Genomic DNA, 72,089 nt, shown 5'->3' on the forward strand with positions numbered 1-72,089 from the left:
GGTTGCAGCTTGACTGGCGCGGGACACGGGAGGTTGGGGAAGGTGCTGACGTGAGGGCCCAGGCGGTCAGTGGCTGAGGCGCGGGGAGGGCGCGGCAACAGTTGGGCGTGCGATTCCGCTCGAGCTGGGCCGGCGCCTTGCTGGCGTGCGGTGCTGGGCTGGCGCCTTGCGGGCGTGCGGTGCTGGGCTGACGGGGCTAGGCTGGCGCGGAGGAAAAGAAGGGCCAGCGGCCAAGTGGGCCAGCGGGGAAGGAAATGGCCAGTAGGCCGAAACTGAAGAAGGGGGGGGGGAGAGAAAATGAATTTCCTTTTTTTCCAAATCAAATTTCCAATTTCATTTCCAAATGATTTTTGAATCCTTTTGAGTTTAAATCAAAACCACTCAACATATTAAATAAAATGCTGCAGCATGAGTGCATCAACATGTATCTATCCTTATGATTGATTTTAATTTCACAAAAAATATTATTTTCCTATATTTTAATGCACACATATTTGCATAAATATATCAAATTTACTATTTTAAAAGAATGCAAATTTTAGGGTGTTACAATTCTATCCCCCTTAAGATGAATCTCATCCTCGAGATTCGGATGATTGCTTACTCAAACAGTTGTGGATAAGACTTTCACAAATACTCTTCTCTTTCCCAAATAGCCTCATCCTCTGTATACCGATTCCATTGTACCTTGCACATTTTTATAACTCGGCTCCTTGTAACTCTGTCTGCCGTCTGTAATATCTTTATCGGATACTCTTCATATGTGAGATCTTCTTTAATAGCAAGTTCTTCTAAAGGAATATGCTCTTCTGGTACTCGCAAACACTTCTTTAATTGAGAAACATGAAACACATCGTGCACACATGACAAACTCTCAGGCAGTTCCAATTGATAGGCTACTTCTCCACGTCTCTCTAGGATCTTGAAAGGTCCAATATACCTCGATGCCAACTTTCCCTTCATATTGAATCTTTTCACACTTCTCATTGGTGACACCTTCAAGTATACATAATCTCCAACTTCGAAAGTCAGCTCTCTTCTGCGAGTATCAACGTAACTCTTCTGTCGGGACTGAGCCACTCTCAAGTTGTCTCTAATCATTCTCACTTGTTTTTCTGTGTCTCTAAGGACATCGGGTCCAAACACTTGAGTTTCACCAGTCTAATTCCAGAACAAGGGCGTTCTACATTTACGCCCATACAGCACCTCAAAAGGTGACATCTTGAGACTCTTTTGGTAACTGTTGTTGTATGAGAACTCAGCATATGGCAGACTCTTATCCTAGCTTGTACCATATTGCAGTGCATAAGCTCTCAACATATCTTCCAAAATCTGGTTGATCCTTTCAGTCTGTCCATCAGTTTGTGGGTGGTAAGCAGAGCTGAAATTCAACTTTGTATTCAAAGATCTATGTACTTTCTACCAGAATTGCGACATAAACTGAGTGCCTCTATCAGACACAATTTTCTTGGGAACACCATGTAAGCACACTATCCTTTCCATGTACAACTCTGCTAGCCTTGCACCTATATAGGTAGTCTTGACTAGTAGAAAGTGAGCAACCTTGGTGAGTCGATCCACTATTACCCATATTGAATCATAACCTCTTTGAGTACGGGGCAAACCTACGATAAAATCCATACCAACTTCTTCCCATTTCCATTCAGGAATCTTCATTGGTGATAGCAACCCTATAGGTCTTGGATGCTCAGCTTTCACTCTTTGATAAGTGTCACATAAAGCCACATACTCTATCACATCTCTCTTCAAACCATACCACCAATACTTCTCTTTGAGATCCAAATACATCTTGGTACTTCCAGGATGTATAGAAAAAGCAGACTCATGTGCCTCTTGCAGAATTTCATCACGGATAGCCTTCACTTCAGGTACACATATCCTTTTCCCGAACCAAAGAGTACCATTCTCATCCATCCTAAATCCTGGTGCCTTTCCAAGCACTACATTCTCCGCTATCTCCTTAAGTTTTTCATCATCCAATTGACCCTTGCGTATCTCTTGCTCTAGGGTAGGCTCTATCACCAATTCCATTGCATTAATGACAAAACTCAAGTTGAGATACTCCATTTCAGCACACAACTCTGCTGGCATCAATGTCATCCGAAGTCCATTGGCATAACTCTTCCTGCTAAGTGCATTAGCTACGACATTTGCTTTTCTTGGATGATAATGCACTTCCAAATCATAGTCTTTGATCAATTCTAACCAACGACGTTATCTCAGATTCAGATCTGATTGGGTAAAGATATACTTCAAACTCTTATGATCTGTATAGATATCACTCTTATGCCCAATTAGATAACGTCTCCAGATTTTCAAAGCATGAACCACAGCTGCCAATTCCAAGTCATGAGTAGGGTAGTTCAACTCATGTTTCCTCAATTGTCTAGATGCATATGCCACCACTCTTCCTTCTTGCATAAGAACACATCCAAGGCCCAAACGAGATGCATCACAATATATAGAGAAGTTTTTGCTTAAATCTAGCAAAATTAACACTAGAGCTATAGTCAATCTCCTCTTTAGCTCATCAAAGTTTGCCTGGCATTTATCAAACCATACAAATTTAGCATTCTTTTCCAATAGAGCTATCATAGGCTTAGCAAGCTTAGAAAAACCTTCAATGAACCTCCTGTAGTATCCAACCAATCCCAAAAAGCTACGAATCTCACTTACATTGGTTGGTGGTTTCCAATTCAATACATCTTGCACTTTGTCTGGATCCACTGCTATTCCACCATTGGAGACAACATGACCCAAAAAAGAGGCCTCCTTCAACCAAAACTCACACTTGCTCTGCTTAGCGTACAACTTATGTTCTCTAAGCTTTTGTAAGACCAACCTTATATGTCTAGCATGTTCTTCTTCAGTCTTGGAGAATATCAGCATGTCATCAATGAATACCACCACAAATTTATCAAGAAACTCCATAAACACCTTAGTCATCAGATACATAAAGTATGCAGGTGCATTGGTCAATACAAAAGACATAATGGTATACTCATACAAGCCATACCGTGTAGTGAATGCTGTCTTGGGTATGTCTGAGTTTCAAATCTTAAGCTGATGGTAACCTGAGCGGAGATCAATCTTGGAGAACACATAGGCTCCTCTCAACTGATCAAACAAATCATCAATCCTTGGCAAAGGGTATTTATTCTTGATAGTAACCTCATTAAGTGAACGGTAATCCACACACATCCATTCGCTACCATCCTTCTTACCCACAAAGATCATAGGTGCCCCCCATGGGGAAGAACTAGGGCGTATGAAACCTTTTTCTTGCAACTCTTTTAGTTGTTTCTTAAGCTCTTCTAATTCATTAACCCCCATTCTATATGGACGTTTAGCTATTGGTGCAGTTCTAGGTAATAATTCAATAATGAATTCAATGTCACGGTCAGGTGGCATACCTAGCAAGTCATCAGGGAAGACATCTAGGAACTCCTCCACAACACGATCTTGTTTATTGGCATCACCATCCAACTGGTTCACAGTGGTTGTTGGCTGAGCTTGCACTACCACTTCTACATAGATTCTATCTCCATTGGGTGATGTCACAACAATAGATTTCTCCTAACACTGAATCACTGCCCGGTGTTGTTTCATCCAATCCATTCCTAGAATAAGATCAATTCCCGCTGTTCTCAACATAATAGGTTTCACTTTGAAGTCTAACCCCTTAAGGAAATGCTAGTTGAGGGACTCCAATAAGAAGCTGTCATGCTACCTCCCAGTGAATTTACTAGTATGGGGTTTTTCATGGCACATAAAGGTATGCTATGCATTCTAACAAAAGCTTGGGAAATAAAAGAATGCGAAGCACCGAAATCAAAAAGTACTATAGCAGAGATAGAGTTGACACTGAACGTACCCAACATGACCTCGGGTGTCTCCTGAGCTGCATTAGATGACACATAGTTCACTTTAGCAGTGTGAGGTGGTCGGGCGTTGAACTTTGGATTGCCATTCTAGTTTTGTGGAGCTTGCTGGTTCTGCTTCTTTGGACACTAATGAGCATAGTGACCTACTTCTCCACAGCGGTAGCATGTGTTGGGGTTATTGGGTGCACCACTCTTCACAGGAGCATTGTTGGGCATTCCCTAGCGTGTTGCCGAATTGCCGGTCTATTGCGGGGGACACTGATTACCAAACTGTTGCTGGTACTGAGGGCGTTGCTGGAACTGATTACGCTAAGGATACTGACCATGGTTTCCCTGGTTAGATGGTCCTTGATTCCTCTGCTAAAAACCCTACTGGGGATAAGCACACGGGCGGGTGTTGCTTCCAGAAGCTTGCCCTTGAAGCCTCCTCTTCTTAGCTTCCATCTCTTTGTGCTTATCGTCAATCACAATAGCGCGGTTCACCAATGACTGAAAGTTAGGGTATGTGTTGGATATAAGCTGGAGCTGTAGTCCATCATAAAGTCCCTTGAGGATGCATTGTTGCTTCTCCTTATCATCAGCTACATCATTTGGAGCATAGAATGATAGTTGAGCAAACTTGTCATGATACTCTGCCACAGACATGGATCCTTGCTTAAGGGACCTGAATTCCTCCTGCTTCAATTCCACTAGTCCATCGAGGATATGATATGACCGGAAATTATCCTTGAATTCCTGCCAGGTGACAACAGGAGCATCGTTGGGGTGTCCATACTGGAAAGAATCCCACCAATCCTGAGCTGTTCCTTGGAGTTGACTAGAAGCATACAACACCTTCTCAAGATCATTGCATTGTGCTATGTTAAGTTGTTTTTCCATAGCACGCAACCAATCTTCTGCCTCCAAGGGGTCTGAGGCATGGGTGAACACTAGAGGGCGACCCTTCATGAATTCTCCACGCTTGTCTCTGACCTAAACAGGCGGTGGTCCTCTTGCAGGTTCATTATCCAAGTGTTGCATCATGGCTTGCATCAACTGCACTTGCATTCCCATCAATTGCTCCATAGTCACTGGTGGCGGTGGATTCTTTAGAGCATCACGTCCACGACCACGGCCTCTGCCTCTTCCTCCTCTTGCGGCCATCTGCTTTCCAACAAATGCGCAAAAATTTAGAGATTTCCAAATTATAGAGAGCTTATACAAGATAAGGAACAATGCTGAGAATTTTCTGGACAAGATTCAAATACAGCAGTTCAGTAAATCTGTCATAACTCGAGTTTCAGAGACCCAATAGAGGCGTACCAAGAACAGTTAGCAAGCTTAGTAGATCAGCTACAACTTTTGTTTAGAACACGTTTACAGATTCTGACATACACATGGTCAAAAATAGAGCTAAACCGAATCTGTTCTAGGTTCCAGTCTGCACAGAAACATCAACTTGTGACAGCTAGATCTCACAAACTTGAACAGATATTGATATGATTCTAGAGACATTTGAAAGATACAGAAGTCTAGATATCTCCACAAAAATTTCAGAATTTTTCGTAGCCTAGATTTCGAGATACAAGATAAAGAACCCAGGCTGCTCCAGAAAACAGCACAGCAGAGATAAGATAAAGCAACCCATTTGCATTAAGATCTCATCTAAACTTAAGGTTCAAATCTATGTAATTTGTGGACATGCCCATAAACTTCCAGCAATCAAACAAACTCCAAATCATCTAAGTTCATAATTAAAAACATCTAATCACTAAAGTTCACAAGACAAGACAAGACTAAACATGACTCACGAACTAACAACGTCGTAGCTTTAAACAAGGCACCTAACATCTATGGGGCGGTGTCAATCATGGTGAATGACCTGGGCTTCTTCTTGTAGATAGGTGGCAGCCCAAGTTGAGCACGTAGTACGTCAACTTGCTTCTGGAGGCGCCTCTCGGCCCTCTGTGATGCTCGCAACTCTCCCTTGACCTCTTCATCTACCCCCTGCATGGCATGGACATGTTGCATAGTTGCTTCCAGAGTTGGATCACTTTCTGGTGGTGCTAGGACCTGCCAATTACCCTCATGATCACTGCGAGGAAGGAACCTAAAATGATCGTCCTTCGTGGCCTCAAAACGACGGCCATGGTAGTAGATGTAAGCATCCTACGCTGCATCTTCCATGCCATCCAATGCATGAGCCTGTCTGACAGTGGCAAGATGGACAGTCTCCACCTCATGTGCATTCTTTATGTCATTCCAGACGGTGACAACCAGCTCTACCTTCCAAAAAGTTGCCTCCAAAGGGTGTTGGTACTCCGCATAGTAGTAGTTGATGGCAGCGTGCAGATCAGTGAAGTAGTCATCCAGCACATGAGTAAGGAGGGTGTGGTAGTAGGCCGTCTCCGGGGCTTGCTTGAAGTAGTACTTGCACGTCCAGCCCATCTCCTCATCCACCACAGGGATAGCTGGGGATGGCACAGGCGTAGGTGAAGTAGCTGATGACTCCGCTGTGTAGCTATAGCAGCATAGATAGGTGCAACAGCTGGAGTAGGAGCAGGTGCTGGTGCAGGAGTCGGGGTAGCCATCCACTCCTCATCATCGGAGATGACCACAATCTCCTTCTCCACCTGTGGAGCACGGGGGGTGAACATGGCACGGTAGCCTACAGTGCTGAGGCGGGCGGTCTTTGGGTTACGAGACATCTATAGATTTAGAGTAAGATAGAATTAGAATCAACAATTTTATCTAATAGATTAAGGTATGAAAAGCATAAATAATTTAATAAAATAACAAGAATGAGACAGTAAGCATAAAATCAGAGGAGCAAAGATGCTAAAACGACCATCTCTAACTAGGCTTGCGTCCTACAGTCAACCTAGCTCTGATACCAATTTGTCACACCCAATTTTAAGGATAAAATTGAATGCATAAAACTCATGTGTGCCCAGGGATCAGTCACACACATAAGTAGACAAATTACAAAAGTATTATCATGGTGTATCTTACATCACGATTAATACCATAACATAGTCTTACACAACACAACGGAAAATAAAAAGATAGCTCTCTTATGGAAGCTACAACATAGGGACGGTCAACTGGTTGACCACAAGCCTAAAAGTCCTCTGGAAACTCCTCACACTCATTGACATCTGTTACCCATCCAGGATTTTTATCCAAATATAGAAAGTAAACAAGCATAAGTACTTCCCGTACTTACCAAGATAACATGGGGTTATGAAAGCTCAAAAAGGATGACACTGGTTTACTGCAGTTAGCATTTTTAGTAAGTCAAGATTTTTATCATCAACTATTATCATGTTATGCTTAAGCCCCAATTAAACCCATATGGACAGATATCAGAATCAATTGTATCATATTATCATCATAGAACATCATAAATGAACAACAATAAATAACCAGTTATTCTATGAGTTTTTCGGGCCGCTCGTGACCGTGAGCATGACTGTTATAACAGTTTGTAACCCTTTGTAGAGGTTGTGCATATTCACCATGAGTCATGTTTCCCACATGCCCAGGTTAATTACTCCCATAACACTACCAAGGTGAGCGGGCGGGGTACACTATGAAGCCATTTCATAGGTTTCTCTAACAAGTTAGGGCCGCTAGGTTTCCTTGGCAGGCAGATATAGGAACCCCCCTTTCCTATGGCACATGTCCATCACGGCTATACACATAGGAACAGAGGCTGCCCTGTACCCAACGTGGCAAGCCCTTTTTGCGCCATAAAGGTAACCTCTAACAAGCTAGAAAAGGTCCTATTACTGAGCTAAAGTCAGAGCCATGTGACCCTCACGGTTGCACTATCAGTCCCAGCTTTTGCCGATAGATAAGTCCTTATGGAGGGCCGAGAGCATCATGATCAAAAGTCATTTGCTCCTTTGCCCTATAATTCAGTTGTTTAAAAGCAACTTTTACCTTTTCTTTCCATAGAATCATTGTTCAATATGTAGATCATGTATAGTTATGTTGAGCGCTAGCAAACTACCCATATGCATATAACCCATAGGTGACAAGGGAACAGGATAATCAACCACTAGGATGTCCTTACGGTTATCAAAGTTAGACACATGCAAATGAGTAATTAATAAATAGTGAATAGGACATTAAGGTAGATCCCATGCTATACTTGCCTTGGTTAACAAACTCTTGCTGGTCCTGCTGGTCATCAAAGAACTCTTGGTCACCAACGTTCTCCTCACCGTCTGAACATGACCAACACAGCAACATACGACATTTCAGGAACATTCATGCAAAGCAAACAATCCTATAGTTAGAACGGTACACCAGCAATATATAAAACAAGATAAAATATTTATGAAAAGAATCTACGTCTCGCTACAATCACGTCAACACAAAGTTCACGAAAAACAAAGCTAAAACACGAAAGTTATGAATTAAACGGGGTTTTCTATAGGAATTTATTTAATTAAACCTAACCATGAAATTGAAATGTTGCAAACATGTTTAACAGTGGTACTAACATGTAGATTATGCAATTACGAAACTAACGCAATTTGAATGGGTCGATTCAGAAGCTAAAACAAAGTTTTTATGAGCAAAACAAATCCAGTGGCATTTCACTAATTAGAATGAACTATTTTTGGATTTAAATCAAATCTGTGATTTTTAAAATCGGCCGAGGACTGCGGGTTCAAAATGGAAAGACTTGGGGGTCTCTTTAGAAAAAAGACCCGCGAAGGGGTATCGGCCTTCGGTGACCATTGATCAAGTGATGGATGGCTCAGATCAGAACTGAGGGGAAGAGAGAAGGAGGCAGCGGTCGGAACAATGGCGGCCACGGCGGGGTCCATGGCCAACAACGAGGAACTCGCCGGCGCGCGCGAATCATGGCCTACAGACCACGGTTCGATGAACTGAAGGCATCGGGGAAGAGAGGGGGTGCATGTGACCTCACCCAGGCCGAGATTGCGGCCGGAGGACACAACTGATGGGGTGGTCACCATGGCCGGCGGCGGGAAGGTCGACGGCGCTCACGGATTGGGCCCTAGAGTCCATGAAACTCGAAATTGAAGGCATGGAGAGAAGTAGGGGAGCAAGGGGGTCTCACCGCGATTGAAAACGAGGTCAGAGGTGGCTCGAGGACGGCGGCTGTGCGGCAGTTCTGCTCGGCGGATCACGGCGCTGCTGCGGTGGTTGCGGCTTCCTGGTGCACGGGCGAACGCAAAAACGAAGTAGGGGAGACAGCAGGGAGGGCGGCAACAGGTCTCGGCTCCATTTTATAGAGGCCGATGAAAGCTCTAGTTTGGTTTTGGTGAATTGTTGAAACCCTAAGTGCTAACCTAGTTTATCTAGTGATCATGAGATAGGTAGCACACTCCAAGTTATGAAGCAAATGAAGATCATGACATGAAGATGGCGATGCCATGATGATGATCAAGTGCTTGGACTTGGAAAGAAGAAAGAGAAAAACAAAAAGCTCAAGGCAAAGGTATAAATTATAGGTCCTATTTTGTTTTGGTGATCAAAACACTTAGAGAGTGTGATCACATTTAGGTTTGATAGCCATACTATTAAGAGGGGTGAAACTCGTATCGGAATGCGGTTATCAAAGTGCCACTAGATGCTCTAACTCATTACATATGCATTTAGGATCTAGTGGAATGCTAACACCCTTGAAAATGTTTGTGAAAATATGCAAACACATGTGCACAAGGTGATACACTTGGTGGTTGGCACATTTGAGCAAGGGTGAAGAAGTTAGAGGTGAAAAAGAGTTAGTCTCGCTGGTCACAAGGTGACCGGATGCTGGTCTCTAAGGAACCGGCGCGTCCGGTCAGTTGTAACAGCGAAGACGCTGGCGTCGGTCAATCAACCGGGCTGGGTCATGGACTGACCGGACGCTGAGGTTCAAGGTCCGGTCCTGTTGTCGGACAGCATAGAAGAAAGTCACTGAGTGACCGAACGTTGTCAGGGTCCGGTCAAGCATGACTGGACACATCCGGTCGAAGAAAATCATTTCTGGAACCTTACTGAAAATGATCGGACGCTGGAGGCTGACCATCCAGTCAGTTTGTGCGCAGTGTCCTGTCAACAGATGACCGTTGAAATCTGACAAACAGTATTTGAAGCAGGGGACACGTGGCGTGAATCACATGACCAGGCGCTGAGGGCCAGCGTCTGGTCGATCGGACCGGAGCGTCGGGTCACCCCGCGTTGTGCCCAGTGAAGGGGTACAATATCTCTATTTCGTGGGGGTTCTATTTAAGCCCCATGGCCAGTTGAAACTCACACCTTTGGCCATTTTCATTGACATAGCAACCTTGTGAGCTTAGCCAAAGCCCTCCCACTCATCTCCGTCATTGATTCATCATCTTTGTGAGATTGGGAGAGAATCCAAATGCATTGCTTGAGTGTTTGCATCTAGAGGCACTTGGTGTTCGTATTTCGCTGTGGGTTTCGCTTGTTACTCTTGGTGGTTGCCGCCACCTAGACGGCTTGGAGTAGCGAGGATCGTTGAGTGGAGGGTGGTGATTGTCTCTGGCTCCGATCATGGTGATTGTGAGGGGTTCTTAACCTTTCCCCGGCAGAGAGCCAAAAGGTACTCTAGTGGATTGCTCATGGCTTGTGTGATCCTCATCTTGTGTTGGTTGTGTGGCACCCTATTGAGGGTTTGGCGTGTGAAGCCAATTAGCACGTGAACCTCCAAGTGAGTGAATCGCCACAACGAGGACTAGCTTGCCGGCAAGCAAGTGAACCTCGGTAAAAATTCATTGTGTTCATCATTGATTCCGAGGTGATTGGTCTTCATTGTTATTCATCCTTGTGATTGATTGGTTCCTTCATCTACGTGGCGGTATAATCTTCATGATCACTCTCTTTACATTACCGCAAAGTAGTTGTCAAGCTCTTTAGTATAACTAGTTGTGAGAGCTTGCTTGGTTGGTTGGTGTGACTCTTTAGTTAGTCTTTGAGAGCACGCTAACATAGGGTAGTGTCATAGCTATTGTGTGAATAGACACTATCTAAATTAGAATTGTGATAGGTGGCTTGCATTTTGAGTAGGCTAGCGCAACACTTGCTTCGCCTCATAACTGTCTAACCGGTTTGTTAAGTGTTGTTGCAGAAATTTTTAATAGGCTATTCACCCCCCCTCTAGCCATTAGGACCTTTCAGCCGGGCGCTGGGGAGACGCTCCCACGACGACGCGAGTGGGCGCGAGCGGTTGTGGCTTGACTAGCGCAGGACGCGAGAGGTTGGGGAAGGCGTTGACGTGCGGGCACAGGCGGTTAGCGGCTGAGGCGCGGGGAGGGCGCGGCAACGGTTGGGCGTGCGGTTCCACCCGAGCTGGGCTGGTGCCTTGCTGGCGTGCGGTGCTGGGCCGGCGCCTTGCGGGCGTGTGGTGCTGGGCCGGCAGGGCTAGGCTGGCGCGGAGGAAAAGAAGGGCCAGCAGCCAAGTGGGCCAGCGGGGAAGGAAATGGCCAGCAGGCCAAAACTGAAGAAAGGAGGGGAGAGAAAATGAATTTCCTTTTTTTTTCCAAATCAAATTTCCAATTTCATTTCCAAATGATTTTTGAATCCTTTTGAGTTTAAATCAAAACCACTCAACATATTAAATAAAATGCTGCAGCATGAGTGCATCAACATGTATCTATCCTTATGATTGATTTTAATTTCATAAAAATTATTATTTTCCTATATTTTAATGCACACATATTTGCATAAATATATCAAATTTACTATTTTAAAAGAATGTCAATTTTTGGGTGTTACAAGGCGGCTCTAAGAATTCCAACATCTAGAGCTTCTGAATACGCCTCCATGTGGATTTTCCAATATGAAAAATCATCTTCCTCAAAGATAGGAGGAGGTCCATCCCCGTGGGACATCTTTCTCTAGGCGGTTAAGCCTAAATACGTGGGCACGAGGCTCCGATACCAATTGAAAGGATCAAGATGTTCAAGAAGGGGGTGAATTGGGCTAATTCTAAAATTCTTTCAATAATTAAACCCTATACTTAGCACACTTCACCCCTTGTGCCTAGAAAGTGTTTCTAATGGTCTACCGCACAAAAGTTTTACAACCTAAATTCCAATCCTACTCTAACATGGCAATTCTATGAATGTAAAGACAAGAATTGAATTGCTTAAAGTAAATGCTCAAAGTAAAGAGAGAAGGAGGAACGCGGCGATATTTTACTGAGGTATCGGAGAGTCGCGACTCCCCACCAGTACTCATTGGAGCACCCGCGCAAGGGTCTAGCTCCCCCTTGATCCGCGTAAGGATCAAGTGCTCTCTACGGGCTGATTCTTCGACACTCCATCGCGGTGAATCGCCCACAATCGCTCACAACTTGAGTTGGGTCATCTAGAAGCTCCGCCGGATGATCACCAAACTCCCAATCACCACCAAGTCGTCTAGGTGATGACGATCACCAAGAGTAACAAGCAAGAACTGTCACTGGACCACAACAAGCCTAATAAGAAGGGTGGATGCACACTTGCTACTCTGTTTTTGCTAATGAGGCCTTAATGTTGGATTCTCAAATCTCAATCATCACACTAGGCTCTTGCTCTCTTTGGCACTCTTAATGGTGTTTCGTAGCTGTTGAAATATACCAGAGTACTCCCTTAAATGAATAGAAAAAGTATTTATACACCCTCGTTCAAAACAAACCGTTATATGCCACTGCAGGGTGACCGGACGCTCCGGTCAGTTCTCCCCGCCACTGAGGCGTTAAGTTGTGACCGGACTCTGACCAGCGTCCGGTCAGCACTGACCAAACACGTCCGGTCACAAAAACTGCTCTCTGTCAGGTCGCTTTACACTCAGCGTCTGGTCCCACTAGACAACTTCTGTTTGATCAAATGAACTGATCGGACTCTACTGCCAGCGTTCGGTCACACCGGGACTAGCGTCCGGTCAACATTTGACCCTCCATTCACTTACAATTCACAATCATATGTGAATGAAGTTTTCTCCAATTGATCTTAGGGTTACTTAGGAGCTATCTAGTGCTAGATTTGATAAGTGTGCACCACACCTAACCCACTAGACTCACATAGGTCAAGCTACTAGTTCATACCCCTTTATAGTACGGTCAAAGGAAAAACAAAGTTCTAAACTATTCTAAGCGTCTCTTCAATACCAAACGACACTTAGAACTAGTTCATCCTTAACCTTGTCGTCCATCCTTTGAAAACCGAAACGATTTCCATTATAGGGGCATGACAACCATGATTGCCCAATCAATTGCCATTACCATAACTTAACTTAATTGCATCTGCAAAACACACATTAGTCATAGTAATCTCACATTGTCATTAATCACCGAAACCCAATTAGGGGTCTAGATGCTTTCAATGTCAAATCATATATTTTTGTAATTTGTATTAAAAATAGATTGAAAAATAAAAAAATTGTGCGGCCTATCAACGTTAAAACTTTTCTACGCCCGTCAGACTACGTACACTGAAACAGAGGTCTCCGGCGTGCACACAAAATTTAAGCGCGGGAGGGGAAATTTCACCGAGACATGATGATATATATAGCAAAATTACGTGTATTATCCTCTCTCTCTCTCTCTCTCTCTCTCTCTCTCTCTCTCTCTCTCTCTCTCTATATATATATATATATATATATATATATATATATATATATATATATATATATATATATATATATATATATATATATAACTACTATCCTGTAGCTGTCCACAAAATAACTTATTATGTAACCACTTTGACTTACGATAATTACTATATTAGTTTATAAGATTATATTAACTCCTTACTAAGTGGTTTACTATTACGCTACGGTAAATATCTCCATCACTACTGGATTCAGGCGCTTTGCCGAGTGCCCGCGGCACTCGGCAAAGCCTTTGTGCCGAGTGCCGCACTCGGCAAAGGCCACTCGGGAAAAAAATGGCCGGCAAAGCAGCCTTTGCCGAGAGCCATTTGTCGAGCACTCGGCAAAGCTTTTGCCGAGTGTCGAGACAGCACTCGGCAAAGAAAATGAGCCGTCATGGCGCAGGAATCGATGACGACAGCTTTGCCGAGTGCCAACCCGGACGACACTTGGCAAAGTTTTTTATTTTTTTTAAATTCTTTGCCGAGCGCCGCCCGGGCTGGCACTTAGCAAAGTTTTTTATTTTTATTTTTTTAAATTCTTTGCCGAGCGCCGCCCGGGATGGCACTCGGCAAAGTTTTTTATTTTTTTTAAATTTCTTTGCCGAGCGCCGGACGGGTGGCTCTTGGCAAAGTTTTTTATTATTATTTTTAAAAAAATTCTTTGCCGAGTGCCGGATGGGTGGCACTCGGCAAAGTTTTTTATTTATTTTTAAACAATTCTTTGCCGAGTGCCATGGTCATGGCACTCGGCAAAGCTGGGAAACGGGTTGGCGTCCCTTTTTTCAGCTTTGCCAAGTGCAGTGACCATTGCACTCGGCAAACTGAACAAAACTAGTTTTTTATTCATTTTTTACATTCTATCACGACAAACACAAATTATCACAAATATCTCACATCCATCCAAACATACATCACATATTTATCCATCCATCGCATATATCACATTCATCACAATATATCGCATATATCACATACATCAATCCAAACATCTATCACATATATCACAGTTATCCAAATATACCACTAGTGCATAACAAGTATATCAGAAATCCATCACCAAGTGAACAACAAATGCAAATACAACTAATGCTACTCATCACCAAGGTGGAAACTGAGTGCCTGGTGAAGGAAAAACTGGATCAGTCAGAGGCGCATGAGCTGGATTATTTGAACCCTCCAACTGAGGTTGCACAAAGGAGAAGAGATTGCATGCGTTAGACAAGATTACTTGGATAGCTAATCTAGGTCATACAAGCAAAGCACAAGCGAAAACTCACAGGAGTAGCTGCAGCTGCAGGAGTCGGAGGTGGAGCGAACAGCCCAGGTGGCACAGCTAGACCCGTATGTTGCCCAAGAGTCTGCATGAACTGCATCATTTCTGCCATCCTCTGCGCCTGGGCCTCTCGCGTGGCCCGCTCGGACTGCAGCTAAGCCACCAGGTCCTGACGTTGCCTTGCTTCTTCTTCTAGCGGGGCCTGCAATATTTCACTCCAATGTTTCAGTAATGCAAAGCTAATTAAGGTGTGTAAAGATCAATGTACGATGAGTAAAATAGGAATAACCTCGAGTGCGTCGACCCGTTGCTGTGAAGCGCTTGGCCGTGGCCGTATGGCCGGGCTTGCGCTCGTGCTCCGTGCTCGGATCTAGGAGAGAGAGGGAGTAGAGGTCGAGTCGATGATGCCGTCACCAAGCCAGTACCACCCATGCTTCTTGCCTCCACCCATCCTCATGACGATCTCTGCATCAAAGTCCTCGGTGCTCGGGTCGTACTCTGGCCCATGGATTGACCTTGCCGCCGATGTGTACTCACTGATGCGGGTGTGGATGCTTGGGTTGGTGTACGCCTCGGGCGGGTCCTTCGGGTTGTAGGAGACACCGGACATCGCCTTGCCCTTGTGGGACATACACCATGCCTAGAAGTCGGAGCATTGCTGACCACCATGTGCCTCCGACTGCGAGAAAGACAGCAAGATGATTAGAAATCAGGCATAATTGAGCGTCAGAATAGATAAATGAATTCACGTACCCATAATTGTTTGTATCCGGTGAGGTTGCGGTTGCCTTGATGGTGTGCTGGACCTTGCATCTACAAACGCCGCTCCTGGGCAACATCGTGCGTCTCGGCCCACTCGGGCGTGGACCACTTGTCCACGATCATCTCCCAGCACTCGGGATACGAGGAGCACCACCAGGGACACATCTACACATCATCAAGTATTTGACATATAAAAAGATCAAATTAAACCAACTTAATCTCAAAATGAATCAATATTAATGTTCTTTATCTACCTCAAGGTACTGGTCCCGAGTCAGCCGCACTACAAAAATTTGGGCTTTGTATGACAAAGGCAAATTATCACGGTAAGTACATAATTTGTCATAAAAAGCATCTTATGACGAAAAGGCAGCGTCACGCCGATCGTCATATAACGACCGTCACATAATGTACCTCGTGACGATACCATGGAGAACCGTCACAAAATGTGGTTACCTTTTATGATGGTGTGTTTCCAGCGTCACATATTAGTTATCTTTTATGACGGCTGCGCTCGTCACATATTGGATAGTCAACGCGTCACTTTATGTACGCGACGTCACAAATGATTCGGTGGAAGACATGTTTGGATGGGTTTTTGCGACGCCACAATAGCGTCATATATACAATTTTATATTTTGTGACAACTATATTTCGTCTTGTTTTGGATGGTAGTTTGATGCAATTTGAGACGACTGTATGGTGTCACAAGTTGTCTTCATTCATGACGAGCGTGGCATGCATATTCAGTGACGACACAGATCTTTCATCACATCTCACAAAAGCATAATACACATATATCATCCAATCCATCATCCACAGAATGCACTGAAGCCATCATCCACATGATTGACATCATAGGTCATAAATCATACACACTTGTTCTAGCCACACATTGTTATCATCCACAAACATGCATACATATAAGTTTCTGGTTGTAGGTTACCACACATTGTTCCAGCACACTTGTTCCACCACATAGTTTCAGGTCACCAACATAATAGATAAATAGATAGCACATTGGACTGACAAAGTTCCAACCACACAGAGTAAGTTCTAGCTAGGTAGCAATAACATAGGCAAAAGCCTCATCCTACGAAACTGCATTCATACCTACCTCAATCTTTCTGAAGTTTGAGGACAGCTCGCAGCAGTGCATTAGTCTCTTCAAACTTGGTATTCATCCCCTTCACTTCCTCTTGAGTCTGGCGCAGCAAACTTTGGTTTTCTTGGAGTGCGGCCTGCTTGCAATTCTTCCTGCTTCCTAGCAGCTTCATCTCTTTCAGCTTGAAGTCTTGCCTCAAACTCAGCTTGAAGGCGTGCTTGTGCTGCTGTCGATGAGGCTTGGCCAGTCTTCGACAGTCTAGGGACACCAATGTTCGGAAGAAAGGTGGATGAATGGCTGATGTGGCTGAGACTTTCAGCAACAATAGTGGAGGGAGACTTTTGTGCTTCTCCTTCTTCTGGCTCTCTTTCCTTCTCTGCCACCATTTGTTCCTACATAAAATGAATGCAGTTAATAACAAGGCCATAGAACAGTACAGAAGCAGGCATTTACTTGAGTACAGTAGATGTATCCAATCATTTAGGAACTTACATATATTTCATCTACAAGAGGAGTACGACCACTTTGGCGACTAGTCATGCACTCCCCAAAGAAATCAACAGCATATGGTTCCATGTTGTTGTACTTAGGCCTCTGCAGCATGTTAAAAGCAGAAGATATAAGAGTAGCCATGAATTATATGTACATGCCAAACACCAAGATGCCAAAATATGTATGCACTAGACATCATACTAGTTTTTGCCTAAGTATTTGCCTCTAGATTTTTTATGCCAACAACAAATACAATCACTAACAGTCAACTAATTTCTGACAGTTGGAGAAAAACAACTCAGGATTATGCATCAATCCAACCTGGACAGATCAAGAAGAATAACTTGGCCTAATCAACACCTACTACTACTGTTGATGAGCATCTCTGATGACATAACAATTTGTATTGCAGATTTTAGTTTGAAATGGTCAACTTAAGAGATTAGGAGCATAAACACCTACTGATTATAGCTCACTCAGCACAGCGCAAATATTATGAACATGGGAGCTCATCTCAGAAATCATAGGGCCAAAGCCACAATCAACTACAAAATCAGAGCTCATCTCAGAAATCAAAGGGCCAAAGCCACAAACAAATACAAAATTAGAGCTCATCTCAGAAATAAGTGGAATAAGTGCTAACTTGATAGTCCACAAGCACATGGTAATTACTAAGCTACAAATGTCCCATCTTTCAAGCTAATTATACAAAAGACATAGTATCTGTACCAGGCTGTATCGATGGGAAATATATGACCTAGCTCCAGTCTTTTGGTGCAGCTGCACTTGGCCTCGGTTAACTTTATTCTTAGCAGATTTTTCCTGCACCACAAATGCAATAAAGAGTTGTCATTCACATGCACAGGTTGCATTGCATAATAACAAAAGGAGATAATTCAGGCATGGACCTTATTCTTTGGGTCACACCAGTACTCTACCAGCTTTACCCACTCCTCTTTCTTCATCTTTGGTGGAGGCTGTTTGGCCAAGAGCTGTTCCATTGTGAGTGTAGGGTCGAAGTACTTCGTTTTCAGGTGATACCTCTGCTGCCTTACTCCCTTCTTGATGATATCAGTGCATGCAGCTTTGCTTGGTCCCTCGTTCTTAATATCCACATCCAACCTTGACTGCAGTCACACATATGAGATATTAGACACAATTTTTGACATGGTAGTGGAGTAATGAAAGGAAGTATTTGGAGTGAAATAGCTATCTTACCGCCACTTTCTCAAGCACTTTTGTTATTTGTGCCGGTCCCGCATCTTTTTGATATAGCTTCCAAGATGTTAAGATAGGCAGGTTGTCTCTCAGGGCAACACCAGTTTCTGATGCCAGCTTCGCTGCCTGAAGTGGTACATCAGGTCTTTTCTTCCCTTCAGCCACCTGGATAGCCAACTTCTTTCCTCTATTTATCATCTTCTCTAAGCCATGACCCATGGTTTTCTTGCGGACATTCTTTTGGCGCACTGCATTAGCAAATATTGATCAAAATGTGTTATTAAAGCAGTAACAATTGTAGATAATGATTGGAGAAACAAATGCTTGGCAGTATGTATTGTTTACCTAGAACTAAGTCATCACTTGGTTCTCCTTCACATGTATTACCCTCTGAATTAGCAGCATCAAATTGCTCAGCTGACTCATTGATGTCATTGCTTTGCCTAGAGCTCTGGCCACCTGGCGAGGTGTCTGTAGGGATTGGCTGGTTAATACTAGTTGCGGGAGTCATTTGCCTCGACTGAGACATGGTAATAGTGGGTCTAGGAGTATGCTTAGGGTTAGCACCAGGCGAAGACATGGCTGCACTTTGCCTGGTGAATCTAGGAGGACTAGGCATTGGCTTTGCAGCAGGCATAGACATGGCTGGACTGGTCCTAGTATGCTCAGGGTTAGCACCAGGCGAAGACATGGCTGGATTGTTTGTGGTCTTAGTTGGATTACTAGGCACTGTGCTAGTAGTCTCTGTGGTGTTGCTAGTGTTTGGTGTGAGGTGGCCTTGCAGTTGGTTGGCACTAGAGATGGCAATAGGTTTAGGGTTGGCTTTGGAAGTGTTCTTAGGAGGCAAGGGATTTCTTATCCTAGGTGGTGGACGGCCTCCAGGCGAAGGCATGGCTGCACTTTGCCTAGTGAGTTTTATTGGCGTCCGCAATTCTTGCTGGTTGGCAGCCACCATTGTTGCTGCCTTTTGCTTCTTCTGAGGGCGAGTTCCTGGAACCATCGCTCCTACCTGCCAAGAGAAACATGCATCTTAGTAATGAACAAAGAAGTGTCAAGTAGCATAATTAAGTACAATGAACTATATGTTTGAAATAGATATACCATAAACTTGTTAGTTGGCCTAGTAATGCATCTCACCTCAGTATTGACCTCATTATTCAGGTCATCGTCATAGCCATCATCAGTGTCAGATTGTTTATCAACATCAGAGGAGGGGTCATATTCAATGTCAGATTCTGGATTGTCAGATTCTGAATTCCCCCTGCCCTTTTCGTTTTTTGATATAACTTCTCTAATAGACTGAGCTAAGATTGGAATACCGAAAGACTTAAAAACTTCCTGAACATGCTTTACATTCTCATCCCTCTTCTGCTCATAACTGGTTTTTGTCATTTCCTCTATTACTTAGTACGATGAAACATAGAAAGAGCAGAAACTAGATTTAGTTTCTGTAAAAGGAGTTGAAGAAATAACTAACACATCAGTACTCTGTTAAATAGTAAAAAGAAGGCAAAGTATCAAGGATGCTACAAGCGGGCTCACCAAGTGTCAGCATGTAGCCGGCGAGGCAGACGACGTGGCGCGGAGCCGCAGCGGTAAGCACACGCCCTGTGGTGGACGGGCGCCCTATGAGCCATGGATGTCGTTGGGGCAGCGTGAGCTACGGATCTGGCCTCCGGCATCGGGGTGGTTCCGGCCTCCGACGTCGGCGCTGACGGAGTCCGGGAATGGATCCAGCGTCGGCGCTGACGGCGTCGGGGTGGCGGCGGGGTGCCGTTAGGTTTCGGGGAGGGAGGAGGAGGCCATGGTATGCGCGAGGAGGAGTAGATCTTGGCCGGGGATGGAGGGGATGGGCGGCGGTGTGGTGGCTTGGTAGGCGGCGGTGCGGCGGTGTGGGGATGGAGGGGAGTGGACTGTGGTGCCCAAGAGGATAAGGTAGGAGGGGAAATTTTGGTCTGACGCGGGAGTGGACTGTGGTCACAGCCAACGCGCAGGAGAGCGGGCGGTGGAGGTAGCCAATTTTGGTCTAACGCGGTGGGTCCGCTGTGTCGGTGGCAGAATGCAGCACTTGCATTGTTCTGTCCTGGCGCGGTGGGGCCCCTATGTCAGTCATAGAAACAGTATTATTACAAAATCAAATACATTTTTGGGGTACTAAATGATTCGAACTGGAAAAATGGTAAGAAACAAAGTTGTTCAGCGCATCGAGATCTACCATTTGTATTTCTGACATTTTTTCAGTTGACTTTGTTTAGAGAGTTCAAACTTTGAATTTGGAAAATTTTAAACTTGAAACTCAAATTTGAGGTACTAAGTAATTCCAAATGACAAAGTCATGAATACAAAAGTTGAACAACTCATCAACATCTAAAAATTTTGTATAGACCATTTTTTCATATGACAAAGTGATTAAAACTTTGTTCTCAAATTCTACTTATCTCTCTTATCAACATCTAAAAGTTGTTCAATTTTTGTATTCATGACTTTTTCATTTGAAATATTTTTTAGTGTCTAAATGTGGTTTGTTTTTGTCACTTTTTGGAAATTCAAAGTTGTTAGTGTTCAATTTTTGTTACATTCAAATATGACCAAACTCAATGCAACTAATGGATACATCATGATTTTAGAAAATTTTAGAAAAAAAAACATCAAATTTGGAGCATGTATGTGGGAGTAATACTAGTTACAATTTTTTGCCAAAGATCAAAAAAAGAAATGAGCTTTGCACAATGAAGGCCTAAATACCATGAAGGCCCCACCTGTTATAGAAAGTTTGCTCCACTAAGACACAAATGTGTTGAGGCCGGCCACATCTGGCCACCTGCTCCTCGCCGACCACCCCCACCTGCTTCATAGCCGGTGACCCCTATCCCACCTGCTCCTCGCCGGCGACACCGTACCCCACGTGCTCCTCGCTGGGGCTCAATGAGCGTGCGCTAGGGGGCGACCGCGTGAAGCTACTCCTCCTCTTAGGTCCCAGTGCGCTGACCTCGACTGCTCCCTCGCCTAGATGCCTGCTCCTCTCAGGTCCTAGCGTGTCGCCGGTCGGCTGCTCCTCGACCGTGTGCTTGCTGCAGCCAAGCCGACCAGAGCAGCTGCTGCAGCCTCACCGGCCAGAGGAGCTGCTGAAGCCTCGCCGGCCACCACAGCTGGTGCATCTCCGGCTGGCCAGAGGAGATGCTGAAGCCTCACAGCCCAGCCCATCTGCTTGCCACTGGCTCGGCAGCCATTGTTCAAGGTTGATTTTTCAACATATATGAAGCATAAACATAATTTGTCCACATCATGATTTTTAAATTCTTGGCACTTACATTGTCCAGATGGATAGGAGCTGGGTTTGTAATAGTGCGCCATTTACTCCCACCTATATGGATGGTGTTGAACAGTTCATGGCACATGTCAGAGCTAGATATAGGCCTCATGAGGAAATCAAGTGCCCATGCCGCAAATGCCTGAACCAAAGAGATAAAAGTCAAGCTGAGGTACAAGAGCATATAGAAATCAATGGTATTTCTAAAATGTACACAAGTTGGATTCACCATGGAGAGGGAGATAATGATGTTGTACAAGATGGAGAACTCCCTGTTGTACCTGAAGATATGTCATGGGATGGAAATGACCAGGCTCCACTTGATGATGAAGGACAAGCTAAAGATGTCATATTAGATGATAGTGAACGGGGAGTTCAGGGTTTGATTCAAGATCTGTACACCGTAGCAAGCCATGGCGTCGGTGCCAACTTATATAAGCAAATCATGGAAGAGGCAAAGCATGAACTTTATCCAGGTTGCACCGAGGAGTCTAGGCTAAGTTTCATTATTAAAATGCTGCATATAAAAGTGTACAATCGGATAACAAATTCTGGGTTTGATGCAATGCTTGAGTTGCTTTCAACATCATTCAAAAATGTGACCGGCCTCCCTAAGTCCTATAATGAAATGAAAGCTCTACTTCGGAAGCTTGGTTTTGGTTATGTTTCTATTCATGTGTGCAAGTATGACTGTGCCTTATTTTGGAAAGACCATGAAGAGGATGATCATTGCCCAATTTGTGGCTTCACAAGATGGAAAGTGAACAAGGAGGGCAAAAAGAAAGTTCCTCACAAGGTCCTCCGTTACTTTCCAATAATTCCACGCCTCCAAAGGCTTTTTATCTCAAAGCAGTGGGCACAATATGCAAGATGGCACAAGGAAAAGAGGGTAGCAGTTGAGAATGAAATGAGACATCCTGCTGATGGAGAAGCTTGGAAAGAATTTGATGATACTTTCAAGTCTTTTGCAGATGATCCTCGCAGTTTGAGGCTTGCCATTGCTACTGATGGATTTAACCCATTTGGTCAGATGACCAATTCATATAGCATCTGGCCAGTGATAGTGGTTCCATACAATTTTCCACCATGGATGTGTATGGACCAATCCAATTACATGCTTGCTTTACTAATTCCTGGCAAAAAAATCACCGGGCAAAGATTTCCATGTGTTCATGCAGCCTTTGATAGCAGACATGCTAACTCTTTGGAATGGTGTCCCTACTTATGATGCATATGAAGGCAAAGACTTCAGTTTGCGTGCAGCGATTCTGTGGGGAATCCATGACTACCCTGCATTAGGTACCATGTCAGGCAGAAGCACTAAGGGTTACTTCGCATGTGTGCACTGTGATGAGAATCCATGCTCTGAATGTCTGACCAACAAAATTGGATTCATAGGCCATAGACGTTTCCTCCCAAACAACCATCCGTGGAGGAAAAATAGATCTTTCAATGGCCACCATGAAAATAGGGAGCAGCCAAGGAAATTTAGTGCAGATGAGGTTATGGCAAGGTTGGATGAAGTTTGCTATGTTCCTGGCAAGAATCCAGATAAGCCAAAATCAAGAAAACGACGCCATGGTGGAGAACCAGTATGGCATCTGAAGGTTAGCTTGCATGATTTGCCATACTGGTCAAAATTGAAGCTACAGTACAACCTTGATGTTATGCACATAGAGAAAAACATATGTGAAAACATTTTGTCAACTCTACTTAATATTCCGAATAAGACAAAGGACACAATTGCTGCTAGAGTAGATTTGGAAGAAAGAGGTATAAGAAAAGAGCTTCATTTGTTAGATGACACTGGTGCTGCATCCTCAAAGCCAAGAGCTTGTTACGTTCTAACACCGAAAGCAAAGAAGAAGTTCTTGCAATTTGTGAGCAATGTTAAGTTTCCAGATGGCTATGCCTCCAATATATCAAGATGTGTCAATATGGAGGGAGGAGGATCAATGCATGGGCTGAAAACACATGACTGTCATATACTACTGCAGCGTATTTTACCAGCTGGCCTTCGTGGTTTGGTGCGAAAAGACATATATGAAGTAATTGCTGAGTTGGGTAGGTTTTTTAGACAACTTTGCTCAAAAACTCTAAAGGTTGATGCACTAAAACAAATGAAGGAAGATATTGTGCTTATCCTTTGCAAGCTAGAGAAAATTTATCCTCCTGCATTCTTCGATGTTATGGTTCACCTAGCAGTTCACTTACCTGATGAGGCACTCCTTAGGGGACCGGTGCAGTATGGATGGATGTACCCCATTGAGAGAAGATTGGGCACCTTTAAGCGTTTCGTCCGCAATAAAGCAAGACCTGAAGGTTCTATTGCAGAGGCATACACTGCCTATGAGTGTATGACCAGTGCTCAACATATTTTAGTGATATTATTAATAGGTTCACTAGGCCTGAAAGATACTTGGATGGAGAAAAGAACATCTCACCCAATGGTTACTCTATTTTTGGTCATGGTGTTAACCTGTTGGGTGCTTCAAAACTTCATTATGAAGACAAAGACTATGACTCCATGGTTTGGTTTGTTCTAAATAACTGCGAAGAGGTTGATGAATACAAAGAGTGAGTAATTGCTGTAATTTCATTTGAGCCATCTTTATTCAAAACAAGTGTCACAAAAAGACTAACTATCTTCTTCCTTTGCAACATGTATAGGGCGGAATTAGAACAACAAGAGGTCAATGATGTTGAAAAAATGATGTCAACACAATTCGCTGCATGGTTTGAGAATCATGTGTGCGCAGCTTCTACAACATGACTTAATAATTTATGATACAATACACTCTGAAACTCAATAATTTTGTATGTTTACAACCTGCAGATTATGAAATTGAAATATGAAGGCACAACACATGTTGATGAAGACCTGTACTCACTAGCATGTCGGCCGGATCCGTGAGTGCGTTCATACATAGCCTGCATAATCAATGGGGTACGGTACCACACTATGGCTCGTGACGAAGACAAGAAGACACAGAACTCCACCATCAAAACTGCAGGTACTCACGGTGGTGACACAATTGACTTCTATGGGACAATCACAGACATTATTGAGTTGAGTTACAGTAAGAACATCAAAGGGCATAGAACTGTTATCTTATTACGGTGTGAATGGTACAATCTAGAGGGAAAGACATACCAGCTGAAAGATGATGGTTACTTCAAGAGCATAAATAGACAAGGCCGATGGTATAAGAATGATCCTTTCATTATAGCCACTGATGCTTCACAAGTATTTTTCTTGGAAGATACAAAGTTAGGTCCATGTTGGCGAGTGGTACAAGAATTTGGCCACCGACATATATTTGATGTTGAAGAGACCGACACAAACCAACCAATCCATGAACAAGTACAGATGAGATGTCAGGAGGCATACCAAGAGGAGCATACTTCATCAAGAGATGGTGCAGTGGGAGACATTCATCCTGATATGGATTTGTTGCGCATGGATAATGAACTAGGCAGCCCTGTTAGTAGAGACCTCGTCGAGAGCATCCGTCGACAAAAACATACAACTCAAGGTGATGAAACATACAGCGATGATGAAGATGAAGATGAAACCTACCTTGAGTACCATAGTCCTGAAGAAGGCAATACTTCAGGAGAAGACAGTGATGATGACTGACCTTTGCATTTCTGGAGATTTGTGAACCATGAACTTTTCTATTATTGATATTGTTGTATTTGAATTATGCTACTACATTTATATCTGAATTATGAAATTGTAAGACCTTATATGCAATGACTCTGTTTTCAGTGGATGGAAGTTATAGTGCCTAGATTTCATTCACATGATGCAAGTTATATATAGTGCCCAGACTTCATTCACATGATGCAAGTTATATATAGTGCCCAGATTGTTGTGTTTTCATGACACATGATAATGTCATGTAATGCCCATAATCTATCATGGAATGTACATAATCTGTCACAAAATGTATAGCCTAGAAGTTACAGACATGCTGCCAAAAAATCATTCCACACAAGTAAATCATCATAAGCAAAAGGGATCTTTATTTCCAACATACATTAGAAATGTACAGGTTACACAAGAGAAGTCCAAGAGCACGAAGGCCCATATTTTCATACCAACTACAAATACATCCTGGACAGCAGGTTCACTACATGTCCTAGCTAGCCTACTTCATCATCATAGCCAAAAGCATATCAAATGTGGCAAACATATCCAACCCACTTCACAGCATGTCCTGCTACATCATCATTGCCTACTTCAACATTACAATTACAACCAAAAGAATGGCCAGCACCAGGAATGTTACATTCAGACAACCACAGACAAGACAAATGCAGCTTCCCATGCCTTCCCTGTTCTTGCCAACCATTTCCTTCACCTTGTTCAGACTCTGCTCTAAGCTATCAATTTTTCCAACAAGCTCAGGAACTTCAGTTGTCGAAGCTGGTGCAATGGTAGAAGCAGCTGATGGTAGATAACCATTATCAAGAAGGAACACCACATATTCTTCCTCAAACCAATACCTAGCACATGTCCCCTGCATCCAAATTTAAACAACAGGGAAATTAAAATCAATACACTACATCAACTGAATGCTAAAAACACTACCATTCTCAAGCATGCTCATTCAAACAAGATTGAAATGATTATAACACTGACATTTTGATAGTTCTTCCTAGGGCACTTGAAATATCTCTTTCCAAAGTTCAACCCAGACTGCGTGGTATTGGCAGCAAAGACCCTGACATCCTTGCAATCTGGGCACATAATCAACGGCAACCCGCTCACATCATCAATCAGCGTCTCTAGATCGACGGTCGTGGGCAGAGGAGCTGCAGCAACAACAACAAGGGGTGTGGGTTGCAGGGCAACCCTAGCTGTGCTAGACTGCCTAGTGCAAGTGGTAGATGATGACGCCTGAGACATGAGCCCTAATTGATACACAAGAAATTGATTAGGAATTGCACATTGGATTGACAGTAGAGCAATGAGCAGAAGAAAGAGGAACGGGGAGGGGGATGAGGGTGCCACAACCGAGCAAATGGAGGCGAACGGGGAGGGGATTGATGGCGACACTGCCTACCATGCGCCACCACCTACCAACCTGAGGCAGTGGCGACGTTCACTGGTGATCTGCGCTCGCCGGCTGTCCTAGCGGCGGATCTCGTGCTGCCTCAGCCCACTGCCTCGCTGTTACCTGGGGAGAGGGCGAGCCGACTTCGCCCAGAGCCTGCTCAACCACAGCCATGCTCCGCACAGACGCCAACCACCGCTCGCCGCCCTCCGCTCGCCGCCTGCCGCACCGCTAGAGGCTCACCGCCCTCCGCTCGCCTCCTTCTTCAGTTCGGTCAGGGGAGATGGAAAAAATGAAATTGGTCAACAGCAAGGAGGTAGGGTCCACCTTCAGGGGGTATATTGACGTTGGGGCCGGTCATTTTTTGAAAGATGATAAAGTGACATCGACAAACTGTCACATAAAACTAGCATATGGCGTCACAAAAAACAAGTCGTCAACTGGCTCCTTGCGCCTAACATTTAGTGACGAAATTTGTTACTTTTTTGTGACACTATATACGATGTCATCACAAATGCTACTGGGGCTCATAAAATTATGACGACCAATATTTTTCCGTCACATTATATTACATTACATGACAAAAATAGGACCCGTCATAAGGGAATTTGTCATAAAAAGAAGGATTTTTTGTAGTGGCCTCGTCAAGCCCGACTTATGAGTCAACATATGTTGCTCACCATATCCCACAAAACCACCTTCTTGATTGGCCATGAGAGCATCTATCTAAGCATGAACCTCAGCACCAGTCATCATCCGTGGTGTAGGGTATGACACTACGACACCTTTCGTAAAGTTCTTGATGTCTTGTCTGAATGGATGGTCAAGAGGGAGGAATTGACGATGTTTGTCGAACGACGAATACTTGCCACCCTTCTATAACCAAATGAACCTCAGACCTTCCTTGCATATTGGGCATGAGAACTTCATGTGAACACACCAGGCGTAGAATAACCCATACGCCAAGAAGTCATGTAGGGAGTAGTGGTACCAAACGTGCATTTTGAAGCTTGTCTTTGTAGCTCGGTCGTATGTCCATACCCCTTCTTCCCAAGCACGGACCAATTCATCGATCACAGGCTCCATGAACACTCCCATATTACTCCCCAGGTGTCCAGGAATAATCAATGACAAGAATACATTCTGTCGTTGAAAGGAGACACCAGGGGAAGATTGAGGGGGATAATGAACATGGGCCAACAAGTGTATGGGGCCGACATCAATCCATAAGGATTGAACCCATCTGTTGCCAGCGCAACACGTACATTACGAGCCTCATCGGCTTTCTCACGATGTTTGTCATCAAAGCGGGTCCATGCTTCATCATCAGATGGATGTACAATCTTGCCAACATTGTATTGTTTGCCCTTTTTGTGCCATGTCATCTGTTTCATGGATTCCTCGGTCATGTATAGCCGTTGGATCCTTGGTAGGAATGAAAGGTGCCGTAGGATTTTCATGGGGATCGTAAGCTGCCTCTTCTGGCCATCACCAAAGTCTACCTCCAGCTACCTGGAGGATTTACACTTTGGACAGTACTTTGCATCCTTGTGTTCTTTCCTAAATAGGACGCAGCCATTCGAACAAGCATGTATCTGCTCATACGGCATCTTAAGTGCACAAAGGAGTTTCTGTGACTCGTACAAGCTCTTTGGCAGAACGTGGCCCACTGGAAGAAGGGTGCCAATCATGGCCAACATCTTATCGAAGCCTTCTCGACTCAGGTTTAACTCGGACTTCAACCCATTGCGCGTCCAATGGCATCCAGATGATAAACCGTTGTCTGATCATGAAGGGGTTTCTGTGTCAAGTCCATCATGTCATAGAATGCCTGTGCGGCTACCTCCATCTCCTCCTCACATCCTTCAGCGAACTGTGCTTGGTGAGCGTCATCTAACATGTCTGCTACCCCCGCATCAGCATCATAAGCCTCAACATGTGGTCTCACCACCTCCTCTCTCATACGATGGGCTTCACCATGGTGGACCCACCGGGTATAGTCTAGCATAAAAACATTCTTCAAAAGATGTTTACCCATGTTGTCCTTGTTTACCCTTTTCCTGTTTGCACATTTGCTGTAGGGACATAAAACTAGACTCGGGGATTTAGCTGCCTTGCCAAATACACAGTTCAAGAAAGCATTGGTCTTGTTCATCCATTCATTGGTGTAATCAGTCTGACTTCTCTGGCCCGTGTACATCCACTGATGGTCATCTATCCTCTAACATATATATCACCGAGCAAAGTAACCATCAATTGCATCTACATGGTGTTCCTACTGTCTAATAGGTGAGGATGGTCCTAATCCCACCCGTGGATGCATAGATGAGGTTAGTCTCCATGGTCTACTCCTATCTGAGACAAAATTTTGGCAGCACCTCCCTGCTGTTCTCCAGATACATGTCTTGCCAGGGAGAGTGTGTATCTAGAGAACAATAGAGAGGTGATGCTGAAACTCTATCTCGGATCAGAACAGACCATGAAAACTAACCCATCTACGCATTCGCGGGCTGTTCAAAAAACATGGACAATCCAAAACAGATACGGTCATAGATATGCAAAGATCTGCATACCTCCAACCGTATCTCTTTCGAACAGGAGACGCCTAACTGTGTTACGTGATCTACGACCATGATACGGAAAGAGGGGTTATACCTAGGGTGGCGGTGGAGTCAGGCTAGCGGGGCCATGGCGGGTCGGTGTAGTGGCGAGGCGACGCGGTGCAGGCAGACCCGCAGCGGCGAGGAAGACGATTGGGATCGCCGAGATACTCCGGCTCGGCTACGGCGGCTCTTCTCTGCAAAAAAAGAACAACATACTATCTTAGTTCAAAATTTCGGCAGAACCTCCCCTGCACGGTGAGGTATCCAAAACCTACAAAAAAACATATGGCACGATGGCCGACAACTACATATACATATGCATTCAATTCAACATATCATTGCCAAGTAACATTCATCCACCACCACCGCCACTATCGCCGCCACTCTGCTCTTCTACTACTACAACCACCACCACCACCGCCACTCTACTCTTCTACTACTACAACCACCACCACCACCACCACCACCTATTACTACTACTACCACCACAACCACCTACTGTACTACTACTACCACCACCACAACCACCTACTACTACTACTCTACCGAACTCTACTTCTACTAAAACATACTACCACTGCTACTCTACTACTCACCTATGGTGTTGGGGGCTGGGAGGGCGTCGGGGCATCGGGGTCGGTCGAGGCATGCCGAGGACGGGGAGAGGATGGCCGCGGCAGTTGGGGGCGTGCCGAGGACGGCTGGGGCGGCGCTGCCGTGGGCCGGGGCGTGGGCCGTGGGGTTGGAGCGGCGGGCTCCGGTGGGCTGCGGTGTCTAGGGTGGCTGGCGGAGGCGCGCCGGTGTGGACGGGCCGGTGGGCGAAGGAGGTGGGGGCACGCCAGTGGGGGGCGCGCCGCCGTGCGCGGGCGGCGGAGCGGTGGGGCGCATCGACGAGGTGGGGGCGGGTAGGGGCGTGTTGGCGGGGCGGGGCGGGGCGGGCGAAGGCGGTGGGGGCACGCCGGCGGGGGCGTGCCACCGTGCGTGGGCGGTGGAGCGGCGCAGGCGCGCCGGCGGGTGAGCGGGTGGGGCGTGCGCGGGGCGGGGGCGTTACGGTGGGCCGGCTGGCGTGGGGCGGGGCGGGACAACGGCACGCGTGTGAGCGTGCGTGGGAGGGAGGGAGGTAACAGTTGGGTGGCCGGTTTGTCTAAGTGTGGATGGGCCATTTGCCGAGTGCCCCGATCTGGCACTCGGGCTGCCAGTTTGCCGAGTGCCAGATCGGGGCACTCGGCAAACGTGTTTTCCTTTTTTTTGAAATCTAAACCCTAAACCACACTGCATCATTTTTTTTAAAATACCACTTTGCCGAGTGCTGGGCGGAGAGGCACTCGGCAAACATTTTAAAAAAAATTTAGCATGCTCTTTGCCAAGTGTCCCCACGGACACTCAGCAAAGGGAACACTTTGCCGAGTGGCTGGCAGCTGGCACTCGGCAAAGAGCATGTTTGCCGAGTGTCAAAGATGACACTCGGCAAACCAATTTTTTTTTTTGTATTTTGACCTCCAAACTTTTTCTGTAGTCCTCTTATAGTACTTGGTACTACATGTCGAAATTTGGTACATTTCCTGAACTGTTTGTTATATTTAGTTAATTTATTTCATTTAATTGATTTTTTTTGGAAAATGCAAATTTGAACTGCACGTGCATCGAATAATGGAATTTAATGATTCAAAAAATGATATTCATGGTATTGAGTGTAGTGTGAGGCCGTATCCAGGAACGGACCCAAAATTTTGAACATCTTGTTCATGAAACATGACCATGAACTTGCGGACGGATTGTTTTTAAATTCTATAAAATGCAAACGAAGTCCGAAAATCATGAAACTTGTCGAGATGTCATGATATCGTATGTGGAGGATGTGATAAAAATTTGAGAAGGTTCATGCAACGTACGGGTATATTTCGCTAGTAATTATAAAACATGTGAATTGCTACTAGTTAGTGGGAAAAAAAGAAAGATCTATCCCCCCAGAGTCGAGAGAGGCACCGGTCGGCTCAAACAGCTTGCCGATGCTCTGCACGACCTCGGGCAACCTGTCCAGGAGACGAGCCAGGTAATCAACATGCTTCGTGGCCTCAACCCCAAGTTCCGCCACGCCGTTTCGGTCATCTCCACCAACAACCCACCCCACACCTTCCTCTCGGCTCGCTCATACTTGCTGTTGGAGGAGAAGTATGACCACGAGCATGACAAGGCGGCGTAGCACCAGGCTCTTGTAGCAACTAGCAGCAGCGCTTGCGGCTCCGCTCCCTGCTCCCAAGGCGATGGCGGTTCCAGCTCCAGCTCGCGGTCCACGCCCCCCACCACCGCAACCACCCCACGTTCTGACTCCAATCGTGGACGTGGCAAGAAGGGCCGTGGGCGCGGCTACGGCCCCCACGGCGGTACGGCTCTGGGCAGCTGCCTCGCGCTCTAGGAACGGCTTGGACACCTGGGCTGAACCCATGGACCGCATTGGTCCAGGCCTGGTCCATGCCCTTCCGCGTGCCTGGCTCCAGCGTCCTCGGTCCATGCCCCAGTACCCCTCCTCAGCAGGCTTTCTTCGCCGGTCCGTCAGTCCAGATGTCTGCACCTGCTCCCCCGCCGGTGCCACCCTCCAACGACGTCTAGAATCACCAGGCCATGCTCGCCGCCCTAGTGAACTCCGGCGTTCCACCAGGCGGCCCCTAGGCCACGGAGTGGTTCTTCGACACAGGCGACTCCTCCCACATGGCGTGATGCAGCTCTTCTCCTCCTCTCATCTCTTCTCTCAATCTGCTCCTATCGTCGTCGGCAACGGTGCCACCCTGCCTGTCACTCACAGGGCAGCATCGTCCATCGCCATGGCTCGCTCCCCTCTACACCTAAACAATATTCTTGTCTCTCCTTCACTTGTCAAAAACCTCGTTTTAGTTCGCTCCCTCACTCATGACAACAATGTTTCAGTAGAGTTTGACCCGTTTGGTTTTTCTATCAAGGATCTCCCCACCCGTATGGTGATCCTCCGATGTAACAGCGTCGGTGACCTCTACCCCCTGGCGCCATCATCACCGGAGACTCATGTTGTTGTCGCACCCAGTAGTGACCTGTGGCATCTGCGGCTTACCCTTCGTTAGGCTCTGCAACATCTAGAATTTAGTTCATCTAAGTCATCGTCACATATCTATTCTACTTGTCAGCTTGGGACGCATGTCAGGCTCCCATTTTCTTCTTCAGTTTCAGTTAGCTATGTTCCATTTCAGATTGTACATGCTGATATATGGACATCCCCTGTGTCAAGTTTTCCTGCTTTCAAGTACAATCTTGTTCTCATTGATGATTTCACCCACTATGTTTGGACTTTTCCATTGCCCTGCAAGTCCGATGTTGCTTCTTGTCTGCTGTCTTTCCATGCTTATGTTCAGACACAGTTTCAACTACCCCTCATCTCCTTTCAATCCGACAATGGCAAAGAGTTCGATAACAACACCATCCGCACCCATCTAGTGGCTCACGGTGTTGCCTTCCGTCCATCTTGCCCATACACATCCTCTCAGAATGGCAAGGCTGAGCGCATACTACGCACTCTGAACGATTGCGTTTGGAGCCTTCTCCTGCATGCGCACATGCTTCCATCCTTCTGGGTCGAAGCCCTGTCCACCGCAACACACCTCCTTAATCTTTGCCCATGCCAAACCAGTGAGCCCCTTACTCCTTTTCAACGCTTGCTTGGTGCTCCCCCAACCTATGATCATCTCAGAGTCTTTGGCTGTTTCTGTTTTCCTAATCAAGCAGCCACAGCTACACACAAACTCAGCGCCTGATCATCCGCTTGCGTCCTCTTGGGATACCCCGCGGATCATCGCGGTTACCACTGTTTGGATCTCTCTACCCGGTGTGTCATCACCTCTAGGCACGTCGTTTTCGATGAGCACACCATCCCCTTTCGGAACGCGCCCAATGTGTCCACGCCGGCTCCAACTACTGTTCATCGACTGACAACAGAGGTTGTCGTCCTCTAGACAGCAAATGATGCTTCTCCGGCCTCCACGGCATCAGACAATGCTTCTCCAACCTCTGGTGATCAGCCGATCGCCTCTTCCGCCTCGGAACAATCCCCGTCTGTCGCGCCGTCTGCTGCGCACCCGGCCTCGACGTCACCTATCTCGGCCACGGGATGAGCTCTTTGTGATCAGTTTTAAGGCAGAAGGCTTTGAGCAGATATCTGAGAAGACTGGGAAAGATGGAGATGATGGTGGAGATGGTGGTGATGGTGATACTGATATGGATGAGGATGACCTGTTATCAGATGAAGAGAAGGAGAAGGTGGGTGGTCCTACCAGTCCTAAAAATGACAAGGCTTCTAATTCTACAAACCAAGGGAAGAAAGTAGATGAGCTTCGGGATAAGCAAACTAAGCAGTCTATGCCGAGTGGAAGTAAGACAGTAAGGGATCTTAGTTAACTCTTTGCTATGGAAATGCTAGATAATGGTGTTAATAGAGAGGCGATGGAATCTTCATGCATCAGTCTCCTTAAGGATATGGAAATTGGGGATAGAGACGAAGCTTGGATTTAGGATGTTGGTGAAACTTTTAAACCAGAAGAAGAGAGTCTGAATTTGCCTTCTGAGTGGCTTTATGGGTACGCTGATAGCAAGGATCAGTCAGATCAGTCTGTAATGAATCAGATGAGTACGGAGGGTAATGTCGATAGTTCTGATTTTCCACATACTGATATTGTTGCCCTTGGAGCTGTGAATCAAGGGAAAAATGATGGGGTGGCTAAGTCAAAACCAAGGAAGAGGGGATGGGGTCCTGTGCAACTAGAAAGGAAGAGTAAATGAGTTCCTCTGGATGGGATGAATATGCTGGAAAAAGCTCAAGCTTCAAAAAAGAAGAACAACCTGGATTTTGAAAAAGGTAAAAAAGTTTCAAAACAAATTTCTTCTTGGTTAGATATAGCTGCTAGTATTGATCTGGCTGTTCTAGTTGAGGAACTATCTAAGCAAAAAGTAGTTGATCAAGTTCTGGAATTAGAGATAGAAAGAAATAAAAATTTTAATGCAGCTTGTAGTAAAGTAGATTGCCCTATTAGAGTATATTCAAAGGGTATGATGACTTCTGATGAAAGTCAACAGAGTTATGTTTATGATCATGTAGGTTGTAGTCTTTCTGTAGGAAATGAAAAAAATTTTGTTGGCAGTAGGACTATCGGTTCTAGTTGTCACAGTTCTTCTGGAAAAGATGTTAGGGACTCAGATCCCACAACTTCTGATGGGAAGTTTTTTAAAGATAAGGACTTGAATGTTTTAGAGGCTGAGATTGAAAAAGCCTGGTCTAAAGTAGTTAATAGGAAGAAAAGTAAGAAGAAGAAATGATAGGTCTTTTTTGGAATATAAGAGGTTTGGGCAAAATAGGAAGATTGCCTACTTTAGTTAATAGGATTAGGAGCACAAGAGCTGATTTTGTAGGGATCATGGAAACTAAGAAGGAGTCTTTTACTCCTAGCTATCTTAGATCTCTTTCTGGTAATATGCCTTTTGAGTGGTTTTATCTTCCTGCAAAAAAGTCTGCTGGTGGCATCCTGGTTGGAAGTAATAGTGATAAGTTTTCGGCTACTTTAATTTCTACTTTACATTTCTCTATTAGCATTATGTTATATGATAAAAAGACAGGTTTTAGCTGGAAATTAGTAGTAGTTTATGGTTCTCCTTATGATGAGGGGAAGGAATCTTTCATAAAGGAATTGCATTCTGTTATGGAGTCCTAGCAGGGGCCTATTATCTTAGGTGGTGATTTTAATCCAATTAGATTTGCTTCTGACAAAAATAATGCTAGGATTAATTATAGATGGGCCATTGCTTTTAATGATTGGGTGCATAGTGGGCTTTGCTGGAACTCAGTGCATCTAACAGAAAATACACTTGGACTAATAACCAAGATAATTTGGTTATGGCCAAAATAGATAGAATTTTTGTGTCTACTGAATGGGATAGTGGCTTCCCTTTAGCATCTGTTAGATGTCTAGATAGATTTCCTAGTGATCATAACCCGTTGGTCTTGGATACTAGTTCTAATGTTTTCTTTGGCAAGAAACGTTTTAGATTCGAAAAGTGGTGGCTTGACCAGGTTGGTTTTTCTGATATTGTCAAGAAAGCCTGGAACACTCCTTGTAATCTGGCTAATAGTTTAGATAAATGGCAATTTAAAATTAGGACTCTTCGTAGGATGGTTAGGGGTTGGGCTTTGAATGAGGTAGCTAGGCTGAATAAATTTAAAAATGAGCTTGCTTTGGAGTACAATGACTTGGAAGCCGAGTTAGATTTTAGGATTTTATCTGAGACGGAGAGTGTGGGGGTATTAACCCCTATACCCTTATGGCTAAGATTAGGCCGGCCCGGATCAGTGGGTTCGATCCACCAAAAGACGACGTGTGGCCCGACCAACCTGTTCGGAGTCCCGCGCAAGGAGTCAAGACAGATTTGGCGATCAAGCAAGATCTTGGTCAGTTAGAATAGGAATCCTTATCCGGTCACCTATGGCAATTATAACTGACTAGGATTAGTTTCTAGATCTGTACCCCTGCCCCCGGACTATATAATGCGGGCAGGGGAGCCCTCTAAAAAACATCTCTCATTGACATACAGCAATACAATCAGACGCAGGACGTAGGTATTATGCCTTCTTGGTGGCCAAACCTGGATAAAACCTTGTGTATGTCTTGCGTCACCGTCTTGTTTATGGCTTGCGCATCTATCTGCCGACAATCTACTACCTTGGGCATACCCCTAGGTAGACTGCCGACCATATTTCATCGACAGTGGCGCGCCAGGTAGGGGGTGTGCGTACTGCTCTCCAAGCAAACAAGATGGTCATCATCTCCGGCTCTGTGGCAACACCGAACGGCCTCACGTTCACCGTCGGCTAGATCACTTGGACCTCTGGCTCCAACGACTTCATCGCCATGACCATGGAGGAAGCGCATATTCAATCTGCGTCGACCACTGCTTCACCTGCGTCGGCTACGGCTCTGACCACGGTGGACACGGCTCTAACCATGGTGGATACAGATTCGACCATGGTGGATACAGCTCTGACTATAATGGATCTGGCTCTGACCACGGTACATCTGGCTCCGACCATGCCTGCATCATCTTCAGCCACGTCGACAACCCATCGTCCGCTTCCCCGCTACAAAGGGAAGCAGATCGACAACACCGACCTGCTCGACTCCATCGATCGGGTCGACACTAAACTCGCTGAAACCCTAGCTCTGGTAAGTATGATTCAAAGTCAACCTAATGAGTAGGTAATCGCTTCCCACAACAGATCTACCTGACTAGCTTGGGCCAGTTGTCCTGCACAACTTGGTATAGATCTCGTGGTCATATCTACTCCTAAAGGGCGCTCTGCTCGTCGCCGGCCAACCTCCGCGATGGGTCTTCGACTCTCCGAGTATGAAGCCTCGACGGAGAACTACCAGGCCCAGCCCTACGGCCTGCGAAATGCTGCCTCCAACTATGCATATAACATACGACGCTGCCTGGATCTATGTTTTGTACATCAGCCTCGGCCAAGGCCAAGCAACTTCATCAACATGATCCGGATTGAGGATTATCAAGAAGGATCCGTCCACACGGTCCAAGAGGGTGACTCCAGCTCCTCGTCTAGCATCGCATCTAATGCCTCCGTCCGCACCGAGCTCCAGCATCACGACGACGAAGGCGTCGAATACGATCTGGATATCCTAGACCATGCCCCAGGGTTCCTACAATTCCCGTCTTTCCCACCAAGGTGAGGGGGTTTGATCAATGTTGTCAGCAATGACGAACCACCAGCAGTTGGCAAAACAGAACAAGAAAGGATTGCACGCGAGGCACGCAATATTAACCGGTTTAATCGCCGGCAAATCAAAGCTGAAGCAGAAGAGGAGGCACGATGCATAAGGGTCCAGCCACACGACCTCAACAATGCTTTCGACAGGGTGGGGGACAAACAAGTCTTCAGGACTCCAAGCGCCAACGTAGCCGTCGCTATGGCGACAATGCAACGGCTACCCAACACCCCCAAAACCCAGGCAGTTCACGATGATATACAAGCTTATCTGACGGCTGCTATGGCTCAGACCGCGGAGATGGTGAATCAAGCCCGGCCTCCATCCATTTTAGTCGAATCAAGCCACAGCCGCCAATACTCAAGTCACTCACAACCACTCAACCAACGTGGCTCGCGCAACAACGACCCATCAGACAACCGTCAAGGCGGAAACGGTGGTCCCGATGGTGGTCGGGACGACAACCGCCGTCGGGAGGACAACCACCACGACATTTAGGATGACAACCGCCGAGATAACCGTGATAATCGCCGCGGTCGCAGGGTTAATCAGGATGGCAACCGGGATCGCCGTGATGGCAATAACGATCTCTGCCGCTACCTCAGGGAACGCGATCTGCGCGATCGCATCAACCAGAGAGCCAATGATCGAGCATCCCACGAAAGTTATCACCATATGGAATATGACACTGCTCACGGCCCGCCGGGTTTGAAGCAGTTTACTGCGCACCTTTGCCAAGTCATATGGCCCAAAAACTTTAAGCTCAAGAAGCTTCAGAAGTACGACGACAAGGAAAACCCCGAATTATGGGTCATGCTCTACAAAATCGCATGCAGATCAGCCATGGCTGACGAGCACGTCATGTCTAACTACTTCCCAGTCGTTGTTGGCCATGCAGGTCACCAATGGCTGGTCAGCTTGCCGGCGAACTACTTCGATTCTTGGCAAGAGCTCAAGCAAGCCTTCATCGACAACTTCATTGCTACTTGCGAACAACCTGGCAACAAATATGATCTGCAACAGATTCGAGATCGAAAAGATGAGCCACTACGCGAGTACGTCCGGCGTTTCTCGGAGATGCGCATCAAGGTCCCATCAATCTCCGACAACGAGGCAATCGAGGCTTTCATCATTGGCCTCCGCTTCCATGATGCCCTAAGGGACAAGCTCCTGCGCAAGAGGCCTGAATCGGTCACAGCGCTCCTGGCCACCGCTAAGAAATATGCGGACGCCGATGACGCTAAAAAGATAATTATCGAAGAAGTAGCAAGGGTTCCACGCTCCGACCACCCCCCACACCGCGACGACTACCGTAGCAACCGTGGTCGGAACGACAATTTTGACCGCCGCAACCAGCACAACGACTCCCGCGACCACCGTGACCAACGTAATCAGCGGCATAACCGCCATGACGATTACAGGGGCAAGCGTGCTCAGGAAGACGACGGCGAGGTCAATACCGTAAAAAAGGGGGCGGATGTCGTAACTATGAAGACGACTACGCTAAAGCATTGAAAGGGCCCTGCCAGCTCCATCCCAAGTCAAATCATACTATGGAGAATTGCCGCGTTCTCAAGTCTATCTACACACGTCAACAGGCTTCGGACACATCCGACAAGCCTAACGACGTAGGGGAACAGCGCAACGAGGACAACGACGATGAAGACGCAGATCCCCGTCACAAGTATGTTAAGCCAACCGATCGCGTGCACACCATCATCAGAGGCAAAGTGTCCATCGAGACCAAACGAGAACGCAAGCTGCTCGCTCGCGCTTGCTTGAACGTGGCCAACACCGACAACCTCCTCGCCGATCCGCGGCTCCCTCCATGGTCTCACCGTGAGATCTCGTTCAGCAGAAAGGACTAATGGGCCGCAATACCTAAGCCAGGATGTTTTCCCCTGGTCCTCGATCCTTGCATCAACAAGGTTCAGTTCGACAGAGTGCTGATCAATGGCGGTAGCTCCATCGATATACTATTCAGGAATAGTCTGCCCGCCCTAAAGATAACCCAGGCGGTTCTCAAGCCATACGAGGCATAGTTCTAGGGTGTTCTCCCCGGATAGAGCTCTACACCTCTTGGGCAAATCACGCTACCTGTGCAATTCGGGACCCTGGACCACTTCTGCACTGACTACGTCAACTTTGTGGTCGCTAACTTCGACGGCACCTACCATGCTATTCTTGGTCGACCGTCGCTCACCAAGTTCATGGCCATACCTCATTACAGGTATCTGGTGCTCAAGATGCCTACCAAGAAAGGAGTTCTAACCCTCAGGGGCAACGTATACATAGCTTATACTTGCGAGGACGATAGCTTCAAAATAGCAGAGGCTCACGACCTCTCTATTCGCATGGCCGAGACCATGCTCGATGCCAAGAAGACCTCCGCCGACCACCTAGAGATCCCAGAGCTCGAGGCTCCACGCAAGAACATCAAGTCCAAGGAGCACAAGGTGATCCAGCTGGTCGATGGCGATCCCCGCAAAACAGCCCTTATCGGGGCTAACCTGGATCCCAAATAGGAAGATGCGCTCGTCAGGTTCTTGAGGAGCAACGCGGATGTGTTCGCATGGAAACCTGCTGACATGCTCGGTGTACCTCGGAACTTGATCAAGCACTCCTTGAATGTCAACGGCAAGGCCAAACCTATCAAGCAGAAGCTACAATGGTTCACTCGCGACAAAAAGGAGGCGATTAGGGTAGAAGTTACATGGCTTTTGGTAGCCAGATTTGTCAAAGAAGTGTATCACCCGGAGTGGTTAGCCAACCCGGTTCTTGTATGCAAAAAGAATAATGAATGGAGAATGTGCGTTGATTACACTGATCTCAACAAACACTGCCCTAAGGACCCCTTCGGTTTACCTCGCATAGACGAGGTCATAGATTCAACCGCCGGTTGCGAGCTGCTTTCCTTTCTCGATTGCTACTCTGGTTATCACTAGATCGCTCTAAAAAAGGATGACCAGATCAAGACATCTTTTATTATGCCTTTCGGCGCCTACTGCTACATGACCATGTCGTTCGGGCTCAAGAACGCCGGGGCTACCTACCAACGCGCTATATAGGCCTGCCTCAAAGAAGAGATAAAAGACGACCTTGTCGAAGCTTATGTTGATGATATAGTTGTCAAAACCAAGGAAGCACATACCCTTGTTGACAACCTAGAACGCACCTTTGCAGCCCTTAACACATTCCAGTGAAAATTAAACCCAAAAAAGTGCATCTTCGGTGTTCCTTCTGGCATACTACTTGGCAACGTCGTCAGTCACGATGGCATACGCCCTAACCCAGAGAAAGTCAAAGCTGTCTGGGACATGAAGCCGCCCAAAAAGGTAAAGGATGTTCAGAAGCTTACCGAATGCATGGCCGCCCTCAGCCGTTTCATATCAAGATTAGGCGAAAAAGGACTACCATTCTTTAAACAGCTCAAAGCATCCGAAAAGTTTGAGTGGTCGGAGGAAGCAGACGCCGTCTTCACACAGCTGAAACAATACCTTACATCACCTTCGGTCCTCACTACTCCTAGAGAAGACGAAACACTCCTGCTTTACATTGCGGCTACCAATCGAGTAGTCTCCACGGCCATGGTGGTCGAGCGCGACGAGCCTGGCCACGTCTACAAGGTACAGCGACCAATCTATTTCATCAGCGAGGTACTCAATGAGTCGAAGACCAGGTACCCACAGATTTAGAAGTTGATCTACGCCATACTGATAACATCCCAAAAGTTGGAACATTACTTCGATGGATATCATGTGGTGGTCATGACTGAGTACCCTCTGTGAGACATCATTAGCAACAAGGATGTGAATGAGCACATCGTCAAATGGGCAATGGAGCTATGCCCCTTCTCCTTGGAATTTGCCAACCGTACTACAATCAAGTCTTAGGCACTCGTCGATTTCATCGTCGAGTGGATAGACTTAAGCACGCCTGCCTCTCTAGGGTCCGATGAGTATTGGACGATGTACTTTGATGGTTCTCTCAACATTGACGGTGCAGGGGCAGGAGTCCTTTTCGTGTCACCATCCAAGGAGCAGCTCCGATACGTCCTCAGGATTTATTTTCCAGCATCTAATAATGCCGCCGAGTATGAAGCATGCCTACATGGTTTGCGCATTGCGGTTGAGCTCGGCGTTAAACGTCTCTATGTCTATGGAGACTCTGCTCTAGTCATCAACCAACTCAACAAGGACTGGGACATGACCAGCGAAAAGATGGATGCATACTGCAAATCGATCAGAAAGCTGGAAGGCAGGTTCTATGGCATCGAGTACATACACGTGGTCTGGGACAAGAATCAAGCAGCGGATGCGCTGTCAAAGTTAGGATCATCCCGAGCCAAAGTCCCACATGGCGTATTCGTCCAAGACCTGCTCACGCCTTCCATCAAAGAGGAAGATTCCACGGTCGACAAGCCTCCAGACCAGCAATTGGTGGCTATGGTTCTGGCGTCGAGCACCACCGAGTTGCCTCCGACCACTCATGAGCTCGACTGGAGAATACCTTTCATCAAGTACCTAACAGATGGCAACGGTTACACTGATCGGACAGAAAACGAGCGCCTGATGCGTCACAGTAAACAGTACCTGCTCGTCGATGGCAAGTTATGGCGCAAGAACGCAAAGGAGGAAATCTTGATGAAATGTATAACCCAGGAGGATGGCGAACATCTCCTAGACCAAATCCACTCTGGCTCCTGCGGTAACCACGTGGCCTCAAGAACACTGGTCGGTAAGGCTTTCCGAGCAGGGTTCTATTGGCCGTCAGCAGTAGCCGACGCAGAGAAGCTAGTCCACCACTGTGAGGGTTGTCAGTTCTTCGCCAAGAGAATCCACATACTAGCACATGAGATCTAGACAATACCAGCCTCTTGGCCCTTTGCATGCTGGGGACTAGATATGATCGGGCCCTTCAAACTGGCTCCTGGGAAATTTACATGCGTCTTTGTGCTGATCGACAAATTTTCTAAGTGGATAGAATACATGCCTCTGGTACAGGCATCCTCAGAAAAGGTTGTCATGTTCCTCGACCAGGTCATCCATCGTTTCAGCATACCAACAGCATCATCACTGATCTAGGTACTCAGTTCACCGGGAATGCTTTTTGGGACTTCTGCGATGAAAGGAGCATAGTAGTAAAATACGTCTCGGTGGCGCACCCTAGAGCTAATGGACAAGTCGAGCGGGCAAACAACATGATCTTGGGTGCATTGAAGAAGAGGATGTACAGGGAAAATGACAAAGCTCCCGGAAGATGGCTCAAAGAGTTGCCAGCCGTGGACTGGGGCCTCAGAACTCAGCCCAGTCGTAACACTGGCGTCTCACCATACTTCATGGTTTACGGCGATGAGGCAGTCCTCCTAGCAGATATAGCTTTCAGATCAGCACGGGTAGAGAACTTTGACGAAGGCAAGGTCAATGAAGTATGGGAGCTAGAAGTGAATAGTGCAGAAGAGAAGCGGCTCAATTCTTGTGTACGTATAGCCAAATACCTTGCTATTTTGCGCAGGTACTACAACAAGAACGTTAAAGAGCGGTTCTTCATGGTCGGGGACCTGGTCCTAAAGTGGAAGACGAATCAGGCTGGTGTCCATAAACTCGCAACCCCATGGGAGGGGCCCTTCATGATCAAGGAAGTCACACGACCAACGTCTTACAGGTTAGCTCACCTAGATGGTACGGACGTACCAAATTCATGGCATATCGACAAGCTTAGACGTTTTTATGCTTAACTACTGAGATATGTACTCCTCTTGTACTTTCGATTTACTTCAATAAAGCTATTATGATTCCTCCGACCACTCTAATGTGTCACTTTGAATCTTATGGTTATTCCAACTTAGCCAGTAAAAGCCGACCACCATTCCTTCTATGGTTTTCAGAGCAGGCCCTGTCTTCGGTTCCTCCCAACGCGTGCACGGGATCTGCTCTCTATGCTATGGGTGATCGGTAGGTCCCCACTGGTTTGACTTGTCTGTGTCTACGTGTGCATAGGTCACGCACCTCACACTCCGACCACTTGGCAAACTAAGGCCGCACAAACTTTTCGGGATGACATGTTGAGTAAAATGGTAATGCTAAACAGAACGTTAACCTGTTCTTACTTAGTTACACCAACATGAGTTTCAAGCTTAAATACGTTTTATACAAAGCAAACAAGCTTATGATGATATACAGTTACGTTATTACAAGCTTGCCTAAAGAGGCCCAAGTTTACAATAACACAACTATGTCCTTCTTCTACAGCTCTAGCCTATTCTATTGGCTGGTCGGGACGCGCGGCGCCCACTGCTCGCTGCCTTCGATTTCCTACTCGAGTCTCGAGGACTCTTGTACTGGTCGAGCTGAAGGGGATGGCCCCGCCGATGCCTGGCTGGTCGAGACCGCAGGTTTCATCGGTTGGCTCGCAACGGATGGCATTTCCAGCTGGCTTGTCAATGGCGTACCCTGTACAGGTGCTGTCCCACCTCCACACAGGTTAATGTTGCCAATTATCTTTGACGATAGGTCTAGCTAGGTCATTCAAAGCTCCTCAGCCTTGTCTAGGTCTACCTCCTTCGGGTACCCAGCCTCCAGGCACTTGAGATCGATCAGGGGGTAGTGGGCACGCACCATGCTTAGCACATGTGCACCTATGTACTCACCTGCCTCCTTCACAAAATCTTGGAACCATTCCCATGCCTTTCGGCATCTCTCGACCAGTCCGAGCTACGGCATCCTTGGCACTTCCACTGCAAGCGCCGGGTCAATAAGGTCGAGGATGGGCAAAATGCCAGTTACCACCTCCTAGCACTGGTTCTTCCATGTGTCCCGATCCTCGGTGATCTCTAGGCATCACGCCTTCCAACCGTCATGATCTTTCATCATGGCTTCCAGATGCTTCTTGGCATTAACTTTTAAAACTGTAACACGCACATGATATTAAAATGTTACGCCACAATAGGATAAGATGGCCAACAGAATGAGCAAGGTGGTCTGGAACACTTACTTTTCAGTTCCTCCTTCATCTTAGTTGTGCGGTCCTGGAGTTGAGACTGGTCCCACACCAGTTTTTCGTTGTCCTCCTTCAGGCGACCACACTCTGCGGCCACACGACTATTCTCCTCTTGGAGACAGACTACTTCGGCTTCTAAGCCTGCACTACAGCCATTACTACCAACTATGCAAAAAAACGTGTCATGCATTTGTTGTGATAAAATGACAACTTACCTATTTTTTCTTGCTCTTTGTTACTATGCTGGACGACTAGGTTCTGTTTCTGTGCCTCTTGCTCCGTCCTCTCCTGGTCGGCGGCTTCAAGTTGGTGGCGCAAGCGTTCCACCTCGGCCGCTAGTTCCCTATTGCTTGCTGTGATTCCTTCGATCTGGTCGAAGCACTTTTTCCGGTACCTTGTTGTGGAGCACTCCCATGGTGACAAGGTCTTCGATGGTCTGCTCATTGCTCCTTGACTTCCACCACTCCTTCGCCATGGCTCCGGCTTTCTTCTGGGCGTCCCTCTTTGCCATTAATCTATCCTTGCTAAAGGGGTGGATACGGTGGAGGGGAGATTGGTGATGATTTCGGAGGAATAGGGTTTGGCAAGAGGAGGAAGAAGACTGCGGCGGCAAGGGATAATGGGGATCGGTAAAAAATAACTTACTAGTTCTATATTATAAATAACCAAGAGTTCCATCATTTCGTCCGCCCAAGATTCTTGGGAGACGTGCGCATGCACCGTAGACGGTTGTTTTCACAACCTCGAGATCTACGCCAATAAACGCGCCCCTTCGTTACTAGTGTACGCGCCTCTTCGTTGCTAGTATGAGTGGGCCCACACTGACGCACCTCTTTACAGGTGCCAAGCGACTGTTTGCTAGAAAGGGCAAGAAGACAGTATGACGTGCTATACCTGTCTGCTTTTTTGACCAGACGTGCACGATTGGACTGGACAGAATAAGAAGATAAATAAATACACCAAATAATAGTACAAGCGGCGTTCGTTTTTTTTCGCTTCATGTCTTGTGCTCAAGAACTACCCAGACTACTGCCGTGCTCGAGAACTGCCTAGACTACTGCCATGCTCAAGAACTACCCAGACTACTGCCGTGCTCGAGGACTGCCCAGACCACTGCCGTGCTTGGGGACTGCCCAAACCACTGCCGTGCTCGAGGACTATCCAGACCACTGCCGTGCTCGGGGACTGCTACGACCACTGCCATGCTCGGGGATTACTATCATGCTCAGGAACTGTCTCGACCACTGCTCAGAGATTGTTCTCCTCGGCTACATGTGATTTGTACGCACATACAGTTGAGAGACATTTGTTTAGACCTTGCTACAAGGCTCATACTTCACCTTCTAGCAAGCCTGGGGACTACATCGGTACGATGCACCTGCCGGTGCATCTCGTATCGCCTGTACGACGATTGGGTTCTCAACTTAACTGGGAATTCTTTTTAGACCCTGGCACCATGTGCCTACGTCACCTACTACCAGGCTCGGGGACTAAGTGGGCACACTTCACCTTGTGGTGAATGTGTTTGTTTTTTGACCCCTACGCCTCTGATGATCAAGGATGCTATGCTTCAAGATTCACTTACATTTCTTTTCAAAAATACAAGTGGGCACACTTCACAGGATGGAAATCTTTTTCTTTTTTCTTAAGAGCACCATACATTCTTCGGACAACCTACTTCTCCGATGACAACGGTGGTCAGAAATGTCAAGGACTCAAGCTTTACTATTCAGAGAAGGTAAAAATGGCATGTCGCAGCATAATACATGGTACTTGGGGACTAGCTGTGGGGGTATTAACCCCTATACCCTTACGGCTAAGATTAGACCAGCCCGGATCAGTGGGTTCGGTCCACCAAAAGACGACACGTGGCCCGACCAACCTGTTCGGAGTCCCGCACAAGGAGTCAAGACAGATTTGGCGATCAAGCAAGATCTTGGTCAGTTAGAATAGAAATCCTTATCCGGTCACCTATGACAATTGTAACTGACTAGAATTAGTTTCCAGATCTGTAACCCTGCCCCCCGAACTATATAAGGCGGGCAGGGGACCCCTCTAAAAAACATCTCTCATTGACATACAGCAATACAATTAGACATAGGACGTAGGTATTACGCCTTCTTGGTGGCCGAACCTGGATAAAACCTTGTGTCTATCTTGCGTCACCGTCTTGTTTGTGGCTTACGCATCTGTCTACCAACAATCTACTACCTTGGGCATACCCCTAGGTAGACTGCCGACCATATTTCATCGATAGAGAGGGATAGAATGGACTTTGTTTCTAAGGAATTAGAGAAGATTTGGGCTTTAGAAGAGATTAAGGCGAGGCAGAGATCTAGAGACAGGAATATTCTAGAAGGGGATAGGAATACAACATATTTTCATGCTGTAGCTAATCAGAGAAGTAGAAAGAAGAGGATAGAGGTTCTAGAAGGCCCTAATGGTCTAGTTGAGGACCAGAAGGGGATGATGGACATTGCTTTAAATTTCTACAAACATTTGTTTAGAAGAGAGGATAAACCTCCTATCTCATTAGGTCAAGATTTTTGGAGACAGGAGGAGTTAGTGAGTAATAGTGAGAATGAGTTATTAACTATCCCTTTCTCGGAAGGAGAAATTAAGGAAGCAGTTTGGAGTTGCTATGTTGATGGTGCTCCTAGGCCAGATGGCCTCTCATTTATGTTTTATCATAAATTTTGGGATTTGATTAAGACTGATTTAGTTGATATGTTCAATGATTTTCATAGAGGGAATCTTGATTTGAAAAGACTTAACTTTGCTATGATTTCCCTCATTCCTAAGGTAGATGAAGCTAGATCCATGAAAATTTTTAGACCTATCAGTCTCATTAACTGCAGTTTTAAGGTGTTTTCCAAAGTGTTAACTCTTAGATTAGGAAAGATTATGAATAGATTAATTTCTCCTCAACAAGGTGCCTTTATCCAAGGTAGATATATTTTAGAGAGTGTTGTGGTTGCTCATGAATTAGTACATAGTCTTAATAAATCAGGTGATCCTGGTTTAATCCTAAAATTAGACTATGAGAAGGCATATGACAGAGTTTCTTGGGATTTTTTGTTTGAAATCCTTAGGACTAGAGGTTTTAGTAACACTTGGATAGTTTGGATTAGACATTTAGTCTTTGGAGGCTCTATGGGAGTCAACCTTAATGGTGAAGAAAGTAGTTTTTTCAAACTTGGGAAAGGGTTAAGGCAAGGTGATCCTATCTCTCCCTTGCTTTTTAATCTAGTAGGTGATGTTCTTACAAAAATGCTCTAGAAGGGTGCTGAGAAAGGTATCATTAAAGGGATTGTTGAAAACTTTAGGGTAGGCGGTATTGTGTCTCTGCAGTATGCAGATGACACCATTCTTTTTTCTAGAATTGAGGAGGAATACACTTGGAACCTCAAAAGTATCCTCATCTGGTTTGAACAGTTGTCTGGTATGAGGATCAATTTTCATAAAAGTGAGTTAATTCCAATGAATGTTGAACCTGAAGCAGTTCATAATCTAGCTCATTTGTTCTCCTGTCCGGTTGGTACTTTACCTATCAAATATTTAGGGGTCCCTTTGCATTATGAGAAGCTTAGTAGGGAGGACATTCAGCCTCTAGTTGATAAAATGTTGAAGAAAATGGCTGGTTGGAGAGGTAGGTTGTTGTCCTACGCTAGGAAACTAGTGCTCATTAGGTCTTGTTTAGCTAGTATTCCTATATACTTACTCTCGTTTATTAAATTTCCTAAGTGGGCCATTAGAGTTATACACTCTCATCTTGGTAATTGCTTATGGGATGATAGCCCCACATCCTGTAAATTTCATTTGGCCAATTGGGAGAGTGTCAGTATGATGAAAGAGTATGGAGGCCTAGGTGTTCCTAACTTGAGAGATTTAAATTTGTGTCTCTTAGCTTCTTGGGTTAAAAGGTATAATCTAGATGGTGATAAGATGTGGAGACAGTTTTTAGATTTCAAGTACAATACTGATAGACCTAACATCTTTTATAGCGCCTCCTCTCGAGCCTCTGAGTTCTTTAAAGGTTTGATGAGAGCTGCTTCGGTAGCTAAAATGGGATATAGATGGCATATAGGAAATGGTAAGAAGTCAAGTTTTGGGAAGATAATTGGTTAGGTACTTCTAGTCTAGCTATTCAATATTGGGAGGTCTATATGTTAATTAATGAGAAGGATGCTACGGTTGCATCCTTGTGGGATGGTTTTGATTTGAAATGCACTTTTAGAAGATGTGTTGATGGTAGATTATACAATCTTTGGTTAGAAGTGGTTCAGTTAGCTTCTACTATTAGTTTTTCTGATGAGGAAGATTCACTAATATGGCAGTTTAATTCTCATGGTGTTTACTCTTCACAGTCCTTATATAAAGTCATTAATTTTAGTGGTATTTCTCCTGTGTTTGTCCCTGCTGTTTGGGCACTGAAGATCCCACCTAGAGTCCATTTCTTCCTGTGGTTGTTATCTAAAAACAAGGTTCTCACTAGGGATAATTTGAGTATCAGGAAGAAAATCAAGGATCCTACTTGTTTGTTTTGTTCAGAGGCTGAAACTGTCAACCATTTGTTTTTTAACTGTGTAGTAGCTAAACAGCTTTGGTGAATTCTTTCTGAGATCTTAAATAGACAAGTTGGCATTGATTTTGTTTCTGTTGGGTCTATGTGGATTAGTAATAGGAAATTCATAGTGGAAAATATTTTTTGTGCTGCTGCCCTGTGGGGGCTTTGGAAACTAAGGAACAGCTTGTGTTTTCAGGGAACACTCTGGGTAGATGTGCGAGTGCTGATAATGAAGGTAACAGTAATGCTGCAAAGTTGGAGCTCTCTGTGTCCGAAGGAGAAAGTCCTAGAATTTCTGGATCACCTGGACAAACTGAAAAGCTTTGCCACAAGACCTCACCATCTACTGGGCTTGGTCAGGTGAATGATGAATGGGATCGCATCTTATATCTAGCTGCGAGTGGCTGAAAGATCAATACAGCTGATGCTCTGCTGACAACCGAAGTCGATCTGGAAAGGTTGGCTCATGAAAGAAACTGGTTTAGCGTGGCTAGTCTTGCGGAAGCCTGGGGGATGTAATGATGTTAGTAGTTAGTTCTGGTATTCTGGGCGGTTGTTTGCCTGTTGAGGCCATCGGAGGTTCTGTTGGAGTTTTTTGAACTTTGAATGTTGTAAGGAGCTTAACGGTTTTGGTCTTTGCAATATAAAGGCTGTGGGTCACCCTTGAACTCTAAAAAAATCTCGGCCACGGGATCAGCGGGCAGTTCTTCCCCTCCTTCGCTCGTTGTGCCACAGCAATCCATGGTGACATGAGCTCGCGCTGGCATGCATAAACCTAACCCCCGGTATGCTCATGCTAGTGAGGCCACCTCGCCGCGCGAACCCATTTCTCCAGTGCCTTCTTTTGTTCGTGTCGCTCTCCGAGATCCGAACTGGCATGCCGCCATGGAACACAAGTTCCGCACCCTCCAGGCCAACCGTACCTGGTGCTTGGTTGATCGTCCGCCCGGGGCTCATGTCATTTCTGGCAAGTGGGTGTTTAAGCACAAACTCAACCCCGACGGCTCCCTCGAGTGCTACAAAGCACGATGGGTCGTTCACGGATTCACTCAGCACGCCGGTGTTGATTTTGGGGAAACTTTCACGCCGGTGGTCAAGCCGACCACTATCCGCTCGGTGCTCATAATCGCGGCTTCCTGACAATGGTCTACTCAGCAGCTCGATGTCTCCAATGCCTTCCTCCATGGCCATCTGGATGAACACATGCTTTGTTAGCAACCTCCTGGGTTCGTCGATGCATCGCGGCCTGATGCGGTCTGTCTTCTTGACAAATCGCTCTATGTCAAGCACCGCGAGCATGGTTCAACCGCTTTGCCACCTTCGTCATCGGCCTCGGCTTCACACTGACTCATTCAGACTCGTCGCTGTTCATGCTGCGCCGCAGCCACGCCGTCGCCTACTTGCTGCTCTACATGGACCACATTGTGCTCACCGGCTCCAGCATGGCACTGCTCCAGCAAATCGTCGACCATCTGTGCGGCGAGTTCGCCATCAAATATCTCGGCGAGCTCAGCTTCTTCCTCGGCATTGATGTCAAGCGCGACGCCATGGGCTTCCACCTGTCCCAACACCGGTACGCTGAAGACATCCTTGAGCGTGCCAGGATGGCGAACTGCAAGGCTGCGACGACCCCCATCGACGCCAAAGGGAAGCTTTCAGCCAACGGCCCCAAGATTGACGACGCCAAGGCATATCGCAGTCTGGCCGGCGCCCGGCAATACCTCATGGTCATGCGTCCGGATCTTGTGTTCGCTGTCTAGCAAGCGTGCCTCCATATGCACGATCCACGCGGACCTCACCAGGCATTGCTCAAGCGCATTCTTCAATACGTCCGCAGCACCAGTCACCTCGGTCTCCACCTTCGAGCCTCGGCGGATCTCGCCGTCACTGCCTACTCCGACGCCGACTGGGCCGGCTGCCCGGACACGCGACGCTCGACATCCGGCTTCTGCATGTTCTTGGGGAATGCCCTCGTCTCCTGGTCATCCAAGAGGTAGCCGATGGTCTCCCGCTCCAGCGCAGAAGCTGAATACCGAGCCGTCGCCAATGCCGCCGCCGAGTGCATATGGCTGCGACAACTTCTCGGCGAGCTTGGCTGTGGGATCTCCAAGGCGACCGTCGCGTGCTGCGATAATGTCTCGGCCGTCTACATGTCCGCGAACCAAGCACATTGAGCTAGACATCCACGTACTTCGTCCGGGAACGTGTTCAGGTCGGCGAACTTCGTGTTCTTCATGTGCCCACCAGTGTGCAGTATGCCGATGTGATGACCAAGGGCCTGCCGACTTCGACGTTCGAGGCGGTCCGCTCCAGTCTATGCATTGTACCCATAGCGACTACCCCATAGACTGTGGGGGGATGGGGGGGCGTTGAGGCACTCAGTTTTGTTAGTGGTTAGGCGCGGTGGCCACGACGTCGCCAGCGGCCTGCGTCACGTGCTCCACACGTGCACGCTCTCTGTAACTGTGATGTACCTGTATTTATACCCACAGCAATGCAATACAAACGCTATTGGCCCAATTCCATCTCTCTACAGAGAAGAGAAAAACACAAACAACAAGCGGACATGTAACAAACACGAAGGCGGATAGAGACACTACCGGAAACAGTAAATATGCCGAGTGTGTATTGATTTGTCGAGTGTAATTAATCGGGCACTCCGCAAAGGGCTAATTTGCCGAGTGTATTTAATAAGACACTCGGCATACATATTACACTCGGTAAGAAACCATATTTGCCGAGTGTCGAATATAAGACACTCGGCAAACCATAATTCGACACTCAGCAATAAATTAACACTCAGCAAAATCATATCACGTGACCGGCAGGTGCGACGGCCGTCTGACGATGTGCCGGTCGTTAGCAAAAGTGCAACTTTGCCGAGTGTTTTGCCATAGCACTCGGCAAAATGATCCATTTGCCGAGTGTTTTTTTTCAGCACTCGGCAAAACGATAAGTTTCCAAGTGTTTTTGGCCAACACTCGGCAAATATAAAACCTATTTTCCTCTCCTATCGTCCAAACTTTTTCTACCATCCACATACAACATGTGTTACTACATGTTAAAATTTGGTATATTTCTGAATCCGTTTGATATATTTAATTAATTTATTGCGTTTAGAGGAATTTTTTGGTATAAGTCAAATTTGAACTGCAAGTGATTCAAATAATGGAATAAAATGAGTGGGAAAATGATATTCATGTTATTGAGTCCATTTTGAGGCCTTGCCCAGGAAATGAAAAGAATTTTTGAACATCTTGTTCACGAAACCCGACCACGAACGTGTGGCCGAATGGTTTTTAAATTCTAAAAAAACAAACGAAGTCTGAAAAATCTTATGATATCATACGTGGAGTCTGTGGTAAAAAATTGAGAAGGTTTCGGACAATCTGTCACGTACGATGTTTACAATCCGAAGTATCTTAGAAGAAGAATCATAGCGTAGAGAATGATCCGGTAAGATTTAGATTCAAAGTGATGGTCGAATTGGGATTTGACTTCAGAACTTTTTGTATAGGCAATAGAGAACATAGATTGATCCATGTGTAATTTTGGTAAATTTTTGGATCCGTTCCATAATTTTAATTTGTTAAGTGCAATTATAGAATTTTAATTGATATACATTGAATTTAAGCTACAACTGCATCAAATAATAAGTTTTTTTCACTTCTGACCTTGAAACTTTTTCTACTCTCCACATACAATATGTGGTACTCCATGTTAAGAATTGATATATTTCTGGTTCCATTTGGTAGGTACAAACAACATGTTAAGATGTGGTATTGCATGAAATAATAAGTTTGTCGAGTGCCCGATATATGGGCCTAGCTAGGTGTTTCTTATTTTTTTTGAAGGTTATTTGTTAACTAGGCCTGATTAGCATTGAAAGTTTGTGAGTGCAGTTTCCAATACGTCCTCGTAGATATCAAACTTGCACAATCACATGTCCAGGTGTGCGACTCAAAGAGAACTTTCTCATATCAATGACCTACTCATGGTGCTATGTAAGTGAAGCTAGTAACATATATTTTTCTAATCACATAGCATATTCTAATTTCACCACCTTTCACACTTTATAGTGTCACACTGAGTCAAAGAAAAATATAGACGGGCACAGGAAGAACCATTTTGAGGCTCATTATATGGAAACACATACCCCTAGAACAGTTAATACCTCAACGAGAGCACAATGGAAGGAAATAAAATGGTGTGTATGTTTCTCATTTTATGTATATCGGTTAATTCAGTAAAACACACTACTGTTTTGTCTAACACTTGTGCAAGTTGATGTCATCTTGCTTCAACGATAGCGTGAGAAACTTAAAACCCCAAAAGCTATTAGAGTTCAAGATCAAAGAACTACAAGACAAGCTAGCATCCTTCGCCATGGACGATGTCTTGAGTAAAAGAGTATCTTTCAGCATTGATCAAGCTAAGGATAAGAGTAATATAGATACAGAGATGACGAAACTTCTATAGTAGTATATACATTTTTACTGTAATGACATATACATTATTGTAACATTTGTAATATAAATCTTGATGGATTTGTGATGTATGTGATGCTTTAAATATCCAGTCCAGTAACCATAGGAAATAAAAAATATATTACAAAAAAATAATAAAGTAAAATAATGAATAGGCACAAGGAAAAATCAAATCAATTTGTCGAGTGCCCGATATATGGCACTCGGCAAATCTAAATTTTTCTGAGTCTCATACCTGGGACACTCGGCAAACCCCTTCACAGCCCCACCGAGCAGTTTAGTTATTGAAAATGAAAAAAAAACAAAATGGGGGTTTGCCGAGTGCTAGATCGCGGGCACTCGACAAACCTCCCATGTAACCACCCCAGTTCGTGGCATATGCTTTGGCCCACAAGGGTAAGGCGACGTCCGACGTCGCCTACAACCCAGAGGACCTGCCCTCAACGTACAGCTACGAGTCCATCCACAGCCGTCTCAAAGGATACACATCGATAGCAAGGTAGGTCCGTGGCCTAGAGTACGATCCGAGCTCCCATGACCTTGATGGAGAAGTGGTCATTAGGGCGGGAGGAGGCAAGAAGCATGGCCGGTTCTGGATTGGCGACGACACCATCGACACGGCCAGTACTCCCACTCTCTCTCAGATTCGAGCACGGAGCACGGGTTCCAGTCCGGCGATACGCCCATGGCCGGACTCTACACGGTTCCAGATGAACGCACTCCAAGTTATTTCTGTTTTATTCATCGTTCACTGATTTTTACATACTTTTGCATTGCATTGTAACATTGGGATGGAATATTGTAGGCTCAGCTAGAACAAGAAATGAGGCGCCGGGAGGAGCTAGAGGCGAAGATGGAGGCAGAGCGCCAGAGGACAGAGGCAAAGCGCCAAAGGATGGAGGCAGAGATGGTGGCAGAGCGGCAGAGGATGGAGCTACAGATGTTTGAATATATGAGGGGTGTTTATGCTGCAATCGGTCAACCTCCACCACCGTTTCCAGCCCCTCCTCCTGCTTCAAATACTGTTTTAGGCACTGTGAGTCGCTTTACAACCTTATAATCTAGTTTATGCAGAATCAATCTTACTTTGCATCCTTTGAAAGAGAGTAAAGTTATTCAAAATGTCATCTAGAGATTGTCAGTTATTTAAAATATGTGTTTACCTTGATATTAATCCTGTCGATGTTGACCTTCATGTAATAGTCCTCAGTGCGTACCAGCATGCTGAATCAGATTCCAGTACATTCATATATGCAATTGCTTCCAAGAACTAGAACATACTAGGTGATCACTGACAAATGTAACCAACTAATTAACCTGTTGTATTATAATTTATTAGAGAAAAATAGCTAGGAAGGAGCAGATCACATTATTGGAGTAGTGCTGCTTCATTTTATATTTATTGGATGTCTTCCAATATGCTGAAGTAACCAAATAGTTCATATCTAGCCAACTAGAAAATGGTGTTTGCAACTCAAGCTTCTTTTTTTATGATCATCTGCTTCATCCTCAGTTGTTGCTGTGAAATACTAATGGTCCAAAAAATCAAGCACGAACACTAGATCAGTTAACAGTAGTTAGATTAAAATGTGGTTTCAAAATTTTACTTAAAATCATTGACATTTGCATCACAAATTCAGAAAACAAAGTATGCAATGTTGTTTAATCTTGTCTCACACATGTTAATCCCTTCTCCTTTGTGCAACATCAATCGGTGGCATCGAATGAGCCTTATGCCCCAGCCCCAGCCCCGTCATAGTGGAACTCATGGCCTAAGTGAAGCCCTATCGTAGTGAACTCATGGCCTAAGTACTTGTGATTTTATTTGTATTTGCATTTGTGGATTATCTGTGACTACTTGTGGTTGTGAATGAGCTGTGACTACTATTTGTGGATTCTGAAGTTTATTTGCATCTATGTGTTGTCGATATATCTATATGAATTGCCTATGATACCTATTGTGAACTATCTGTGATGGATGTGATGTTTATTTGAATATGGTACGTGGCTGTGACCGAACCAAATAAACTAATTATTTATGTCATCCTTGCCGAGTATAACACTCGGCAAAGAGCCTTTTTGCCGAGTGCCAGGTGTAAACCACTCGGCAAAGTAGACACGTGGCAAAATTCTGTGCACTCCGAGACTAAAATGACATCTTTGTCGAGTGTCTGTCCTATGACACTTGGCAAAGAAGCCAAATTCTGTGGATTTTGGAGCTGTTTTTGCCGAGTGCCCATACTTTGACACAAGACAAAAGAAGTCACTTTGCCGAGTGCCCCCTCTTTGACACATGGCAAATGGGACGGATTTGTCGAGCGCAAAAACTTTGACACACGGCACAAAGGCAATCTTTGCCGAGTGTTCACAGTTTGTGTAACAACCCAAAAAGCCACACACCAAAAATCACAACTACAAAATTTTTGTTGTTTAACCCCATGCAATGTTGAGTGACAACTGTATGAGCCAACCCTAGGTTTTTCATTAGTTGTAACCCAACTAGATAATTTCATGAGCATAGCATGTCATTTGTTAATTACGTTTATTTAAATTCTAACAAATAAAGTGTTGCATACATTGTCAACTCAAATTGTGATTTGTATTTCCAATTGCTTTACAACTTCTTTAAAGTAATAAACCACAAAGTAATTATTAATCAAACCAAAGAATAAATGCTTAAAATGAAAACCATTTCTATTTTTGTATAACAAAACTACCACTATTTTTATTACACAAAATAGCTAAATAAAGTTCCTAATATATATAAAAGAGTGTTGTAGTCCTCACAACTAAAAATCCAATGAATAAGGAACACCAGATTTAAATTCAAACTCCAAATCAAATTTGAATTCAAATAAAGAAGAAGAAAAATAAAACAGAAAAAGGAAAGAAAAGAAGAAAGCCTCGCAGCCGGCTCGGCCTGCTCGGCCCGCTAACCAGCCCTGCATCACGCGCAGGCCGACCCAACCCACGTGATCGAACAACCGGCCCAGCAAGCCGCTCATGACCGCGCGCACATCTACCCCACCTGCTGCCGCTGCCACCCGGGCCCCACGCGTCAGCCACTCCCGGCACAGTACCTTCTTCCTCCCCACGCCGGCATCTCCTCCCGACCGAGTCCCGACCAAAGCGACAGACGCGGGCCTAGGGTCACGCAGATCGCCTGGCCATGTTTCCTTGGCGTCGCGCCCACACAACCCCTACGCCAACTACCCCACGCCTGTGAACCGTCCGATGCGTTCAGCGCATCGCCTGCCATCCGCCCCGTCCGCCATGGGTGGAGCTCGGACCTTGGGGCTATAAAGCGACGCCCAGAGCTCCCTAGGGATTCCTCAGCCCACCACCGCCGTTTAGTGGCCCAACCGCCCGCATCACTCTGAGAGAAGAGGGCCGAGAGGGAAATTCAGAAGAGGGAGGCGAGCAGTGGCTCGGAGATGTCGATCACCGGAGCTCGGAGCACCGCCCCGAGCGCCTACCCCGATGACGCGGCTACCACCACTAGGCAGCGCCTCGCCACCGCATCTCCACCGAATGCCGCCAAGTACCACTCGGTGAGTTCCTTTGCTGAGACCACCTCCTAGCCCATGGACGCCATCGCAGTGCACGCGCTTGCTGCGCTCGCAACACCGCCGTCATGGCGCGGCCACCGCATGCGCATCCGGCCACCTCGCTGGACTAGGAAGTAGCCGTAGAGCACCGCCGTGATGCCCGGAGGATAGCTGCCTAGACCAAGACACCGTTAGCCGGCCACAGCGCCTTGGCCACGAGCATCGGACCTCGGGTGGAGTTCCGCCGTGCACCACCACCGTGCGTGGACTCCACCGCGCCCTATGGTCGTCGTCGACGCTACATCATACCTCCCGCTAACCGTCTAAAAGAAAACGGGGCACCAAGACCCCTGGAACTGCCCCTAGATGCCCCACCGGCGAGCACCACCACGCCGAGCCGCCGACCACCATGGCCAAAGCCCTAGGAAGCCCTGGCCACTAGCTTGACCCCACCACCGTACTCGCTGAGGCCTGGCGATGCTTTTTCCCACCTCAACTGAATGCTGGCGCCGCTGTGGGAGCTCATCGGTGAGCTCACCACCGGTGGGAGCACGCCGGGGAAGGAAGCAGAGGAATTCCCCTCGCCGGCCACACGCACATGCACCCGGTGCACGTAGACCATGCCTAAGGATAGAGAAATGGACTCAGTCCACCAAAGACCCAGCCTACGGTCCATGGACCGTGAACACAAGTCCACCGTGAGCCATGCGGTGTGGGCCGATTTGTGAACCGAAGCCCAGTGGAGGCCCTTGGCTACAACATGGCAGCGCCACAGCATGCCATGTGGTGGGCCAAAGCCCAGCCCGTATCCAGGCCCAACCGGCCCAGTTTGGACCCAGCCTATGTTGACCGTTGACTAGTCAACATTGATCGATTGACCGGGCCCACATGTCAGCGACACAAAGACTCTAGACCCACTTGTCAGTAGGTGACGTCATGACGACGTCACATGGGACCCACCTGCCAGTAACAACACAGCCGAGGTGACGTCATGATGATGTCACGGTGACGTCAGCTGCTGACGTCAGCAGCTCTGGCCCCACCTGTCTGTGACTGATGTCATGGTGACCGTTGACTCACTGTTGACTTGGCGTTGACTTTGACCGGATCTACATGTCAGTGACCCAAGAGCCCTCGGTCCCACCTGTCGAAACTGATGACATTGATGACATCATGCTGACGTTAAGATGACGCCAGCGGGACCCCACCTGTCAGCCCAGAATCGAGATGATGACGCCATGCTGACGTCATGCTGGCGTCAGCATGCCACGTGGACCAGTCACAGTGTGACATGTGTTAGCCTAGGATTAATTCAGCCTTTTCCATTTTCAGAAATGATTGAAACTTCGGAAATTCATAACTAATTCATACAAACTCAGAAAAATGCAAGACCAGGACCAAAATTCATCTAAAATCGAACTCTATGCAATGAACCCATGTTTGAGTGCATTTGGTTCTTTTAAATTTTCATTAATCTTTGTGCTATTCTTTAAACGTCGCTAACGCGACTATAATGCGATCGTTTGCAGACTCGGAGGAGAACCAGACAGACGAGGACTGAGAGTACCGTGAGGAATACGGGGATGACTACACTGAAGGTGCCACATCCCACCCAACCTCGTAGCACCTATCATGCATGGCTCATATAGAACTACTATTGCTTTACTTTATTGTTATACTCACATAATGATAGGACTTGCATGGTAGTATGCTTACCTGATGGCCTTTACCTTGACGCAACCTTACCCCTGCTTACCCTGCTATTAGGCTAGACACACGCTTGCTGCTATATTTCATTGCTTATACTTCCACTACGCTTGTACTACATTGATGCGTGGTGAAAACTAGTGTTATCTGGACTATGGGGAGAGTGTTGCATGTGTGACTTAGGTGCGTGGAGGGTGAGGGTTGTGTCGACCAAGTTAGAATATACGACGAGCCTGGGGCAAGTCTTGCCGTGGGGTGCTACCTGGGCACCCCTGGAATGGATACCTGTGGTGGGTAAATGGTATATGAGGTGGCCCTGGGTGTGAACCTGTGATGGGAGGAGCCCGGGGTGGAGGTGCTATGGTGGCACGGTAAATGGAAACCCTGATGAAGATATTTTGGCTTGGTCATCCCTAAGGACTTACTAGTACTCAGATTCACCGAGAAGCCTTACGTACCACTCGCCCTATATGGTGTGGGACGGCCGGACTACTTGGTAGGATATTGCCACTACTACTAGGTTGATAGCGGACAAGTGTAAGGAGGTACGGGGCGCGGAGGATTTTTCCCCACACCCTTCTGAGACTTCATGGAGACCTTGTGGACCTGGCTCATGACTCACACTTTTAGCCACCCTAGACTAGACTTGGGGTGTACCAGGGCTGAATGGTAGGGTGGCATTATCCTAGGCTAGCAAGCGGCCGGAATCAGCCCAGTTGACGACGGTCAGCGAAGAAGGCAGATCTTGTGGTTATGTAAAACCTCTGCAGAGTGTATGATTGATCGATCAATACATATGCCGACTAGTCAGCAATGGACCTTTCCTGGGTTTCGCTTAAACTAGATAGCAAGATGAGTCCTTCCCTTCTTCCCCTGTGAGAGAGTGTCGATCATAGCCAGGGGGCTACAGGCCTTGAGACAGTGCCGAGAGGGAGTTGGCCTATCGACTGAGCAATGGTATGGTGGTGATGATGTGGAGATGGTGGTATATCGATCCCTAGATCGAAACCTGGCTCTGGACAGAAATGGGGTGGAATGGGTGTGGGAATGGTGTTAAAACTCGACCAACTATTATTATACACTTGATATGCTAATACATAGGAAACCCTAGCCTTATAGGTTCCTTTTGATTATATCCAACTTGCATCCAATTTCCACAAAGCAATGCTCATAGGGTGGGAGTGGTCAGTACAAATCGTACTGATAAATTTTGGCACACAAGTTCTGCTGAGGAGTATAGCTCTGAAGAGTTTGACGGTTGAGGGGTTCATTCCTACGCTCGAGTTTGGCGATCTATCTTCAAGCTGTTCTGAATGAATGCTACTTTTGATTCCACCAACACGGCAATGTAATAATTTATTTTCTTCTGCTCTATTTGTACTATGATATTATCATTGTATGGATGTGGTATTTGATTGGAAATTTGGGTAATATGATCTACAACGGTCATAATACACTTCGACTCTGTGGATTTCCCTTCGTGGAAATCAGGTCGTTTCAGTTGGTATCGGAGCCATACTTGACCATAGGACGAAACCCTCAGAAATGAACGATAGAATAGGACGTGAATAGGCCTTCTTTCGGTTATATACCGACCCTGCATTTACTTTTATGCAAGGCTTATCTATTTATTGACCTACCAACACCTATTTCCTTAAAAACGTGTAGATGGCAATGAACGTCGAATGGTCGCCTCTAGGACCGCTACCTCTGGACCACGCCAAGCTTACCTTTGACCTACGTGAGCTCGGGGGTTTTGCACAGAGCCTCTGCCGAGTTCTCGTCATGTTAGGAGTCCCTGACGAGCTTGTCAAGGTCACCTGCACTGGGGGTCAGCTCAGGAAGGAGGAATCGAAGGACCGGTTGTCACCTCAGTCAAGTTCTCAGCTAGCACTACCTTACCTTCTGTCCTAGCTTTCACCGAGTTGACTATAGAGGACACAGTTGAGGAGGGATTGCGAGTTATCTCACACAAGACACTTCATAGAGTGATGAGGGACCACTACGAGCACCTGAAGACGACATAGTTCTGTCTACTTCCCTAGGCCCTCAACCTTAGCCTTACCCCTAGTGAGCAGAGTTTCGCAGCCAGCAGAGTTATCCTTGCCGAGGAGGACCGATGCCTTCGTGTCTCGGCTATCCACCTACTAGAGCAGGATAGGTACGTGACCCAGCTGGAGCAGAGGAGATGTCAAGACTAGGCCCTTCTGTGGGAGTACCAGGAGCGAGACTCGCAGGGGGCACAGGAGCGAGCTAGTCTACTTGAGATAGTTGCCAAGCTATAGGATGAGCTCAACCGTTGTGAAGAAGTCCACGGAGCCAAGGTCGCTGACTTACAGGACAAAGCCATCGACCTAGGCAATAGGAACTTCTACCTCGACAGCAAGGTCTTGGAGTTGCAGAGAGAGTTGGACGACAAGAAGGCCGAGTTCAACCGTAGAGGAGACAGAGAGAGGTCCAAGGGGATTGATATGCTAAAAATCCAATCTCGGAACAAGACCATGACTTAGGATCTAGAGGAGTTCAGGAAGAAGACCGTTCGCAACCAGGGTCACCTGATCGAGGCACTCAGGCAGAACGAGTACCTACAGGACAAGTGTGAGAGGACATGGCAAGCTTGGCAGAAGTCTGACAAGAAGCGCCTTAGGGAGATGAAGGGTATGTGGGATCAGCTACCCAAGGAGATTTGCAGCAAGACGAAGCCTAGGATAGAGGAGTTTGAGTTAGCCCCGACTCGCCTCAACCTAGACGCCTCCCCTACCCTACCTGGAGCCAAGCCTACTAAGGAGCTCGCCGAGGCCTTGAAGTACGTGTCCCGACTTCACAAGTCTGATGAGGAGATCGAGATCGAGAACAGTCGTATCCTAGCTGTGGTGTATGAGTTAGAGTAGATGACCTTGCGTGGTCATGAGTCATGTCAGTGGCTTCCATAAGTTGTACCCCATGATGTACCCCTTATGAGATATAATATGAGACACTATGCGTAGTACGATTCTCGTGAGTCTCCAAGTGTAGCTACTGGAGATGATGCCATGTAATAAAACCCATGTAATGAATGTTTTGGATCTTATTGCATCTTATGGATCTTATTGCTTCTTTGTAATGAATGTTGGATAGTATAAATGTTTTGCTTTAAATCATCAAGAATCATGTAATCATACTGAATTATAAGCACTTATGGCACAATCACTAAAATGTCCATAATCCGTGTTGCAGATGCCGAACCGCCGATCTGATCGCCTAATGAACCATGGACGTGTGCCCACCCCTGAACCAGCCGAACCAAATGGGAGGGCATGGTGGCAACAACCGTGGCCATGGACGTGGAGGGATACCCTTCAACTTGGAGAATACCCTGCCGCCTGAGGAGAACATTCTGCCACCACCACCATCGAACCTAGCAGAGGTGATGGCACAACAGACCCAACTTTTTGCAGCTCTTGTTAACAGAGCAAACCATCACCAGGGAGGTCAGCAGAATGATTTCCAAAGGAAGCTGGAAGGATTTTTGAAGCTAAGGCCACCTACCTATGATGGCACCGACCCTGACCCGCTTGTAGCCGATGACTGGCTCAAGGAGATGGAGAAGAAGCTTGACCTCACTACTTTCACCGACGAGGAGTGTGTTGGAGCTGCCACACACCAGCTCACAGGTGCAGCACGCGCTTGGTGGGATAGTTTCAGTGATTCCCATGAGGACCCTGCCAACATCTCGTAGGATGAGTTCGTCGAAGCATTCACTGAGTATCACATTCCCAAGGGTATCATGGAGGCCAAAGCCGAGGAGTTCCGCAACATCAAGATGGGAAAGGACAGGGTGACTAAGTACACTACTCATTTCACCAACCTTCTACGCTATGCACCTTCCTATGTTGTGAACTCTGAGAAGGAGAAGCTGTACTATTACCGCAAGGGACTTAACCCATACATTAAGCTAAAGTTTGGCGGTATTGAGAGTAGAACGCTGCGTGCTCTGGTGGATCGCTGCATCTAGATCAAGAAGGACCGTGCTGAAGCTGGAGAGGAGTACAGGGAGAGGAAGCGTAAGCCTGAGGAGTCCTTCCATGGCCGTGATCGCAAGAGGTTCCATAGAGATGCACCATCCAGGGAACGCTCTCGCCACAATAGGGATGACAACCCTGGGTCGAGTAGGGGTGGTGGAGGCTACATCGCCAAATACTCCCACCCTGCTCAGGATCGTTACACCCGGGACCGTTATGCTCAGGACCGCAACACTTAGGATGGTTTCAACCGTTCCCGTTCAGTGAATGAACGCCCAGCATAGAACCACCCTGCACCAAGCACTGAAAACTGGAAGGCACCCACGCCAACCCCAATAGGTGGTACGCCTTTCACCTGCTTCGCTTGTGGCCAACCGGGTCACAAAGCCACTGAGTGTCCTCAAAACTCAGCCGCTCAGAAGTCTCAGTTCAAGGGATCTGCTACTCATGGACGTCTCAACCATCTGGACGTCGAGGAAACACAGGCTGCCCCTGACGTTGTGTATGGTATGTTTTTAGTTAATGGCAATACTGCATCAGTTCTATTTGATTCCGGAGCAACTTGTTCTTACATATCATCCAAGTTCGCATGAGAGCATGACCTGCCTGTAACCCCACGTGGAAAGCCTATCATCACCAGCTCACCTTTAGGAGACCTAAAGTGCACCCACATCTATAAGGGAGTGGGTCTTACCATGGAGGGTCTTATCTTTGAAGCCAACCTAATCCTGTTACCTTCCACGAACCTAGATGCCATCTTAGGTATGGATTGGCTAACCATTCACCGAAGTATCATATCATGTTCACCTAGATACATCCAAGTGACCCACCCATTAGGCCAAGTTATTAGATGTGAACCTCAGTCCAGAAAGTCCACTTCTATCCTATGTGCCCTTAATGCCAGTTCAGAATCACAAAAAGAGGAGAAGACAGTTCATGATGTGCCTATGGTCAGAGACTATCCCGATGTATTCCCTAAAGAATTACCGGGTATGCCACCAGACCGTGATGTAGAGTTCATCATTGATCTTTTGCCGGGAACAGGACCCATTGCCAAGAGACCCTATCGCATGTCAGTTGACGAACTGGCTGAGCTTAAGAAATAGCTTGATGAGCTCATCTCGAAGGGGTATATCAGACCTAGTGCTTCACCCTGGGGATCCCCTATTTTGTTTGTTATGAAGAAGGATGGCTCGATGAGAATGTGCATTGATTACCAGAACTTGAACGCAGTCACCATCAAGAACAAGTACCCTCTACCAAGAATTGATGATCTGCTTGACTAGCTTAGAGGTGCCAAGTATTTCTCCAAGATTGATCTCAGATCTGGCTATCATCAAATGAAGATTCGGGAGAGTGACATCCCGAAAACAGCTTTTGTGACAAGGTATGGGCAGTTTGAGTTCACTGTGGTGTCCTTTGGACTCACGAATGCTCCTGCATACTTCATGAACATGATGAATAAAGTTTTCATGGATGATCTGGATATGTTCATGGTGGTATTCATTGATGACATCCTTGTTTATTCACCCATTGCCAAAGAACATGAACATCATATGAGAACTGTGCTTGAGAAATTAGCATAACATCAGCTCTATGCAAAGTTCAGCAAATGCGAATTTTGGCTACAGGAGGTTGCCTTCCTAGGCCATGTACTATCAGCCGAAGGTGTCATAGTTGACCCAGCAAAGATTGAAGCTATGAAAGAGTGGGATCAACCCCATAATGTGACAGAAGTCAGAAGTTTCTTGGGATTTGCTGGATATTACCATCGGTTCATCAAGAACTTCTCCAAGATAGCTCGTCCAATGACCAACCTTCTGAAGAAGACTAAGGAGTTTGAATGGACGCCCGAGTGCGAACAAAGCCTCTAGGAATTGAAACAAAAGTTTACCACAACTCCTATGCTAGCATTGCCTGACATCGGCAAAGATTTCGTGGTCTATTGTGATGCATCCTGTCAAGGACTTGGTTGTGTATTGATGCAAGGTGGAAGAGTGATAGCATATGCTTCCCGACAGTTGAAAGAACATGAGAACTGTTACCCAACCCATGATCTTGAGTTAGCAGCAGTTGTGCATGCCTTGAAGATGTAGAGACACTACTTGATAGGCAACAAGTGTGATATCTATACGGATCACAAGAGCTTGAAGTACTTTTTCACTCAGGAAGATCTAAATATGAGGCAACGCCGATGGCTAGAGTTGATCAAAGACTATGACCTGGAAATTCACTATCATCCGGGAAAAGCTAATGTAGTTGCAGATGCCCTCAGTCGCAAGAGTTACTGTCACACTTTGATCACTGAATCCGTACCACCTGAGCTCAAGGAAGAGATTGAAGATTTCCAACTTGAGATACTACATCATGGCTTGTTGAATGAGCTCCGCATACAGTATGATCTCACAGATCGTATCCGTCAAGCTCAGAAAAGTTGTGAAGAGATCAAATATCTCCGTAGTCTGATGAAACTAGGCTATAAGACCAACCACCAGGAAGATGAACTAGGAACCATCTGGTTCAAGAATAGAATCTGTGTTCCATCTGACCCAGCACTACGAGAGGAAATTCTGTCAGAAGCTCATGATTCCAAGTACTGTATTCACCCTAGAGGTTCAAAGATGTATCAAGACTTGAAGAAACACTTTTAGTGGAAAGGCATGAAGACAGACATTGCGGGACATGTGGCACGATGTGACACATGTAATAGAGTCAAGGCTGAACATCAAAGGCCTGTAGGTTTGCTAAAGCCTCTTGACATTCCTGAGTGGAAATGGGAGAGCATATCCATGGATTTCATAGTTGGATTGCCCCGTTCACAGAAAGGCAATGATTCCATCTGGGTGATTGTTGATCGCTTGACCAAGATTGCTCACTTTGTACCAGTAAAGACCAAGACCAACGCCGAGAAATTAGCGGATCTATACATTGAACATATTCTCATATTGCATGGAGCTCCCTCTAGTATTGTATCCGATCGTGGCCCTCAGTTTGTGTCTCGATTTTGGGAAGCCCTACACAAGTCCATTGGAACCAAACTTGACTTCAGTACCGCTTATCATCCACAGACAGATGGACAGACTGAATGAGTAAATCAGATCTTAGAAGACATGCTTCGTGCTAGTGTACTGAATTATGGCTCTGATTGGGAGAGATGCTTACCCTATGCAGAATTTTCTTACAACAACAGCTACCAAGCCAGTATCAAGATGTCGCCGTTTGAAGCTCTGTATGGCAGACCTTGTAAGACACCTTTGATGTTGTCCCAACCAGGAGAAAGATCATTCTTTGACTCCGCTAAGATTCAAGATGTAGAAGAAGGAGTTGCTCAAGTAAGAGAGAATTTGAGAATTGCTCAAAGTCGATACAAGAGCTATGCTAACAAAAGGAGAAGAGAACTTGAGTTTAATGTGGGGGACTTCGTCTATCTCAAGGTATCCCCGCTATGTGGGACTGTCAGATTCCATGTGAAAGGAAAGCTTGCCCCTAGATTTGTTGGCCATACAAGATTTGCAAGAGGATTGGAAAGCTCGCGTACAAACTTGAGCTACCTAAGGAACTGGCGGGTGTACATCCCGTATTCCATGTCTCACAGCTACGCAAGTGTTTGAGAGTGCCCGATGAAGTAGTTCCAACGGGTACACTTGACATTCAAGATACACTTGAGTATAAAGAACACCCTATCAGAATTCTAGGCAGAGATACCAAAGAGACCCGAAGCAAGACTATTCCTATGTGCAAGATCCAATGGAGCAATCACACTGAGAGAGAAGCAACATGGGAGAAAGAGTCTGACCTCTGGCTACAATATCCTTATCTCTTCAAAGAGTACGTTACGCTTTAATCTCGGGGATCAGATTCTGTTAAGGGGGTAGGACTGTAACAACCCAAAAAGCCACACACCAAAAATCACAACTACAAAATTTTTGTTGTTTAACCCCATGCAATGTTGAGTGACAACTGTAGGAGCCAACCCTAGGTTTTTCATTAGTTGTAACCCAACTAGACAATTTCATGAGCATAGGATGTCATTTGTTAATTATGTTTATTTAAATTCTAACAAATAAAGTGTTGCATACATTGTCAACTCAAATTATGATTTGGATTTCCAATTGCTTTACAACTTCTTTAAAGTAATAAACCACAAAGTAATTATTAATCAAACCAAAGAATAAATGCTTAAAATGAAAACCATTTCTATTTTTGTATAACAAAACTACCACTATTTTTATTACACAAAATAGCTAAATAAAGTTCCTAATATATAAAAAAGAGTGTTGTGGGCCTCACATCTAAAAATCCAATGAATAAGGTACACCAGATTTAAATTCAAACTCCAAATCAAATTTGAATTCAAATAAAGAAGAAGAAAAATAAAATAGAAAAAGGAAAGAAAAGAAGAAAGCCTCGCAGCCGGCTCGGCCTGCTCGGCCCGCTAACCAGCCCTGCATCGCGCGCAGGCCGGCCCAACCCGCACGACCGAACAACTGGCCCAGCAAGCCGGCCCAGCACGCCGCTCACGACCGCGCGCCCATCTGCCCCACCTGCTGCCGCTGCCACCTAGACCCCACGCGTCAGCCACTCTCGGCACAGTGCCTTCTTCCTCCCCATGCTGGCATCTCCTCCTGACCGAGTCCCAACCAAAGCGACAGGCGTGGGCCCAGGGTCACGCAGATCGCCTGGCCATGTTTCCTTGGCGCCACACCCATGCAACCCCTATGCCAACTACTCCGCGCCCGTGAACCGTCTGATGCATTCGGTGCATCGCCTGCCGTCTGCCCCGTCTGCCATGGGTGGAGCTCGGACCTTGGGGCTATAAAGTGACGCCCAGAGCGCCCTAGGGATTCCTTAGCCCACAGCCGCCGTTCGGTGGCCCAACTGCCCGCATCACTCTAAGAGAAGAGGGCCGAGAGGGAAATTCGAAAGAGGGAGGTGAGCAGGGGGCTCGGAGACATCGAACACCGGAGCTCGGAGCGCCGCCCCGAGCGCCTACCCCGACGACGTGGCTACCACCACTAGGCAGCGCCTCACCACCGCATCACCACCGAACGCCACCAAGTACCACTCGGTGAGTTCCTTTGCTGACACCACCTCCTAGCCCACCGCATGCGCATCCGGCCGCCTCGCTGGACTAGGAAGTAGCCGTAGAGCACCGCCGTGACGCCCGGAGGATAGCTGCGTAGACCAAGACACCGTTAGCCGACCATAGCGCCTTGGCCACGAGCACCGGACCTCGAGCGGAGTTCCACCATGCACCACCACCATGTGCGGACTCCACCACGCCCTATGGTCGTCGTCGACGCTACATCATACCTCCCGCTAACCGTCTAAAAGAAAACAGGGCACTAGGACCCCTGGAACTGCCCCTAGATGCTCCGCCGGCGAGCACCGCCACGCCGAGCCGCCGACCACTATGGCCAAAGCCCTAGGAAGCCCTGGCCGCCACCTTGACCCCACCACCGTACTCATCGAGGCCTGGCGATGCTTTTTCCCACCTCAACTGAACGTTGGCGCCGCTGTGGGAGCTCGCCGGTGAGCTCACCACCGGCGGGAGCACGCCGGGGAAGGAAGCAGAGGAATTCCCCTCGCCGGCCACATGCACATGCACCCGATGCACGTAGACCATGACCAAGAATAGAGAAATGGACTCAGTATACCGAAGACCTAGCCTACGGTCCATGGACCGTGAACACAAGTCCACCGTGAGCCACGTGGTGTGGGCCGATCTATGAACCGAAGCCCAGTGGAGGCCCTTGGCTACGACATGGCAGCGCCACAGCATGCCACGTGGTGGGCCAAAGCCCAGCCCGTATCTAGGCCCAACTGGCCCAGTTTGGACCCGGCCTGTGTTGACCGTTGACTAGTCAACGTTGATCAATTAACCGGGCCCACATGTCAGCGACACAGAGACTCTAGACCCACTTGTCAGTAGGTGACGTCATACTGATGTCACGTGGAACCCACCTGCCACTAACAACACAGCCGAGGTGACGTCGTGATGATGTCACGGTGATGTCAGCTGCTGACGTCAGCAGCTCTAGCCCCACCTGTCTGTGACTGATGTCACGGTGACCGTTGACTCGCTGTTGACTTGGTGTTGACTTTGACTAGATCCACATGTTAGTGACCCAAGAGCCCTCGGTCCCACCTGTCAGAACTGATAACGTTGATGACGTCAAGATGATGCCAACGGGACCCCACCTATCAGCCCGGAATCGAGATGATGATGCCATGCTGACGTCATGCTGGCGTCAGCATGCCACGTGGACCAGTCACAGTGTGACACGTGTTAGCCCAAGATTAATTCAGCCTTTTCCATTTTCAGAAATGATTGAAACTTCAGAAATTCATAACTAATTCATACAAACTCAGCAAAATGCAAGACTAGGACCAAAATTCATCTAAAATCGAGCTCTACGCAATGAACCCATGTTTGAGTGTATTTGGTTCTTTTGAATTTTCATTGATCTTTGTGCTATTCTATAGACGTCACTAACGTGACTATAATGCGATCATTTGCAGACTCAGAGGAGAATCAGACAGACAAGGACCGAGAGTAGCGTGAGGAATACGGGGACGACTACACTGAAGGTGCCACATCCCACCCAACCTCGTAGCACCTATCACGCATGGCTCATATAGAACTGCTATTGCTTTACTTTATTGTTATACTCACACAATGATAAGACTTGCATGGTAGTATGCTTACCTGATGGCCTTTACCTTGATGCAACCTTACCCCTACTTACCCTGCTATTAGGCTAGCCACACGCTTGCTGCTATATTTCATTGCTTATACTTCCACTACGCTTGTACTACATTGATGCGTGGTGAAAACTGGTGTTATCTGGACTATGGGGAGAGTGCTGTGTGTGTGACTTGGGTGCGTGGAGGGTGAGGGTTGTGTCGACCAAGTTGGAATATACGACGAGCCTGGGGAAAGTCTTGCCGTGGGGTGCTACCTAGGCACCCCTGGAATGGATACCTGTGGTGGGTAAATGGTATATGAGGTGGCCCTGGGTGGGAACCTATGATGGGAGGAGCCCAGGGTGGAGGTGCTGTGGTGGCACGGTAAATGGAAACCCTGATGAAGACATTCTGGCTTGGTCATCCCTAAGGACTTACTAGTACTCAGATTCACCGGGAAGCCTTACGTACCACTCGCCCTATATGGTGTGGGACGGCCGGACTACTTGGTAGGATATTGCCACTACTGCTAGGTTGATAGCGGACAAGTGTAAGGAGGTACGGGGCGCGGAGGATTTTTTCCCACACCCTTCTAAGACTTCATGGAGACCTTGTGGACCCGGCTCATGACTCACAGTTTTAGCCACCCCGGACTAGACTTGGGGTGTACCAGGGCTGAATGGTAGGGTAGCATTATCCTAGGCTAGCAAGCGGCCGGAATCAGCCTAGTTGACGACGGTTAGCGAAGAAGGCAGATCTTGTGGTTATGTAAAACCTCTGCAGAGTGTATGGTTGATCGTTCGATAGATATGCCGACTAGTCGGCAGTGGACCTTTCCTAGGTTTCGCTTAAACTAGATAGCGAGATGAGTCCTTCCCTTCTTTCCCCGTGAGAGAGTGTCGGTCGTAGCCAGGGGCTACGGGCCTTGAGACAGTGCCGAGAGGGAGTTGGCCTATCGACTGAGCGATGGTATGGTGGTGATGATGTGGAGATGGTGGTATATCGATCCCTGGATCGAAACCTGGCTCTAGACAGAAATGGGGTGGAATGGGTGTGGGAATGGTGTTAAAACTTGACCAACTATTATTATACACTTGATATGCTAATACATAGGAAACCCCAGCCTTATAGGTTCCTTTTGATTATATCCAACTTGCATCCAATTTCCACAAAGCAATGCTCATACGGTGGGAGTGGCCAGTACAAATCGTACTGATAAATTTTGGCACACAGGTTCTGCTGAGGAGTATAGCTCTGAAGAGTTTGACGGTTGAGGGGTTCGTTCCTACGCTCGAGTTTGGCGATCTATCTTCAAGCTGTTCTGAATGAATGCTACTTTTGATTCCGCCAATGCGGCGATGTAATAATTTATGTACTTACGCTCTATTTGTACTCTGATATTATCATTGTATGGATGTGGTATTCGACAGAAAATTTGGGTAATATGATCTACAACGGTCATAATACACTTCGACTCTGTGGATTTCCCTTCGTGGAAATCAGGTCGTTTCAGTTTGACACACGGCAAATGGGCCATATTTGCCGAGGGCCCAAACTTTGACACACGGCAAACAGACAAGCTTTGCCGAGTGCCTAATATTTGACACTCGGCAAACGTACCGTGACCGTTTCCGCTCCGTGACTTACTTTTTTTTTGTTGAGTGTCGTTTTCAGCTCTCGGCAAAGTTCTTGCCGAGTGCCCGAAGAAAACACTCGGCAAAGCTGCTGTTTGCTGGTACTGTAGCTACCGTGTGCTCTTTGTCGAGTGTTACACTCAGTAAATCCTTTGCCGAGTGTTTTTTGGTCTTTGCCGAGTGTCCGTGGCACACGGCAAAACTACTGTTTCTGGTAGTGAGAAAAAGAACATGGGAAAGTAGGCTGGATGAAAAAAATATGACAGAAATTTTGGCTCTTTAATATTAGGTGTAGATTATAATATCCAACGTTTCTTTATATTTCCTATGAATGATATTTCTTGAATTGATACGGCACTATCATAACACTACTGGAAACTCGGTTTTTTCTATGTGTGCGAAAACACACAGGAAAATACGAATCCCATCAGAATGTACCGTCAGAAAAATATTTTTCTGACGGTGTACCCTCAAAAAAATACCCACAGAAATATGATGACAGAAAAATTCAATTGTTCTGTGTGTTCGCCGTCAGAAACAATTTTTCTGTGGGTGTTACACGCACAGAAAAATTGCGTTAGCCGAGATTAATTTTAAATATTGTGTGCGTTAATCCTCACAAAAAAAAGGAAAAGCCCGACAGAAAAATGATTTTTCTGTGGGTGTTACACGCACAGGAAAATTGCGTTAGGCAGATTAAATTTAAATGTTGTGTCGGTCTCGGTTAACGCACAAAAAAATAAAAGAACCACCGACAGAAAAAAACCTTAACCATGCAGCAAATATGGACGGTCCATACTGTAATTTGATCACAACATAATAGATATCATATATATAAAGATCCAAATGTTCAGCACATTCATTAATGGCATCCATGCTACATATAGATGATGTCAAAATGGTCCGGCATCAATACATTCAAAAGCATTACCATCTCATCTCAACAATTTAAGTCTCAGTCAAGATGAGTAAAGTACAAGCATGCATCATTGAGTCATATTATAGCTAAAACTAAAACTAAAACTAAAGCTAAAACTAAAGCTAACACAACCATCACATTATCGATGCATGATCGCCATTGTTGTCGAAACCTTGATTGTTGTCAAGGTTTGTAGCATGAAGATCCCCATTGGTGTGGTGCAACATTGGTCTTGGGTTCTTGCAGAGCTGATGTTGCCAGTTCAGACTGAAAGGCATTAGAAAGAAAGAAATAAAGTCCAGTTAGCCTCACCTTTTACATGCACGAAATGTGCTTCTGGAAGCACTAGGCATAACAAGTAGAGAAATCCCAATTGTTGCATGTATGGATACAACCTTACAATAAGGAAAAAAA

General features: G+C 46.3%; 1 long non-coding RNA gene and 2 pseudogenes across 1 annotated transcript in view; 1 reads left to right on the top strand and 2 right to left on the bottom strand.

Moving 5' to 3' along the window:
• Nucleotides 1-14,596: 14,596 nt before the first annotated feature.
• Nucleotides 14,597-29,233, bottom strand: LOC136489080 (uncharacterized; annotated as a pseudogene).
• On the top strand, nt 21,726-25,307 carry LOC136487230 (uncharacterized; annotated as a pseudogene).
• Nucleotides 29,234-71,682: 42,449 nt separating the features above from the next.
• The window catches only part of LOC136485695 (uncharacterized), a 4,717-nt gene continuing 4,310 nt past the window's right edge, over nt 71,683-72,089 (bottom strand). Inside the window, exon 4 of the long non-coding RNA XR_010766522.1 lies at nt 71,683-71,942. This is a non-coding gene — a long non-coding RNA (uncharacterized lncRNA). The remainder of the gene's footprint in view (nt 71,943-72,089) is intronic.

This window comes from Miscanthus floridulus, chromosome 10 (genome assembly GCF_019320115.1).
Source record: "Miscanthus floridulus cultivar M001 chromosome 10, ASM1932011v1, whole genome shotgun sequence".
Classification (NCBI taxonomy): Eukaryota; Viridiplantae; Streptophyta; class Magnoliopsida; order Poales; family Poaceae; genus Miscanthus; species Miscanthus floridulus.